Genomic DNA, 60,948 nt, shown 5'->3' on the forward strand with positions numbered 1-60,948 from the left:
TTATTTTTTAAATTTAATTATAAATTATAATATTTAATTATTAATTGAATATAATTTTTAGATTCAATTGTTAAATAAAATATAATTATTTAAATATAATTAAAATATAATTATTAAAATTTTAAAAATATATATTAACATTTGTAAAATTTACATTTAAATTTAAAATATTTAATATTTTTATTGCATTTTAGATATTAAAATCTAAAATATTTTATATGTAAATGTTAATTTTACAAATATTAATTTATTTTTCTAAAATATTTTGAATATTTAAAACATTTTTATATATCAATTTTAAAAATATTTTAGAATATAAATATTAGAAAAAAAATTAATAATTACATTCTTATAATATTTTTAATAATTATATTATATTTAGAAATTAAATATAAGAATTTATTCAATATATAATTAAATTTAATAATTTATAATATAATTTAAAAAATAATAAATTTAAAGGTCACTTTTAGAAAAGATATTAATATAATTTGTATAAAAGATATTAAATTTAGTGTCAATTTGAAAATGACAAAATTGATTTATTTTAATAAAAATTGGGACTAAATTGAACAAAAATAACGAATATAGGACTAAATTGAACAAAAAAAATAATACTACCACAAACTGATACGTGGCACTAGCATTGACACGTGGCACAATCGTGACTTGACACGTGGACAATTTTTTTGAAATTAAAAAAATAAAATAAAAATTAAAAAAATTAAAAAAAAATTAAAAAAATTAAAAAAAAATCAAAAAAACCAGGAGCTGACACGTGGCATGTACTGTTCAAAAACGTTAACTATTTAAACACCGTTAGTGAAAAGGACCAAATTGACCACAATTTGACGAAAATGAGGACCTAATTGAACATAAAACGAAAATAGGGACCAAATGTATATTTAAGCCTAATCTAAATATTGCAATTGAAAATTTCTATAGACTATTTACGTTTAATATATAACCATATAAAGTGAGTTTAGGAATAAGATACATTGGGTGAATTTTTTTATACCTGATGCTTGTTGATTTTTTTCTCACCAACAAGGATATTCTTCTTTCAAGTCATGATGTTGTAATTTTAAATACGGGTTCAAGTTGGGTTGGGTTGAAAAAAATTCATTTTTTTTAAAAATGGGTTGAACTCAACCCGGTTTACTAATCTACAAGTTAAACTGGTTCGAACCGGATTGAAGGTGAGTTGACTCACTTACCCCACCAACATTTTTTTACAATTTTTTTTTAATTTTTTTTTAATAATTATTTACTACTGCTAATTATATATATTCACAATCTCATATTTTTAAATGCTAGAATGTTGCTCAATGATATTTGAATAGTTTAAATGTTTAATTAATTTGATTGTCAAGTTATATATGTTGATATTTTAATCTTTAACTATAATCTTTATAGTAATCTACTCAAACAACTTGTCTTAAAACAAATTTTTCTAAATTAACATGACAAAAATGCGTAGTTTTATTTTATTTATATTTTGTTGAATAACATGACAGAAAATGTGTAATATTAGCCATGTTTACTTGGACTATATGGATACTTTCTTGGAAACGATTCATCATATATTGGTGGTGAGCATGATGAAGACATTGGTTGTTTATTTTATTATGATTGTCATCTCATGGGTTGTTTAAAAAATTATTTAAATATTTGAATACTTAACAATAAAGAAATAAGTAATTTTTTTATGTGGGTTGACCCACTTAACTCACCAATCCCTGGTGGGTTGGGTCGGGTTACAAAATTTCTGGCTCACCCTAAAATGAACCGGGTTAGATTCGTTCATTTTTAACCCAACTCGTGTGCCGGGTTGGCTCACTTTGACATATTTATTCATAAGAGTACATTTAAAAACTAAAATACACATAAAATTAAAATCGAAAAAAAAAACTTCTAATATTTTAAGTGGCTTCCATGGATAGATAATTTGATTGAATAATATCATACACTGACTTTAAATTTATTGAAATAATATAGTTAGGGAAGAATAAAAATGTATTTAAATTGTTTTTGAATTTCTAGTTAATATTCTAGAATATTTAAGTTTTAATTTACAACCAATTATAATTTTTTTATTCATAATAAAAATTATTTTAGATACAAATAATTTTTAGTTTATAAATTGATATTTGAATTAATTATTATTGTAATTAATTAGTTTTTATCTGTAAAATTGGTTGTTATTTAATGATTTTTTTGAAGTGTAAATTATGTTAGTTATAAAATTATAAAATCTGTATATTATTTATATCATTGTACAATATGTCAAATTTCTATAATTTAAATAGTAAAATTATTTAAAATGTATCATTTAATATTTGTTATTGATAGTGAAGAGAAAAAGAGGAAAGGTCTTTATAATAGCTTCTGGGAAGTTATTTTATATGTTTTTTATTATTTCAGAAACTTTCTTTTATATTGATTTTTTTTATTATTAATAAATATTTACATGAGATACTAAGGTGCCTTAACCTTGTAGATGACTAATCATTGTACTAAGTGATTAAGGAATTTGAAATATTCAAAATATTAGTCCTCAAATTTGAGTTAAATCCATGAAGTGTGTATCAACAAAAGAACTAAAAATATACTTTTCAACATATGTGGATATATGTGGTATAACCGTCTTTGTGATCGTTGGAACTTCTAATGAGCTCATAAAGACAATTGATTGCTTAAAAAAATTTGAGATGAAAGATATTGGAAGGAAAGTTTTGTTTGAAATTAGAAATTGAGTATTTAGATAAAGGTCTTTTTTTACATCAAGAGACTTATATAATGAAGGTGCTTAAAAGGTTCTAAATGGACAAGGCACATCTATTATGCACTCCGATGGTAATAAGTCTGTTAGGTGTTGATAAAGGCTCCTTTAGACCTCAAGAAAATGATGAACAACTTCTTGGTCCAAAAGTATCATATCTTAGTGTTTATGCAAATGCATGTTATTTATCAGATCCTCACAATGTCACAATGGTTGATCACAAACAAGATATTTGTTCACATGTGATAGCATAATGATTTCATGGCGGTATGTGAAACAAACCATAACAATAACATCATCACATCATGCAGAATTTTAGCACTATATGATGTAAGTCGTGAATGTGCTTGGTTAAGGTCTATAATTCAACATGTGAGACACACTTGTTGTCTATCCTCGAGAAAAATGGAAAACAACCATTTATGAAGATAACCTGCATTGTTTAATTGAGAGGGTTCCAAAAGATTCGTTCATTTGAAAATATGACAGATCTATTTACAAAGTCTTTACCAAGAAGAACATTTGAGCAATTGGTTCATAAGATTGTAGTTCATCATCTTAAAGTAGTGAGTTTACATAAAGGGAGAAAATTAGAATATATGATGAATAATAGTGTATTAAAACTACAAAATGTTTCTTTTTCCTTCACTAGGTTTTTATCCCAAAGGGTTTCTTCTAATAAGATTTTTTAAGGAGACACATTCTATTATCAATGAACACCCAATGAATAAGTATTATGAATTAATGATCGTCCATTGATTGATTGATTCATTTGCTATAATTAATCATGTGATTAATTAATCTTTATGAGGTTTAAATATTTGTATTATCTATTTTTATTGAAAATTGGAATTAGTTCCTCTTCAAAACTTTTATCTAATTTAGTTTCCCAACTCTAGAAATGTGTGAATTTAATTTTTTTAACCAAATTTTGTTAAATTTATTTGACATTTTAAACGCGTTTCATGATAACATTTGAGTTGTCTATACCGTTTGACATATTTCTACTTCAATATTATTCGAGAAACGTGTTTTAAAATATCACTTTCCTTTTCACATTGTTGTTTGTGCATGTTGCTCGATCTGTTATATATTCCTTTAAAAGCCTCAGTTAATTTTTTTTTTATCATGTCCGGTCTTTGATTATACATATTTTATAAATTGAAACAAAAATAAAGAAACTAATATTGAAGATCACGTTGAAATAGCAGCATCTTTTATCCTATAATAATCTTTCAATGGCACCATAATTGAATTGACAACCACACACTTGTATTGAATCATTATTTATCGTTTTTGTAGTGACATTTGAGAATTGATTGGTTATTGGTTCTCTCTATGTCTGACCCTTTTTACTCAACTAAAAGGAAAAGTGAAGAAAAGTGGAATTATAACTAACAAATATTACAAAGCTGGCACACTCTAGTCTATATAGATAATGTTTGCAGCCAAACATAAATTCCATGAAATGATTGTAGCTATATGTTTATGGAATTAATATTGAAGTCATAATTGTAGCGTGTGCAGCTGCTAAACACTAATCATTGCAATTTTTTCTTCAGTAATTGTTCTTGACACTTCCACTAATGCGTATACAAAGAGCATATGTCATGACACAGAAAAGTCGAATTCGTTAGACATTGCGTCCATGATATTTATTATAAGCACAGTAGTCTCTTTATGCAGCAAACACATTTGAGACAACATATAGTGGCTGAGTTGTTTTGCTTTTACTGTAACTTTGATGTTCCTTTTCTGATATCTGTGATAAGAAAGAAAATGACGAAACTTAGCTATGTACGTGTTCATTCATTCATTCATTCATTCTTGAAGAAACATATGCACTGTTGCAATTATGCATTACAAAGAAACCGTGCATATCCTTTGATAAAGTGAAGTACAAATTGCAAATCCAAAAGGGAATATTCATGTCAAGTGCTGTTCTTTCATTGTGTCCGTAAAGTTGATTTGGTTAAAATGCAATAAGATCTTGTAGCATATATCATGTATATTTGTCCAGCGATTGATATATAAAATAAAATAGAGCAATATTAAAGAAAAGGAATACCAATTGCTGAATGGTAAAAGGCAAATATTCTCCAGCTTTTGATAATCAAAAGCATGTGGGTTTCTGTAATGGAATCCCAGATCTAAATCTGTTCTACTTTCGACCAATCATTCCAATTTAATTAAGCTCAATCTACTAGTTGAAAATTCAGAATTATTTATAATATTATCCTTTGTGTAACTCGAGTTTGAAACTGGTTTTTTAGAAATTAAACATATAAGTGTGTGTAACTTATTTGAATATCGGAATGATATAGAAATTAATTTGCGATCAAGCTCAATTTTTCCAGAAGAAGTAATGGATCTACATTTTATAACTGGTGAAATTAAAGGTACAACAAATATCGACATGTATCAAAAGTTTTATCAACTAAAGATAAGATGATTTTAGATTATACAGAAGTGAGTATAAATTTCATCTTACTTTGTAGAATTAAAACATGTTTAAAGTTCATTTTTTAACTATTTTTTTTTCTGGTTTTACTTAAATTGCCCAAATGAATTCCAGACTAACATGTGGTTAACTTTCAGTTTGTGGGAGAAGAAGACAAAGAAAGAAATGAAGACATCCTTGGTGACAACAATTTGCTTTTCCCTAAATTCATATATATGGTTTGAATTTGAAATGTCTGTTTCCAAGCATGTCAAGAGGTTGTGGCAATGCAACTGGCAGGGTGGAGTTGTGGAGTTTGAATAGGAATCTCACAAGGCATTGAAAGTTGCAGCCTTTGGGGAGAGTGTTGGAGGGGAGAGAATATTCTAATGCCAAAAGAGTTCAACAGCTAAACTCCAAAATTTTATTTTAAACAATGTTAGAAAGGAAAAACATCATTAGATTATGATTAAGGATTAGCAAAGTAGCAGGAAAAGTCAGCCCACAAGGAGACGCCTACTCACATTTCCAAAAATTCACTGCCTTTGTCAGCTGGCTGTCTTCTAACATATTCTCTTTCATATTAATCTTAGTATTTACTCAAACTTAATCTACCCCACATCACTCATTAAGTAATATTATTATGCTATAATCATTCATTAAGTAAATCAGTTCAATTTTCTAACCCCAGGATAAAAAATGTCACAAAAAATAAACAGTAATTTAACAGTAACACCAAGCTTTAATCAGCAGTATTTCCTAGATTAGGTTATATCATATTCAAGCAAGTCTAAAGAAAATCATACACATATTACCCTGGAAAATCATGACGTTGAGGTTAAGCAAACTTCTTATAGTCTCATCTACTTTTCTTTTTTTTTTCTGTGGGGAACATTCTGGCTTCATTCTCTGAAGACCTTACAGAAGCATATACCTCAGATACTATATATTATTACTGGGAAATTTATACTGATAAGACAGATAACATGAACAATATTATTCCCCAGGTTAAACATTTTCACCAAAACACAACTTTATTTAAAAGAAAAGGAACCTATATATACACGCAAAGATGTTGAGAAAAAGTTAAAAAGTAAACGACCTACCATCCAAAAAATGGAGGGTGTATGGTAAAAGGTTCGCTATACATCGATCTACCACTCAAAGTTTGACCACCCAATTGACATCTTCATAGACCTTCAACTTGTGTTAAGAAATCAAAAGCATGTTTGACTGCCAGTTGCATCATCATCACGGTGTGATGATAGCTGGAAATAATTATTGTTTATGAACTGATAAATATAATAGTAATAATAATATTAATAAAAACAATGAACAAGAGTTCGTTTGATGTGCATAAAAGCCAAGTGGCTACAACCCTGTCAATGTACGTGAGACATGGTCATGTTGTCTTTGGACGATTATTCCCTTTTATGTTTTTTTTTCGTCTTTTGCTTTGGCTTAACCTTGCTTCAAAGTTTGGTGAAAATACAGACACACGTGCATGGCTGTTTACTAATAAGAGTAAGAATGCCAAAGCAATTAACAAGCTGCTTAATGAATCATGTATAGGTATTCAAACATTTTACAAGATTTTGGCATGTATATATATATCAATCTTCCTTGAGGAAATGACCTGAACTTTCACTTTGAGTATGCTGCAGAAGACCCTTAAGATTTTGCTTTTTGGGGAAAACAAAGATTAAGGAAGGCGTTTGGCTTTTCTTTTTCTAGTCACACTCAAACGAGACACAATGATTTTCACTTTTTGAAAGAAACAGCGTTTTGCTTTGATTTAAATGGTTGCAAGTGGAGTATTACAAGTTGAAACGTTAATATTCGAGCAAAAGGAAACAGTTTTCCCATAGACGACACTTCGTTACATATGATTGTAGCACTACACTAGCTATGTGGATAATAGCATATTTCTTTATTCTGGTATTTCATGTAGAGTTGGACAATCTATCCTCAAAGCAAAGCTACACTATTCTAGAGTAGGAAGCAAAGGTTTCTGAGGTCATGGCAGAAAAAAAGAAAGCCACAGATGATACATATATGTTAATATTAGGCGTGAAATATGACATATCTGTGAAATATTATTACAAACTTTAGATTTATTGGAAAACATAAAAAGGGTTATTCACTGCTGTTTAATTATCTGTAAACTCAGAATAAAAAAGTGATTGAATTGAATGAGAAAGGATTTGAAAAATGAGAAAACAAAAAGTAACAAATTATGGGATAATCATTTCCAAATGAAGATAACTTTCTTGGGAGCTCATCATATGTGTCATCATACACCTTTGCCTCATCTCCTGTTCTGTGTATATTTTTCTGACTGACCCCCACCTTCCCTTTCTTTTTCCTTTCCATTTCTCTCTCCTCGTTTGCTTTTACGCCCCCCATAGCATCTTAGTTTTTTATTCCACCTAAAAAGTAGATAATTAAATTGACTGCAACAGAGAGAAAGAGAGGGACAGAGAGATCCCATCTACCATATATCAGTTCATGTTGTTTAGGGTTGGAACCATATAATTAACAAGCCTAGCTAAGCTACCCCATTTCCTCACCTTTTCTCCTAATTCAAACACTAATATACTTCCTCCCACCTCACTACCTCTAACTGTTTCCAAACTCAGTCAAACTTAGGATTCAAGAAACACCTTACCTAAGATGCTACAAAACATGGATGATGGAGAAATTTCAAATGCTTTCCCTCTTCAGAACCCATCAACTGCTGCATCTAACCAACCTCCTGTTTTGAAGAGGAAGAGAAACCTCCCTGGAAATCCAGGCAAGTTTCTTGATTCTTATCATTTTCATCATCTTTGTTGCAATTCTCTGTCTTTCTGTGTTTCTACCTTTTCTCATCATCATGGGTATATTCAAAGTTGATTGCTTTTTTCTGCAAAAGAAAGCAATGGGTTTGTTGTGTGAGTTAATGAATAATCTTCTGTGCACAGATCCTGAAGCTGAGGTCATAGCCTTATCACCCAAGACCCTGATGGCCACAAACAGATTCGTGTGTGAAATTTGTCTCAAGGGTTTCCAAAGGGACCAAAACCTTCAACTCCATCGACGAGGGCACAACCTTCCTTGGAAGCTGAAGCAGAGATCAAGCAAAGAAGTAAGGAAGAGAGTTTATGTGTGTCCAGAGAAGACTTGTGTCCACCACCACCCTTCAAGGGCTCTGGGAGACTTAACTGGGATTAAGAAGCACTTCTGCAGAAAGCACGGTGAGAAGAAGTGGAAGTGCGAGAAGTGCTCAAAGCGTTATGCTGTGCAGTCAGATTGGAAAGCTCACTCAAAAACATGTGGTACCAGAGAATACAAATGTGACTGTGGCACTATCTTTTCACGGTACGTAGTTATCTCTATCTTTATTTCGTGGATCACAAACTGTTACGAGTTTTCAATCTCATACTAATCAAATTTTTTTGTAAAAGTGGTAAGTTGTCTAGTGGTATATATGTATGAAAAAAAAAACGAAAGAAAAGAAACAGCAATTACTATCCTTATCTTTGTGACAGAAGAAAGAGCATCGCTTTCTTCATGCAATAGTGGTGAGTTGAAACCCGAAAAAGATATACATAGATAAAATGAATCATGACGCTGAAGCCTTTAAACTGTATCTATGATATCTTTGTCTGACTCCTCCGTGTGCTTCTGCGTGTCTGCTGTCTATTTTGCTTTTTTAGGAGTAGTAAAAGGAGAAATGAGTCTTAGTGCAGTGAAAAGAGCTTGAAAGAACCCACACTTGCAAGGTTTATTACCTTTTGGCAAATATCTTAAACGACAAAATTTCTAAGCTTAGCTAGTTTGGAATTATCATAGATTATCTAATGTGATTATGAAATTGTTTTAATATCAAAGACTTATCTGGGGAGTGGAGTTATGAACCCTATATGTTATAGGGGTTGAACTTGTCCCTAATTGTTTTTTGTCTCCTTTCTCTTGTTCCAATTAAAAGGTGAAACGTAAAACATAATTAAAAAAGATAAAACTCTCTTGCTTATTGGTGTTACTACTCTTGTAAATAATTTATTTTCATAAGCTAACCGTTACAAGTCCTAATGCTGGAGCCTTGCTGCAGAAGTTCTTAACAAGAAATAAAATTTTACTATATAATCATGCCTTGAGCCTTTTTGCATGTTTGCTTTAATTTATTTAAGATAAATAATCGATGAACACAAGTCCTAAGAGATACCTAGAGAGAGTAGATAAAGGAAACAATGAAGTGTAATAATATTAAGGAATACATAAATATCCATCACATTGTAACATTTTGAGAAAGTTATATATATTTTTCCAATGTCATTTCTTGTAATTAATTAATTTACTGTTTGTCACCGATTTTGGTGGAGCAGGAGGGATAGTTTCATCACTCACAGGGCTTTCTGCGATGCCTTAGCAGAAGAAACAGCTAGGGTGAACGCAGCATCAAACATTAGCAACTACAGCATCATGCAAAACCCTCTAGGTTCAAACATGGCAACCCATTTTTCATCGTTTTATAAGCCAAATTCGTGCCCCGAGGAACCAGTCCCATGTAATCAAACATCTAAGGGGCTATCCCTTTGGATGAGTCAAACATCTCAGGCTCATCAAACAATTGCTAACAACAACTTGCATGAGTTTCATCAACTTGGGTCTGCCACAAGCCCAACCTCAATTTATGGTGGAAATCCACTTGCACCTTGCTCAAATCCACCACCCTCTAATTACCAACTAAATTGGGTGTTTGGAAATAAAGTGTCCCCCAATGGAAGCCAAGAGCTAAGTAGCACTGCTTCACTTCCACTAGTGAACAATATTGTTAAGGATAACCCAAACCTGCAACTCATAAGTGTTCCTTCCTTGTATAGTTCACAACACCAATCCCATCAAACAACCTCAGCGAACATGTCAGCCACAGCTTTGTTGCAAAAAGCTGCACAAATTGGGACAACTTCATCGGACCCATCATTATTCCTCGGGAGCATAGGTTTGAAATGCAACAGTCCAGGCCAAGATGGGAACAAATTTTGTGGTATGTACGGTTCAAGTTCTGTGCTCACAGGTCATGAGGGAGAGAATAATTATTCCGGTGATTTGTCACAAATGCCCCCTACAAAACGACGGCACGTACAGAATGAAGAGAGTGCATGGGGACAAACTAGGGATTTTCTTGGTGTTGGTGGTGCCAACCATTTACCACCCTTCATCAACCAACGGATGGACTTAATTTGATGTGGTAAAGTTTGTCCAAATGTGAAGCCTTTTAGTTTCTTCTTTTCTTTCCTTTTTTTTTTTAATTTTCTGAGAACATAATAAATGGGGATGGTGGATGAGGTTGAAAAATAAGAATATAAATGTGTTGAAACTTTGCAAGGAGGAAAAGGTGGGGTTGATGAAGGGTGAAAAAGTTGGTATAAAAAAAAAAAAAACTATTGAAGGGGTGAAAGATGAGAAGAGAAGAGAGATCCATGCATATTCTTTTGAATCCTGAAAGTTAACCCTTTTTTAAAATGGGTGGCTTTAGTTTTTGATAAAGGAGAGGGAGTGTTTGTGGAGTAGTGGGGGCAAAGGATAGAACCGCTTTTGAACTCCATTATTGCTCAGTTTCATCTCCATTGTGGACTCAAAAGAGAATTTCCAATCACCAAAAAGCATGATTCTATAGTACAAATAGGCTTTTAGCCTCTTCATTATTATAAAATATATAACCTCATGTACCCTTTCATTCCATCAACAAATCATGCACAAATGTAATATACCTATATATCTCTTTTCTATCAATGTCAAAATCCAAATTCTAAAAATAAAATAAAACCACACCCCAATTAACAAGGAGGCCATTGTATAGAGAATGAGGTTAAAATATATTTATATATGTTCTTCATCTAGGGCTTTCAACTTACACAAAATATAAAGTGGTCCCCACATTTTATAAGAGGCTGTTGATAAAGATCGACCTTTCGAGTTTGATTCTTCACCCGTTTCTATGTGTGTCGTAAAATGTTGATAATAAAATAAATATCATTTTTTAATTGCAATGTTAAGGCCGAGAAGAATCCTCAGATGGGAGAAACACGGTAATGGATCTGGATCTTTATAAATAAAGATAATTAGTTAAAAGGAAAATTTTCATTGAAAATGATAACCAGATTTAAAATAATAATAATAATAATGTCATTCATAAAATTCAAAGATATTTCGCGTTATAGTGGCTTTTTTTTTTTTTTCATAAAAGACCTAGTCCTGATTCTTTTGGTTTTCCTTTCTTCCTATTCATCTCTTTTCGTGCATTAAGCAGTGCTGCTTTTTCATTACCTTCGTTTGGGTAGTAAACCCATAATTGAGTGTTTACTTAACATAATTCTTTTCTCATTGTATGTAAAGAAATGCAAGGCGCGTGATTAGGGGGTGTAGTATTTTTTGGTGTACAACTTTTAGAATCAAACTCACTTATTAATAAGTAGGGATGGCAACGGGGCGGGGCGGGGACGGGTTTCGCTATCTCATACCCATCCCCGCATAAAAAATTCATCCCCATCCCCATACCCAAACCCAACGGGTATCAAACTTTTTTCCCATCCCCATCCCCACCGGGTAACGGGTATAATCTCGTACCCATACCCGTACCCGTGTTCTAACTACTTCAATATTAATTTTTATAAAAGAAAAAAAATTACGGTAAAGAAAACATAATATTATGAAATATTCAATATTAGGAGGATTTTCTTCGATGCCAAATACCTTAAAATAAATTATAATTGTTTACATTTTATATTAGAATACCAAATAAAATTTCATGTGAACCAAAACATTTGTTAAATTTGCAAACTACAACATTGATGAACTTAGTTGATAAAATTAAAAAATATTTCAAAAAAATATAAAAGGAAAACAAATATTTAAATTAAAATATATTTTAAATGTTTGTTTACTTCAATTTTTTAAATTCTAATGAATATCTTTTTTATACACTAATAAAAGTTATAATATATCACTTGATCAAAATGACACAAAGAATAAATAATAAACATAATAATAAAAGGAAAACAAATATTCAAATTAAAATATATTTTAAATGTTTTTTTACTTCAATTTTTTAAATTATAATGAATCTCTTTTTTATACACTAATAAAAGTTATAATACATCACTTGATCAAAATGACACAAAGAACAAATAATAAACATAATAATAAAATTTTGACATAGATTTTGTATCTTTTGAACTTCAATATATGTTGGATAGTGACAAAAAAATATTCATAGCAATTACATTAAATTTTTATATTGTAGTAAATAAAAGTTATTTATACAATTAAAGTGGAAAAAATTACAGTATGATTAATAGTGAGTTATAAAATAACAAATAATTAGATAGAATATATCAAAATATTATTCTACATGATGAAAATAAACAATAAATAAAAATATTAAAAGACTAACAAATGTGTGTTTTAGAAATAATTTGAGAGACTATCGAAAGAAATCGCACAAAGGAAATCAAATGTATAATTAAGGTATGATAAAATGAAAAATACCTTACAGAACTAATTATTAAATTATGTTTGAAGTGGTTAAAATTAAATAGAAATATCATTAGTGACCAAAAAATTTGTCATTAAATTACATATAAATTAGTAATTAAATTGGTCACTAAATCAAGTACAGATTCGATCATTGAATCGGTCACTAATTTAGTCATTGATTCAGACAATAAATCAACTACTACCACCAATGACGAAAAATAGTGACTGATATGGGTTACTGACTAAATCAGTCACCATTTCATGTTTTTCTTGTAGTGAATTATCATATACTATTCCTAAATATCATTATATATATATATATATATATATATATATATATATATATATATATATAAAATTTTAACCACTTCAAACAGAATTTAAAGTGAAAAAATTACATTATGATTAATAATGAGTTATAAAATAAAAAATAATTAGATAGAATATATCGAAATATTATTCTACATGATGAAAATAAAAAAAATAAATAAAAATATTAAAAAACTAACAAATGTGTGTTTTAGAAATAATTTGAGAGACTATCGAAAAAAATCACACAAAGGAAATCAAATGTATAACTAAGGTATGATAAGACGAAAAATATCTTAGAGAATTAAGAAAACTTTTCAAATATTAACATATAATTAATGGTTGAAAAATAACGAAAATTATTTTAATGAAACAAAAGAGTTCTTCAAATTAAACAAAAATTAATAATAATAATAAGTAAAGAATTTTTTTTATATTATCTTAAATTGAGAGTATAAACATTCTCATGTGAAAGAAAAATTTATAATAAATAAAAATATTAAAAAATAATATAAATATTCAAATGTGAGGCATAATTTTTTTTTAATTAACATACATCATTTTAACATAATTACATAAAGGTTATGATAAGATAAAAAATATATTGGAGATGAGAATGAGTTTCATGACAAATGAAATAATTAAAAGAAATAAAAAATATAAAAAAAAAATATATATATATATATAGGGGTTACTTGATTAATTGTGAATATTTTAATAATTTAAACGAGAATGGAGATATGGCGGGGACGGGTATTATGGCGGGTATATGTACATCCCCATACCCATCCCCATACCCAACTGAAAAAGTCGGGGATTCCCCATACCCATACCCAGTCAATGCGGGGATTCCCCGTCAAAACGGGGACGGGTTCGGGCAATACCCACGGGGACGGGTTTATTTGTCATCTCTATTAATAAGGCATCAAGATGAATTCAATTTCACAAAATCGACTTAGACTTTTTTTGTGCATTAAAAGAAATCTCACAAAAACCGGCTTGGAAGGTAAGGTTTGCACTATATATATATATAAACTTTAAATTGGGATGAGGTTTGCACACTCTAAATATAAATACTCTAACGAGATGTTAAAGGGTGGAATTTAAGCCTAACTCAACCTCACAAGCCGGCTTATTAGGTGAAGTGTGTAGCCACTTATATCCTATGAAATTGTCTTATTTCTAGTCGATGTGGGACTTCTAATAAGTTCCATTCATAAATTTATTTTTTTTTCTTTTTGTGTAAATCTTAACCGACAATCCAATGGTTGATTCTAAATTATAATTGCAATTTTATCGTAATTCTTGACAAGGTGACAAAATGACGAACAACCATAGTTCATGCAATGCTAGGTTTGCATTATTTGACTATGTAAGATGGGAAATAAAATAGAAGAAAAGAAAAAGAGGGAGAAAAGTATAAAGAAAGCATTTTGTTGAGTTTTGACTGCCGCACTGACCACGTTGATTTTGTTTTTACTTTTTGTCACACGATGACGATGACGTACGCGGTGGGGTTGGAGAAGTGAATTGTGAAATGGATGTTGAAAGATTATATGCCACAATTCCCTTTAATTGCAACGTAGCAGATGATTAAGGATTTGACTGGCTTTGATAATCATAAAGTTTAACATGTTAAATGATAATTGCCATGCATATGAGTGTAGTTGTAAGATCTTCTCCTGCCACGTATTGCATATTGCTTTCTTCTGATCTGACAACACAATCGTTATTTAGTCTCCTACGAACACCACATTTTCATCACACATCATCAGTGACACAACACAAAGTTCAGATTTTTTAGGTTTACCGAAAAAATAAAAGGAAAAAATTTAAGGTTTCTGAGTCGGAACGCAAGTACTAAGGAGACACGTGTAGGACTAAATCTGCTTTTTCCCTGCCATATCTACTGTGTTCTATGTTTCGACAAATTTATATGATAACGTAAGGGTTCGTTTTGGTTCCAGAATAAAAGTTGTTTGCATCAAAGATATAGCTGAATGATTTTTAAATTCCTTTCAAAAAGTAAGTTGAAAATTAATGTTCATTCACTTAGAACATGTTAAAAAATGGCGAGTCTTAAAGTTGGAGACAAGACACTTCACTATAGTATGTATGACCTGATATAATTTAAGAGAGTCACCTATTTGGTGAATGTGATTGATCAAAGGTGTTTTCAATTGGATAATCTATGTGCTAATTCTAAAAGGTGTGTGCTCACTTTATCATGTTCGGTCAATTTATCGAAATGGTAGAAAATCCTATATACCTAAAATAACTTGAAACATCTCGTAAGTCTTTCATATCACAACTGTCCCTGAAATATATAAAATCACATCATCATCATATATTAATTTCTGTATTTTACAAACGTAAATGGGTGCAAGTGTAATAGAACTTTAGTTTTTTCAACAATTGATCTACACCTAATTAATCCAAGATACTTTATTCCTTCACCTCCATGATATTTTCTACACCCTTAAGTATTTTTTAAATGTCACAATTGACCTTTAATTATTTGACCAACTGTATTAAATTCTTTTTAAAATTAAAAACTTCACCTTCTCTTTCCTATTTAATGAAAACAAATTCACCCTCACACTTAATTGTAGCTTTGTGGTCACTTTTGAGTTCAGATTTTCTACTATTCTTTTTATGGTGTTTTTTGCTGAGCATTAAAAATATACTGTGTTGGTATTTTAAATATTTTTTTAATATATTTTAAAACATAAAAAATAGAGGTAATCAATGTATTATGGAGACACAATAAAGAGACAACACAAAAAAAAACCAGCAAAGAATCCAAATTCAGTCACTCCCACATCCCACCAACCCTCACACTCCTCCCTCAGTCTCCTCTATTGTGCTTCACTCAGACACGTAGTGTTCATTCTCCCTACCTTGCTCTCTCCTCTCTTCTTCTTCTCCTTTGCGTTATTCCCCAAGCCACCATTCAGATATAACAGATAATATTTTTCTTCTTCTGTGTTTGTGTTTTATCTGCCAAGTGTTTTGCCTACCATGTTTACAAATTATTTAAAATGTTTTAGTTTTTGTAATATTTGACAAATCCATTAATTTGGAAATGGGAAATTAAAACCATCAGTCAACTTTCGTAAGCCAAAAAATATCGGAAGTGAACTTCCGTAAGGGAAAAAAATATTGGAAGTGGACTTATGTAAGGGAAAAAAACGTATCGAAACCATCAATGGAAGTCGACTTTCATAAGATTAGCATATGCACCGCATGTCAACTTCGATAAAGTAAATCTCATATGTGGACAACGTTCAGGAAGTGGGCCTTTGTGAAATGTGAAATATTGGACTTTCGATGAAGGGTGTTTTCTAATGTCAACGTCCGATGAAATGTACTTACAAATGTGGACTTCCGTGGAGGTTTGATTTTCGGTGTGGACTTCTAGTTGTTTTAATTATATTTTTGGTTTATTATTTAAAATTTTATTATTTTTAAGATTTCTGAAATATTTTATTTATATTTTTTATTTTAATTGTTATTTTTCTAGTGTTTTTATGTTGTAATTTTTAATTGTAGTTAATTATAATTTTAATATGTTTTTGAATTTGTTTATTATAGACATGACTAGGACAATATGAGCATTTATACCTCATGGTGAAAGTTCTTCACATTTTGAGGCTTTTTGGGTAGGAGCCTAGAGTAGACCTACGAATCTGTTCGTAAAAGAGGTGAGAGTCGTCACGGAGAAGCTAGTCCATCAGCAGCTCCTGCTGATATTCATGAGGAGCAGGAGAATATTATCCAGCATGAGGAGATTGTTTCGGACAAGGACCACCATGATTTAGGAGGATTTCCTAGAGGACCTAGGGATATTTCTCTATTGACTAGCTATGTTGATCATGTTGCATGTGTTATTCGGGATGGTCAAGTTAGTATAGTACTTTAATCATTTTTTTTGCTTAAATTCGTGGATGAATTTAAAAAATTTCTACAATGCTTTTTATTAAGACCGAGTGGATATGAAGTTGGTGTCTCATGGCCAGAGGCGGAACATAATGTTGACTGAGGGGAGCCGGAGCCACGACTCCCCCAATGTTTATTTTTTTATATATATTTTTAAAAAATATATTTAGTTATATTAATTTAGTTTAAAAAAACCTTTTCTAAATTTAAAAATCATATTTTCCCTTTTTATTATAATTTATTTTACTTCTTTATTTGGTTTTTTTTGTGTTGCCATCTCTTTCTCTTTTTTTATTTCTATCTCAATTCTCATCATCAATTTTTATTATTTTCAAAATCAAATTGCACCAGGAAAAAGTTGAGAAGCTAAGGAATATTTTGGATTGAACAATTTCTTCTTTTAAGTAAGTTCATTTTTTACCCTTTTTTTTAAGCAATCTGTTTTCTTCTTGTATGTGATTTTTCTATGCTCTAGGCATATCTCTATCTGTTAGAGATCATAAAATAATGCTCTAATTATTGATTAAACTCTTCTTTGTGTATATAGAGCTATTTTAGGCTTTGAAGTTGTGTAAGGGAATAACAATATTAGGAATCTCTAAAGTAAGGGAAGGTAAATCATCTATAAGTTATTAGTTTTCTTAGAATATTGAGTCTTGGTTTTAAGATTTAATTTGGGATATTCATAACTTAATATTTTTCTAAATAGGGGAGAGGTGACAAATTTATATTAGAAAAATTATGATAAAAAGTAAAAAAATTGATTCTTTTTTTCAAGTGGAAGGCTTGTGATGAAGATGAAAAAAGTACATCTATGTCATATAAACTTGAGAAACTTTATGAGAATCCAAAAATTAAAGAAAATGAAAAATAACTCTCTAAGGTTCCTAAAGTTATATATAATGAATTTGAAAATAATTTAGAACGTGATCCCGAGAAGGTAACTTTTGCTTTATTTTTTTAATATATTATTTTTAATGATAAACTTTATGCTACTCTTTCATATATATTATTGTCATATTTTTTGGATTCTATTGTTATGAGTGCTTGTTTTGAATAGAGAGAATGATGTGAGGAAATGAAAAAAAATATTAACTAGAAAAAATAATTTATATATAACAATTATAATTTGTTCCCCCTAAAATTGTTGTTTAAGTTCCGCCACTACCCATGGCAAACAACACAATTCTTTAACCGGAAGTTGACTTTCGACAACAACACAATTTTGGATCTCCACTTCTATAAGCAAGTCTCTTCAACGTAACTCGACATCCGAAAACATCTTAAACTGAAAGTCGACATCTGTTAATTATATTACTGGACATCCACTTCCAAAAGCATGGGAACATGGACAAAAATCCATATCTGAGAGTGTCTCAAACCGGAAGTCAACATCCAGTTGAGGACATTTCCGGATGTCAACTTTCAGAAGTGTAGGAATTTGTTTTTATTTGTTTTCCAGAAGTTTACATTCGGTATATTTGCGAATTGGACATTGACCTCCGCAAAAGGTTAAAAACCCACATTTTGATTTCTTTGCAATTTTTTTTTTCATTTTACCAACTCATATATATATATATATATATATATATATATATATATATATATATATATATATATATTTAAGATTCTTCCGTGAAAGTGAACGGCAAAGTAGAGACAATTTGGAGGTGCAACACGTTAGTCATATAGCCACCACTATCGGTTATTATGTTTGTTCAAGCAACCACTCCTAGTAATTTCATAATTACTTAATTATTGTTTTTACCAAATCCACTTTTAAATTTTCATTTATTTTTTGAAGGGCATAAATGGAAGAGTAAAAAACTTTTGGGGTGCAGGACAAAACCTCTTAATCCAGCCCATTTTGTTTTTTAAAGAGTAGACCCATGGAACATTTCAGAACCCAACTACTTCTCAAAGCCCACAGCCCAAAACAAACAATAATCCGACATCTTGCGTTGCGTCGTGTTGGAATCGAAACTTGAGAGAAGAATGAAGTTCACAGACTCGCCGGTGATCGAGCTTCCGGTGAATGGCGCCGTTCTGTCGCTGCAGCAAGACAACGGTTCCATGCACGTGGGAACCTCCGTGTGGCCCTGCTCCCTCGTCCTCGTAAAATTCATGGAGCGCTGGGCCTCACCCTCCGACAACAACCCGTACGCCCGTGTGCTGGACTTCGGAGGCAAACGGGCTGTGGAGCTGGGCACGGGCTGCGGCGTGGCGGGGATGGGCCTGTTCTTATTGGGCCTGACGGACCTGGTCCTCACGGATATCGCGCCCGTGATGCCGGCCCTGAAGCGCAACCTGAAGGTGAACAAGCCCATCCTCCGCAAGAACCTGAAACACTCCGTTCTTTACTGGAACAACGCGCAGCAGATCGCTGCCCTCAACCCTCCCTTCGACTTCGTCGTCGCAACCGACGTCGTTTACATTCGCGAGTCCGTCCCGTCTTTGGTTTCCGCCATGGAAGCCCTAGTCTCCGACGACGGCGTCGTTTTGCTCGGCTACCAGCTTAGGGCACCCGAAGCACACGAGCTTTTCTGGGAACTGTGCGACAAAGCCTTCCACATCGAGAAAGTCCCACACGAGCATTTGCATCCAGATTATGCTTACGAGGAGGCCGATGTTTTTCTGTTGAGGAAGAAAAGGAGAAGCTGTGAGCGAGTGAGTGAGAGTGATGGGTAATTGTATGAGCATTCTCAAAATTGATTTTGAAATAATGTGAATAATGTTTTTTGTATTTTATTATGAAAATTGAGTGTAAATATTTGATCCCAAAAGTTATCACAAAAACTATTTTTGCCTATATTTAGTTAGTTAGTATTTTTAACGTGATTGTGAAAAATTCAACTAAAATTGCACACACACTTTATCCCACATCTCAAGTGACAACACTTCAGTGATTCACTATATTAAACTGGTATATAATGGTTTGTGTAAATTGAGTTAGAATGAAAAGGTTATTTTGTTGGGATTATTTCATAATGAATGGACAATGAAAAACACTTTAGGATAGCTGCATTTGAACGATGCTGGTTGTTTAAATGGCTAAATCGTTGTTTGTTAGTTTCGTTTGGTACAAATTGGGGTTACCAACCGCACCTTATTTTGTGATGATTTCATCAATCAATTGATTTGTCGTTCTGTTGACTGAATATTAGAATCGTGGAAGAGGTTAATTTTGTGTCGGGGTGAAAGATTTTAGCTATTTGCGTTCCTTTAGTTTTTGAAGGTTTTGTTCATACAAAACTGATCACTGAATGGAAGAACTTGATAGCATGTTGAGTTGTTGACTACTTTGTGGGCGTATTTGTATGAGACACAAACTTTTGGGAAGAAAAGCAACGCAAATAATATCTTTCAGGGGAGGACATTTTATGTATATTCAGTCTTTGGCATTGATGGGTGGATCATTTGATTTGTTTTGATAGGTTTATTTTTGCTCTTGTTTTCATTCTGATTATGTATCAAGATAAAGACAGTCATTCAGGAGAATATAAGAATCATCTGATGCTAGGTGAATACTGATTAAGTGTGTATTTTCTTATTTTCATCTTACTGATACTTCAGAATAAAAATGTTATATTTGTTGAAAGTTAGTCCGTAGACAACTAGTATATGAAGTCTGTCAAGCCCATTTCTGAGTGTTTGTTGCAAATCTTCTCTCCTTTTTGCTTTCCTCTTTGCATGTTATCTTGACGAATTTAAGAAACTTATTGTGGACATGGATTCTTGTTAACAGGGTGTGATGGAATGTGGTTCGCCCTGGTGTTTATGCCAATCCTCAAAATGATTGTCAACAAGAGATCTTGAATACTTGTGAGGCGTGCTTGCTGCTGTAAACGTCTTTGTTTTTCTTAGATATAGGCTCCCTTGTGATACTGAAAAGAAAGTAGTGAATGGGGGCGATTAAATGATAGTAAAGCCAGTTGCATAATTTTAGTTCTCTTATCATATTTAACCTTCTTTTTACACATTAGTGTTTGTATTATGGTATATGTTTCATGTGTGAGAAGGAGTGTGCAACCTGGTCTGTGATACACTGTCTTAAATGAATGACTTTGCAAATCGTGGGCAAACACAAATTTCTTACTGTTGAAGATACCATGGCTCTGCAAGACTAGGTATGGTGGGTTAAAGTTAGTATTGACGCAATATTCTACTATTTTATTTTGGTACAAACTAGCTAGCTACCATAGGAACACATCTCAAGAACGTGACGGATGGTCTGTCGCCGACTAAAAAAGCAAGACCAACAAGACACCTGGATGAAGCGAAACTGACTATTCATGTGTGTACTTTGCTCTTTCTGTACAGAAAGATGATTTTGGTTTCAAGCATCATCGAATATAATTATAGTTAATCCACTCACACAGTTGTTCTGCCTACCGTTGAGTCATTTTCATTAGGCATTGTCTCTTTTCAACACTTCCTCAATTGGTTCTTGAAGTTGTTGACATTCTTTTATTTGCACTTCGCGATTTGGTAAATAATATTGAAGGGCTCTATAGTGAGATTAGAGAAACTTATTTACATTTTTCGTAGTAATGCTATTATTTTGATAACTGGTTATATTTTTTACTAGATGGATGCTTAAATGTGCTGTGAGCTATATTATTCATATCTTTCTTTTATACCATACTGTTTAATTTTTTTCCCTTCTCTCATATCTGTATTCTCTTCTCACCATGTTCATAAAAGTAACATGTACACGCAATAAGAGTATAATTTCCCGAATCATATACATAAAACAAAACTCACAATAAAAAACGCACCAGACGGAATATGTGGTTCAAGGCTTTAGGGTAAAGGTCATGTTTGTACAGATTGATGGTTAGTATTTACCCAAGTATAGGAAAATTCAGATATGTTTTCGTGTCACTGCACAAAGCATGATAGCAGCTAACCTCCAAAAATCGTAAAAGAATAAAAGAAAGTAAACAAAGTTACAGCCAAATAGTTTTGGCTTTTTGTTTACTTTGGTCTCCTCACCCTGCTTTTTTCTTCCTCAATTGAAGTATCTGATCACTAGCTTTCGGATGAAGCAGTTTCTCCTTATTCTGTTCCCCCCTTTTCCCTCCTAACTGTACTTATAGTTGGTTATTAACTTATTTCTTCAATGCAGAATACAATTGTAATGTTCCTTCTCCTTCCATGAATTTCCACCACTTATTTCAAGGAATGAAAGTAGCACCATCATGAACAGGGAAGTGGGTGACTAGTTGTGCACTGCTAGGCCTATGCTGGTCCCCTTGCTCAAAGGATACAAACGAATTATTGTAGAATTCAATAAACCCAGTGCTTTTATGATTAGTTACCTCATGCACACTTTCACCGTTTAGTTTAGTAGAATACGAGTCTTTCATGAGTGAACCACATTGTCTAGGCTGTGTCTGATAGAAAACTTTGGAGACCACCAACTCCCCTTCCTTCTCCTCTTCATTATTGCCAAGGTGGTACTGATGCATCACCCAGTTTGTCTTCTCAGGCTTTCTTTGTTTTCTGTAGTTGGTGTAAAGCACAAGAATTTTCTTGTACCCTTTTAACTTGCCACTGATGTAGACTGGCCTAGTCTTACCTGTTTTGTGCCACCGTGTCTCACTGCCATCAGCATCCGTATGCACCTTTCTCCTTTTCCTTGTTCCTGTCGTGTATGCTTTCGAAGGCCTGTGAAAGAAATGTCGGATCAACCCATCTTTGCCAACTCCTGCAGTAGAGTTCATCAAAACATTAAGATGTTAAATTACATCAAAGTTATGAAGACCTTTCTTGTGCCAGATCATGGAACAGAAACAGTAGTAAACGCAAGGTTTGGTTGCACGCATTTTTCCCACAATAAAATAGAAGTAGTTGTAAAATGGATAACATGATGTTGTCAATGGTCACATCTTCTGCACAAAAGTGTGAATTCAGCAAAGGTCATGCTTTCTCAGTTTGAAGTTGCTGAAGTTTAAAGGAAACAAACATATCTAACCATATATCTTAAGGAACTATATGCAAAAATAATATTCTTAATATTGTTGAATGAGTGAGAGAAAAATGGAAATGAATAATCACAAAGTGGCTTGTATTAAATTACCTGGTAACTTCTCTGGATGGGTGCAGCAGATTCCATTCTCCCCTTCAAGAGTAGGGATGAACTCATCGATTAACGGATGCAGCTTGTGAATGTCAGAACGCACTTTAGCTTCCAAATGCTCAAGAATCTCTTGATCTGTAGGATCAAACTTTACTCCAGCTGGAAGTCCAGGCAAGTCATGAATTCCAGCAGCCTAAACATCAACACCAGAACATTTATATCTATTATTGAAATGAAAGGCCAATAAAACAGTAAGTATCAAATACTGTGCATATATATAATGCTGATTAGAAAACAATATAAAAGTGTGTATATTGTATCAGATTCAAACTCAAGTAGAAAAGACAGAAAAGGATGATGATGATGATGATGATGATGAGTATGCATGGAGTAATGAAGGAGTTAATTAATGTGAACCTGCTCCTGGCATTTGACATGATGACCACATGTAGGACATGTTCTGATGAAGTTATCTTTGTGCCTCTCCACGATGACGGTGTGGTTGTTTTCAGGGTAACTGCACTGAGTCATTTCCTTGTTATATATCCTCTTTTCACCCTCATTCCATTGCTGGTTATGTTCTTCACTTATGCAGTTCTAAAAGAAATGGAACAAGGATGAACTGAGGAAGAGTGAGAGAAAGGTTGAGCCAAGAAGAGATGAATTTAAAGTAGTAATAATTAAATAGAAGGGGAAAAGAAAATGTTGTCTCTTCTAAAGGTTGCTCCCCTCATGCCAGATTTTGTTGAGGGTTGGGAAGGAATGAAATTCTCCCTCACTTTTTTTTGCATGAGAGAATATATTGCAGTCTAGGAGAGAGCTATACCTAAAAATTCTAAATATAGAGAGTGGAACTGAAATAAGTAATGGGGTTAGTTGCAGAGAGGAATGAAAAAAATAATATATAAAAAAAGATTGCTTTGATCTCAAGTTTTGCTTTGCTTTGTATACTTGTATGAAAACTTGTAGAGGAATAAATGTAGATTTTTATCCTTTATAAGTCTGACTAAAGGTAGCTTTGGATTTAATTAAAAATAAAAGAAAAGGAGTTTTAAGATGGAAAGAAAGAAGTGATATATAAGGGTAGAAGAGAGAGTTGAGTGGGATTTGGGCAACCTAATGTAAGCACAGAGCCAGAACTTAGGTCCGATGTCACCCTGGAGTATAGATAAAGTTTAAAATATTAATACCTCAAAACTAAGAACAAAATTGAAAAAAAAAAAAAAAACATTTTTGAGCCAACCATAACTCCATTCCTTCACGTAGACTTCTCATGCATACCAAGAATCTCTCTCTCAATCTACCTTCAAAGGCTTAGCCCTCAACATCATTGATAGTTTCAGCACACTATCTTTTGCCATCTGTTGATGTTTATGTACTTGTTCAAGGAAATGAAAAACAATAAATATATTTCAAGCATCATCTACCAAATCTTATCTACACCTGATGATGCACTTAAAAACTCTAATCTTTTTTTTTATTAACCACGTAATGGAATAGAAAAGATCAACACTGAATTAAGTGTCAACAAAATTATACGAAAATTTGTAATTTTTATCAGAAAAATTGCATAAAGATAAAAAGGTTTGAACTATACGATGAATTTATTTTTGTTATTTTTTCTATTTATTATTCTCAAGATAATAATATAAGAGAAATTATTTTTGAAGATCAATTATATTAAAAAATCTCATTTAAATATATAATTATACTCAAATTTTCCTATTCGGAATTGCTCATTGTACACTACAAGTAGAAACATTAGTAGAACGTGTATCATGAGTATAGCCAAATGGGACCTATGAACATAAAACAAGAATCTTATTATCAATCTTTGGCTTTATTTACCAAAGTTGGCCAAGAGAAGTAAGAAAATCATTGCCATGCAAAATTACAGACCTATTTATCCTTCATTAAATAAATGTGGATAATTAGAGAATATATGTGAGAAATCAAATGAAGGGTATAAAGATTATTTGATTAAATAATTTATCAAACTGGAAAGGGTAAAAGGATTGGACAATGATACTCTTAATTCAGTGTTGGTCTTTTCTATTATGTTACTTTTTTTTTTCTTTTTGCTTTATTATCTTTTCTTAATTAATTATCAGTTATATGACACCTAATGATTAGCAATTCAGTTGGATTTTATATTCTCTATCTTTGTGGCTTTTAGTTACACTAATGATAAGGGAGACCCTAAGCCCAAAGACACTTGCTGAAACAAGGTACACAGGAAGAATATTTTGGGTTTCAGTATCATGCTTAAAAAAATGTATATTTAAATTTTATAAACTTAACGTGTCTATTAATTATTTCACTTTTTTATTTGTTTTTCTTTGCTTTTTGTTTTCTCTTAATGTACTAAATAGAAAGTACTACATTATATTAGTTTATGGAAAAGATTCAGTTTAAAATAAAAACGGTGATAAACCAGTTTCAATCTGTTTAATTGTTGGACCTTTTGAAGATTCATTCCTGCACCCTCACAATTATTAAATTCATCTTCAAAATATTAGGAAAATATTTAAATATCTTACACTATTGTACCTCCTCACACCACAACACTTCTATTACACCGCTGATGCAAACAAAAGAAGTAAAGAGAAAATACAAAGAAAAGAAAATTCTGAAAAACGTTTTTTAAATATATTTTATGTTTTGCAAAGTTTTCTTTTCTGAACATATATCATGTAAGAGTATTTTAAAAAATTCGTTCCAGAACATATTATATATTTCAAAAAATTGTTTCAGAATATATTTTAATGTATTGAAAATTTTATTCCAAAATTCTGTTCTAGAAATTTTGTTCTGAAATACATAAACTGCAAGTCACTTTTAAGGAGATACAATGTCATTTTGAAAACTTGAAGCGTGGGTGAAGAAATTATGGGGCTGCAGGAAGTAGAAGCCCCACAAGGAATGAAAACTGAAGAAGGGAGGCCCATTAGTTGAAACCATAAAGTTAAACCCAATATTCATTTACGGTTATTTATCCCATCGCATAATATTTATCTTTGCATAATTTGACCGTAGTATATTTATTTATAATAATATATAAAGAGATATTTTTTTTTATTCATATTTTGTTATTCTAATTTTATCTTTAAGTATTATTTTAAAAATTAATCAATTTATAAATAGTTTATTTCTAATCATTATTCTAAAAAATTATTTTGTCTTTAACCATTTTAAAAACTTCTTTTTGTATACATTTTTTTTATCTTTAATAACTATTTTAAAAGTTAATTAAATATTTCTTATCGATCTTAATTCAATTTTTTATGAAAATTAAAAATGCAAATACACAGGTGTTATCATATTTGTGATCTCGCTAGTTTAAATAAGATTGTTTTACGCATCATTTGAAAAGAATTGCAAAATGGGTCAATTCAACCTATTTTGGCCCGTCCTCCATTTTGGCTTGTAAAATATAGGCTAGGTTGACTCGTCCCACAGTCAAAAACAAAGGTTTACTTTCCTGGTCCGCCCCATCGTGCGGGCTGACTCGTATTTATAATGAGCAAAATAAAAACTTTGTTCATAATAATTTATATTCATTTCCTATCGAAATAATTCCATTTACTCTAACTAATCAAAGACTAGAAATAATAGCAACAAATATTATAGCTAAATTACAATAGCAACATGTCACATTACAAGACAGATACAAATTTGTTAATCTAAAAATATATAAAAAAATATTCCATATTTAAGAACTAAAATCATTATCTTATATACAATGATTATAATAATAATAATAATAATAATAATAATAATAATAAAAATAAACTTACAGAAACAACGGGATGAATGATATGAGAATTGGAAAAAAAATAATTTTAATTTTGTAAACGAGTCAGTTCGTCCCTCCCCGCCTTTAACTTGTGTGAAATGTGGTTCTGTGCAGACCAACGAATTCAACATCACAACCCATCCCACATTTTTTCTGCAAACATGCAAACCAACTCGCTTGGCTGCTCCAAATTATCATTCTTATATCCGTAATCATAGAATTATTAATTCCATATTAACTATACAAAAAGATAAACCATTTTCGTAAATTCTGAAATAATTGATCCGAAACATTTTTTTTTTATTTCAGACTCAATAATTAGGAATAAAGATTTTTTTTATTTAAAATTAGATTGTTTAAAAGAAATTAAGGAAATACCACAAGAAAGTATAGGACTATGAGAGAGAATGAAGCTATATTTAAAGTTTATTAAAATAAATTATGGGACTAAAACTGTTAGAATGGAAAAAGTTTTGACTCATGACATTAAGCACCAAAATGGATCCATTAGATAAATTACTACAAGATGAATTATTTTTGCCTCAAAACCTTTTTCATTATCATTAGGGAGACATTTGAAGCTAATTATAGTCAATAAAGTTAAACCTGCTCAGGTAGAAAAAAATTCATCCCAAACACCAAAACTGACTTTTTCAGTCAAACAAAAAAAAAAAAACTCACCAAATCAATTATGGTAAGGTATGACTTATGCCCAAACCTTATTATTATAACCAGTTCATTCAATATAAAAATATTACAGTTATCAAGAACAAATTTATTCACGCTAATTAAATGTTACATATATAATCATGAAATCTTTTCAATAAGCAAAAATCCATTCAATATAAAAATATCACAAGAACAAATTTTGTTTGCATTAATTAAATGTTACATCACTAATGTATTTGTAAGTTTAAAAGTTGAATGGATATTATAAAATTTCTCTATTGAAATAATATGACATGACAACGAATTTCGATTTAATTAAATTTTAAACTTTTTTTATAAATTTTGTATTTTTAATTGAGTAATAATTTTTTTTTATTATTGAGTATTTAATATTTTTATATTTTTTTCATGAAGTCTTTGATATTTATTTACTTTTTAACATGAAGATGTAATTATTATTTTGTTTCATCATTTTTGTTATATGTATACACAGATTAAGAAATATATTTTTTTATTATTTATATAAAATAATATTATAGATATTATAACATTATGAATTATTTCTATTATTTCTTATTTAAAACATGTTGGATAAAATGGAACTTGTTCTCATAATAAATATTACAATCAACATGAAAGTCATAATGACTACCTAACACTTTTTTTTTACTATTTCCATTAGAAACAACAACCCTTTTATCATATAAATATTCTACAACAATAAATAAATAAAATCTTTGCCAATAACTAATAATAATATTAAATATAAATTGAAATATAAATATCATATCTTTAAATTAAATTTTATAAGACTTTTGCATCATAAAAAATACACATCAAATCTAAAAAATGAAGTGAAATTCTTCAATAAATAAAACGGTTTTATGTTATCATCATTGCTCCATTAGTCATTTTCAAAGTTAATCTTACCCTAAACAAGGAAAAATATATCCCAACACATTAAATTTGAGATTTCATTTGGTTAGATCTCTATCAAAAGGTTGGCAAATCATTCAATCTACCAAAAAACCTCTGTTTGATTATCTGTCGGTGATTAAAATCTATTCAAACTCATGAAATCAAAAAGTAACTTCATTGAACAGAAGCTTCATCAAATTTTGTGATTTCTAATAAGCTTTAATCAGGATATATTCAAAGAATGTGATAGAGAATATGTTTGTAATATTTTTCTTAACTTTTTGTAGAGAAGTATTGATATCATCTGCAGACTCAAGTGACAGAGCCATTGATGAGTATCCCAACAGAAGTTAATGAACAGGCAAAGCAACTAGATATGGAGGGATAAAGATTGGCACAAGGCAATTTCCTGAAAATATATTATATTACATTTTAATGCAAAGTAGAACATAATATATAATCTAGTGAGAATTTCATTATATCATTTTTAGCTGGAATTAAAGACGATTTATAAGATTGAAACTGGAGAGTTATTGGCCTTTCTTACAATTGCTGTTTCAAGAACTATTGCCTAAGCAAGAACTAAGTTTTAAGTAGCAATTTACCAAAGCTGAAGAGAAAATTGCAGCTGATTACTTTGATTTTCAGAATGTAGCTCAAACTAAACTTCCCTGATGATCATTATCAGAGGGCACTTCCTGAAAATAAGGAGAGAGTTTTCCACTTAAGGATTTGGGAAGAACTGGTGCAGTTACTTCCTTCAGCATTTTCACCACTCTACGCATTGAAGGACGAGTTATAGGAAGAGAAGTAGTGCAAAGAAGCCCCACGCTTAGTACCTTTCTCATTTCTTCCCTATATTCACCATCCAAACTTGGATCAATCACTTCATCTTGTCCTTTCTGATCCATTGTGGAGTAAACCCATTTCACTAGATCCTTTTCCCCATACTCTGGATCAAGAGGGGGCTTCCCAGTTACCAACTCCAAAATCACCACACCAAAACTATATATGTCACTCTTTTCATTCACCCGAAGAGTATAAGCATATTCTGCATCAAATTCAACCACCAAATCCCATTAAATCTATGCAGATGGTTAACTGTCACATAAGTTTTATGATACAAGTTTAAGATTTAAGGTTTAAGTTTTGTACCTGGTGCAATGTAACCATAAGATCCAGCAATCACAGACATAGATTGTGCACCTTGGTTGGCTCCATTCACGATTTTGGCAACTCCAAAATCTGCTACTTTTGCTCCAAATTCATCATCTAGCAAGATATTGCTAGATTTGACATCCCTATGGACAATAGGGGGCACACAATCATGATGCAGATATGAGAGCCCTTCAGCAGCATCGATTGCGATTTTATATCTGGTGGGCCAATCCAACAAGCCTTTCTTGCTACTGTGCAACAAATCAGCTAGACTCCCATTTGGCATGTACTCATAAACCAAGAGCTTGCTGTCTTTACTGTTGCAGCAACACCATAATCTCACGATATTCTTGTGCCGAATCTTGCCCAGTGTTTCGACCTCAACTTCAAACCCATCCTTCTCAGAATCAACAGATCCATTTCCCATGTTTGGTGCTCCGAACAATTTCTTCACAGCCACCACCTCACCATTGCTCAGGGCCACTTTGTAAACCTTCCCAGATGCTCCACTCCCTATGACATTGTCCTCGCTTAGCAGTTTAACAACCTCGAACTCACTGAACCCCAGCTTGTGAAACGACCTCCACTTTGAAATCTGAAACCCCTTTTTCATCTTCTTGAAATTCCGGAATTTGAAGTAGAACCAAGACACCCCGACAATTAGCACAATCCCAGCAAGCACAAATATGAACCGGAAAATCCACACATATTTCCTGCCCTTACCCTCATTCTCATTCAAGCTTGGACACAGACCAGAGAGAGAACTACACAGCCCCGGATTCCCGAGAAAACTGTTTCTATAATACTCGTTGGCATAAAGAGGAGGAATCTCCCCAGAAAACTGATTGTTCGACAAGTTCAACAAGTTCAGCTTCATATTCTGCAGCTCAATTGGAATCAGACCAGATAACCGATTATTAGAAAGATCAAGATACTTAAGCACAGGTAAGTCCAATAACTCCTTAGGAATACTCCCATCCAATCTATTATTCGCCAAATCAAGTTCATTGAGCGTCTTCCAACCACCAACACTAGCAGGAATCTCTCCAAAAAGCTGATTGTCGCTGAGGACCAGCCTATCCAACTGACTCAACCCAACCACACTTGTCGGAATCCGGCCAGTAAGATTATTATTATTAGCAACAAACACTCCAAGATTAACCAATTCACCAATCCCCTCGGGAATCGACCCAGAAAAATTATTTCCTGAAATTAACAAAATTGAAAGGCTCCGCGCCCCGGATATCCCATTAGCAATCGACCCAGAAAGAGAGTTCTCAACAAGCTCCAACAAATTCAAATGGGGCAAACCCCATAACCCCCCCGGCACAACCCCAGAAAGGTTATTGTTCCTAAGCCGAACCCTTCTCAAACTCTTGCATTCCCCGAGACTTTCGGGGATCCTCCCGGAAAACGTATTGTAAATCAAAATCAGCTCCTCCAACGCTCCTCCGCCGCACAACCCCGCCGGAATCTCGCCGGAGAATCGATTAAAGGAAACGTCGAAACTCTTCAACTTTGAGTTTCCACCCAACCCGCTGGGCAACGACCCAGAGAGTGAGTTGTTGAACAACTTCAACTCGTACAAGTTGTCCGAATTCACTATACTCTCCGGCAAAGTACCCTCGAGTTTATTAGCGTACAGGTTCAGCGACCCGAGTTTCTTCAACCCGCACAACTCGTCCGGAATCGTCCCGGTCAACTCGTTCGTGGAGGCATCGAACCTTTCCAAGTTAGCAAGGTTTGCGAACGCGGCGCGTGGCAACGCACCGGAGAGCGCGTTCTCGTAGAGTTCGATTTGTACAATGCTGCGCAAACCCGACACGAGTTGTTCAGGTATGTTTCCGACGAGGTTGTTTATGGACAAGTCGAGGTTTGTGAGCTTCGTCAAGTTTCCTAGAGAAGGAGGAATGGGGCCTACAAGGTTGCACCCTGCTAGCCAGAGCTCCTCGAGATTCGTGAGGTTCCCCAAAGAAGGAGGAATGTGACCTGCGTCAAAGTAAACGTTGTAAGCGAGATGAAGCTTTTGGAGCGTGGAAACGTTGCCCAGGAAAGAGGGAATGGTTCCGTTCAGGAGGTTGCTGACGAGGAAGAGGCTTCGGAGTTGGCGGAACTGGCCGAAGCTCGCAGGAATCTCGCCGGAGAAGTTGTTGGAGGAGAGGTCGAGGGTTTCGAGGGCGGGTAGGAAAGCGAGGGCGGAGGGGATGGGGCCGATGATGGCATTCTCGGAGAGGTCGAGCTTTCGGAGGGCGGCGCAGGCGGAGAAAGCGGCGTCGGGAAGGGTGCCGCCAAGGCTGTTGTTGGCCATGGAGAGGCTGGCGAGGGAGGGAAGGCGGCAGAGTGCGGCTTCCGGGAGGGGGCCGGAGAGCTGGAGGTTGTCGAAATTAAGGGAGGCGACGGCGCCGGTGGCGGCGTCGCATGTGACGGCGGTCCAGTTGCATGGGGTGGCGTCACGGTGGTTCCAATCGGAGAGGGCGTTTGTGGGGTCGGAGAGTTGGAGCTTGGCCTGGAGGAGGAAGAGACCGTCTTGGTTTAGAGAGAGAGTGGGGTTTAGAGAGAGAAAGAGAAGCAGAAACAAAAATAGTTGATGGCTACGGTGAAGCATGGTTGTTCTGGTATTGGCTATGGTGTGGGATAATGAGAGTTATATTCAGACGTAGAGAAAGTGAAGGAAGGAGGAAGAAACACAGCAACATATCAGTTCAAAACGTAGCATGGCTATGGATTGAGTTGTTATTTTGCTATATTTTGAGTTTAGTGTGAGTGAAAAAGGATGGATTCTTGGATCTCCTCTTCTGCTCTGTTCTTTCTTCCAAGGTTTCTTCTCGAGTCAAGATCAGAACTCTCTCTCTCTCTCTCTCTTTCTTGCATTTAAATTTAGCTCCAGAAAGATCCTATTCCTGTTGGAACTTTTTGTTCAAACATGTAGCAAACAGAATCTAAAATTTCAAAGATAGTACACTCACTTACCCAAGAAATAACTTGTTTATCTCTCAGAACAATATAATAAAAATCTTCATTAACATTAAATATTATATTTAGTTTTTAAACAAATACTATATTTCTTTCTTTCTACCAAGAAGTATACAGAATTACTATATACTACTTAATTAGTATTTCTCTCTAAAGGTAGAATGATGGTATTATATATTCAAATCAATTCGAAATATTATCTATTAGTCTGTAAAAAAGAATCTTAAAAAATGAAAACTATTAAAAGTATCAAAAACTACTTTAAAGTGTTATTAGTCTGTAAAAATGAAGTAGTTTTAATATTTTAACCACAACCTTAAAATGGGTTTGCCTTTTCTTAAAGGTTATGCTGTGCATGTTTGACTGAATTAAGTTAGGGACAGAGAATCATGAATGCCCAACTACAAAATGGAGAATAGGTGGCAATTATTTGTGTAGGATTAGATGAATGAGAGGGTAACAGGGATGACCATTGTGTTTGAGGATGTAAGATTTGGTCCACACCCAGAAAAAGATATGCAAGGACAAGTGTGTTGTTACTTTCATACATCTCTCGGTAAAGAACATCAAACTTACAGTTTTAGCTTTATATTATTTAGTAAAACCTTCAAAGAATTTCAACCTCAGGAATGCAAACATATATATACACGACACGTCTAAAGTAGAATATATTCACAAAACCAATACCTCCCATTCTTTGCTCTTTAGAAAAACAATTCCCTTTTTCCCTTTCTTTCTCTCCTTTTCTTTGTAACCATTGGTAGTTGGATATATTTTCTAACTTTGCAATATCAAATATTCAGATAATGATGATATGTAGGCATATTTTCCATGAAATTTTAGGTGGATTAGATTTTGTTCTCGGTTGATGCATTTTATAAATGAAAATATTCATTAAACTAATTTATTTATTTATGACTATCGTAGATAGACTCCTATGTGTTGTATAAAGAAAATTATCACTAGTACAAAAAATACATATTACATAAGTTATTTAATAACAATTACATCGATTTTGGATCTGATGTAATAAATTTGATATTATATTCTTACAAGGATATAGTGATCTCAACACATCACTCATTGGTCTTATGTCTTTTTGTGCCTTTAGTTCTTTTTGACTCCAAATACTTACCTATTATTATACATGTAAAAAACACTTTAACATCCAAGTAAATTTTCAATTCGACCAATTACTATCAATCAATGCAAAAGTATGAATCACTTACCTCTTATCCAACTATATGTATTTATAGTGGTGATGGTGGGCCTTGGTTCATTCTTGAATTTGGTGCAGGCCCAATCTCTCTTATCATGCTTAGCTCGCATAATCATATAATTAAATCAATAATCACGTTTTTAATAATATTAGTTGAGATTTGATTTAGTTTGAATTCTACCAAGATCTATTTTTTGTGGTCAAGATATTTTATAGTTTTCGAAGGGAGTTGCCTACAAGTGCTGCTAAGTTTCAAAGTTCCTTCTTTGAGTTCATAGTCTTAATTTTAAGTTTTCGGCCTTCAAGTTCTTGGCCAATATTAGTTGTTGACTTAATTTTGTAGAAAAAAATGTTCTTCAGTAACTGTGTCATATAGTACAATATTTAATCTCATATTTTAGGTTAGAGTTGATATTTTATGAGTTTATTCATTATTTATTGATGTCAATGATTCACCTTAATATTGGCTCAAACAAGTAAAAAATATCTTGATAACAGTTTTAGATAAGTGTGTCCCATCGTGGCAAATGACGATACAAGTAAGGCACATTACTTTCGCTAGAGGGAGAATGTACCATTGTGAAAGGAATTAACACTTGAGAAAGAGATTGTTTGAAATTCAAGTGAGTTCAAATTCTGACATTGCAAAAAAATGAGCAAGACAAATAATGTATAAGGAGAAGGACTAACTATTCCAAAGTTATGGTTCTAAGTAGAAGGTGGTATCATAATTTTTTATATATGTTGTTCATGACTCATTAGTGTTAATGGTGTCTCCCCTAAAAGAACCCAATGCATAGACCAGTGTAGAATGTTCTTATAAATATTATAGAAAAAGCTCATGTAGCAATTTTCACATTGATTGTGGAGAATAATTGATATGAAAAATGGCATTGGAGCCTTTTTAAGGGTATACTTCAAATTTAACCTACCACCACTACAAGAAATTCTTTATTTATTGAAAAAAACTTATCAACAAAAATAAATTTATTGATTGGTCTTTACTATCGACAAATATATAATGGTAAATTCCATTGAAAATTTCATCATTAATCTAGAATTGTTATTACCAACAGGTTTTTCGTCGTTAAAATGACGTTAAATTTTCTACTTTGAATTTTGACCATTTCGCGGTAAAATTTGTCACTAAATTTATCAAAAATTAGGCTTAATTAAAAAAAATATAAAGATTACTAATTAAGCCTTAAATATTTGGTGCCCAATTTATTGATGATTTACCAACAAAAGAACTTGTCAATAATCAAAATTTTATTTTACTGATAAAAAAAGTTGTTAGTAATAACAATTCTAGATTATCAATAAAAAATTTTAACGAAATTTACCAATAGTCAAAATCTATCGGTAAACTTATTTTTTTCCATAACTAATTTATTTTAGTGTAACTTTCTTTCTCATTATCTATTACATCACTTTATTATCATCTTTGTTCTAATTTCGAAAAGAGAATTATTGTGAGAATACGATTCAACACATTTTAAGCAAGTAAATTAATCAAACACTAACCTTGTGTTTGGATGGAGCATTTCAACAATGCTTAGAAATTGAAATGCTTTGTATTTGAATTGCTTGTAATTAAATTCCATTCATTTTTTAAATAACTTTGTTTGGAAAAAAAATTGAAAATTCCATTCTAATTTTGTAAGGAAATTAGAATACCTGACATTTCAATTTCTTGTTTGGAAAAAAAATTGAATTTATTGTGAGATAAAATTGAATTTTAACAATATTTATTTTACGCTTAATTATGTTTTGAATTCATGATAAATTTGGAAACATGCTCAACAATCCAAATGGGTCGGGCAGACCCAACTACGCAACCGGATTGGTTAGACCCGACGACCCACCTGAGCTGGACCGACTGGAAAGCCCAAACAGGCTGGGTGGCCCGATGATCTAGAGGCCTGACGGCCCATAGTGCACGATTGTGCCGTCAAGTTCGTCAATATTCGAACCCGAACATGCCCGACGATCAAGACGGGCCCGACGACCTGAACGGGCCCGAAGACATGGACGAGCCCGACAATCCGGACGGGTCCGAATACTCGGACAGGTTCGACGACCCGGACGGACCTGAAGACCTGGACGGGTCCGACGACTAGGATGGGCCCGAGGACCCGGATGGGCCGGTCGGACCCGGACGGCCCAACAACTCGGATGGGCCCAACGACTTGGACACGTCCGACGACCTAGAAGGGTCCGACAACTCTTACGGGCCAATTCAAACCGTTAGGTTCGTTTGGATAGTTTGGCCCGTACGAGTCATCGGGCCCGTTTGGATCATCGGGACTGTTCGGTTCATTGGGCCCGTCCGGGTCATCGTTCCCGTCTGGGTCGTCGGGCCCGTTCGGGTCGTCGGGCCCATTCGGGTCGTCGGGCCCATTCGGGTTGTCGGGCCCGTTCAAGTCGTCGGGCCTGTCCGCGTTGTCCCGCACTTCCTGGTCGTCGGGTACGTCCGGGTCGTCGAGCTCATCCGGGTTGTCGGGCCCAATGATTTGGAAGGGCTAATTTGGGTCATCATGCTCGTTTGGGTCGTTGGGTACATCCAGGTCTTCCGGGTCCATCCAGGTCGTCCGGGTTGTCTGGCCCGTATAAGTCAAGCCCGTCCAGGTCATCGGGCCCTTTTGGGTCGTCAAACCTGTATGGGTCATTGGGCCCGTTTGGGTCGTCGACCTGTCCGGTTCGTCGGGCCCGTCCAAGTCGTCGGGTCCGTCTGGGTCATCGAGTACGTCCGAGTCGCTGTGCCCGTCCGGATCGTCTAGAATGTGAGGTTGAGTGAGAAGAATTTCAAATTTCACCTATTTTGAGGGTATTTGAATTTGTACTAATTTAGCTAATTGAAATCCATCAAAAAAATACTTGGATTTGAAATACTTTTTAATTTCTTTATGCAAACAAAACATTTCATTAAAAAAAATATAAATTCTTAAAAAAAAATGAATTGCTTCGTTAAAATATTTTATCAAACACACTCTAAAGTTTCATTTGTTGCATTTCATTAGATGCGAAATTTACTAGATGATAAGTTGTAATATAAATTATTGTCTAAATTTTGATCATCGATATTAATATGGTATCACTACAATTTTATTCTAGTTGAGATTTTATTGATTGTGTTGCCTGTATTGGTCCTTCCTTGATTTCTATGCTCAATATCCTAGTTAAAATGTATTTTGTACTTTTATACTCGAATAGAATACCAATTTATTAATTCTTTCTTCAATTAATAATATGTGATTTAATTCTCTTAATTAATTTCCGCAATTTTTTGTATTTATACTTTTAAATTTCAAATTTGTAATTTAATTGTCGATTTTGCACAAGTTTAATTATTCATTTTATTTTGAACCAATTAAATCATAATCCTAACATATTAATCTAAGGTCTAATGAAAAATTAATTTATTAAACTAAAATGTAAAAGAAAAGTCAAATGTTCATAAAGCTAAATATTTAAACCGAAATTAGAGATTTCTGAATATAAGTCAAGAAAATGACTAAAATCTCATGTAAAAGAAATAAAGAGGATGAAGTTCCTTTTAACCAATTAATTATGCTATGCTTGTAAAATTAAGAAAGAAAATTTATCATTTTAAAATAAAAGCTGTAACTATGGATTAAAATATGTAAGAAATAAAAGAAAATGGAATTGTGAAAATTTAAAGGATGGTTGGAAATACAGTAATCACCGAAAATGATTACGAAATTTGAGGCCATGGACAAAAGTGTAGACTCTGGGTCAACCACTAAGCCAAAAAATAATAATAAATAAATAAAGGGAGTAGTTGAAAATAATAGGGTTCTAATTTCTCTGTAGTTTGAACACTGAAATTTACAGGGACAGAGGTGTGGACGAATACTCAGAAGTTTGAAAAAAAAAATACATAGCTTTCTGTATCACAGAATGGACAAGCGAACAACTTTCTGCCCTTCTTTTTTGACTCTTTTGGCCAAATTTATTAGTGCTTTTCTAATTTATTATTTTAAACTGTCAAATCATTTTTTAAGCTTAAAATCCATCTCCATCACCTTTTTATTTAAACACATTTAAATATTTATATCTATAGTCCAGTTATTTGCTGAACTTTTTCCCTCCAATATACCTTTTCCAAAGGATCCAATATAAGTTTACTTTTTCAGATAGATTTTTTTACTGAATCTCAGAAATTCTCAACTAGTCTTTTCTCAAATTATGGAAATCGAATTTTGAAAAAGAAAAAGAAAATATAAAGTTAAAACTAAAATTCAAAAATATAATGTAAAGTAATTAATTAAAAAGGTTTAGATTCAATTTTAAATGATTTTAGAGAAAAGAAAAAAACAATACAAATCAATTTAAAAATGAATATTCTTTTATTGGATTAAATATATTTTTCCCCTCAAATTTCAGTAAATTTTGAAATTAGTCTCTTTTAAAAAATTTTCATCAATTTAATTCTTATTTTTTAGAAATGCGTGAATTTAATTTTTTAAATCAAATTTTATTAAGTTTATCTTACGTTTCAAGCACATTTTGTGATAGTATTTGAATTATTTACACTGTTTGACACATTTTCGCTTCAATGTTAACTCAAATATTATTCATAAAATGCGTTTAAAATGTCAAATAAACTTAACAAAATTTGGTAAGAATGACTAAATCCACATTTTTCTAAAGATGAAGAACTAAATTGGTATAAAATTTCGAAGAATGACTAATTTCAAAATTACTGAACTTGAGGGACTAAAAACATATTTAACCTTTCTTTATTTTATAATATTGTTATTGTGATATAATTTAAAATTAAATTTTTTATTATTGGTTTGATGTTATAAAGTTGATGATAAAAAATTAAAATGTTAACAACTACTCTTGGATTGAAATTAAAGTTTTAAAATGTTAAATTAACAAGTAATTTATAGTTCTAATAAAATAAAATTTTAATATAAAATTATTTATATATTTACTAAATTATAATAATAAATTTATGTAATAATATTTAGGGAAAATTTATATAAATAAAACTTGATAGTATCCTGTGACAATTAAAGGTGGAATGAGAAAATGTAGATGAAATTAATAGAACACGGAGATTTACAGGAGAAATTCAACAAGAATAAGATATAGGGTAAATTTATATAATAAATTAATACTTCTATCTAAAATCATAAGAAAATGAATTTATAATATATTTTTTTACTTATTGTTTAACTTCTTTTATTTTTACTTAATGTGAACTTAAATTTATACTTGAAATTTATAAGAAATGGATGTTTCAATCTACTAAACCTTAATTATAACTTTGGTGCATATAGAAATCATTCTTATTTGTATTAATCTCTTAAAATTTAAACTCTTATCTCCTTCCTAACATGGATCAATATTATGAATGATTGGAGTAGAAGATGTTCATGCTATAACCAATAGATAATTGTTGGTGGACACTGTGGTCCCTACACATGGAATTTTACATTCCACTTCGATCATGTACCAAAGTTTCATCGGTCTAATGATATATATATCTATCATGTCATGTCATATAATTTGCGAATCTTAATTTTAGAACATTATCTCCTCGCACTCAAGACTTTATAATCAAGCAATGTGCCACTTCATTAATCTCTGCATCTGAAAAGATATAAGTACGGAAAATTATCTTTTATGATTAGTTTTTTTTTTTTAATTTAGTTTCTCATTTATTTACATTTTGGACACATTTTTATTGTTTATGCTGTTTAATATATTTTTTATATTAATTTAAAAATATGTTTAAAATATTAAATAAATTAGTTAAATATGTGAAATTAGTTTCTTTTCGAAACTTTAATCTAATTTAGTTCCTTAACTTCAAAATTACGTGGATTTAGTCATTTTAACCAAATTTTTTTAAGTTTATTTGAAGTTTCAAATACGTTTCATGATAGTTTTTTAGTTAATATTGAAACAAAAATGTGTCAAATGGTGTAAACATCTCAAATGCTATCATGAAATGTGTTTGAAACGTTAAATTAATTTAACAAAATTTGCTTGAAATGACTAAATCCACACAATTCTCAAGTTGAGAGACTAAATTAGGTCAAAATTTTGAGTAGGGACTAATTCTAATTTTCACCGAAAGTTAAAAAACTAAAACCATATTTAACTTAAATAAATTTTATAAATTTTATAAAATAATTAAATTTATGTATTTTTAAAATTTATGTTAAGAAACTAATTTTAATTTTCATTAAAAAAAACATATTTAAGTCTTTTCTATATACGTATGGTTCTAGACATAAACAAGATTTTCCATGTCGCTACTGTTAAAACATAGAGGTAGTGGAGGAGGTGTATGATTGAATTGAGTGTGGCATTGAGATGTTAGAAAGGTGGTTTGATAATTTTGCAGTGAATGATTGTCTGTCTGTATTGAATGATGAGAAACAAATTTAGAAAATATTAGTTGGGCATTCATCTTTTTGACTGGACTTTGTTGGCCAAAGTTAAAGTATGTGTTGAAAAATATGGCATATTAGGCACTCTAATGTCCTACTGTCACACTCCCTCATTGTGTTTCCCACTCACCTAATTCTCTCTTTTCGCCTCTTCCCGGGTGTGTGTGTGTGTGTGTAACACTATTCATTTGTGGGATAACTTTTAGATAGTTTTCTTAATGATTTGATGACATTAGTAAATGAGTTTGAACTTAGTACAACTAAGAAAAATCATTTCAATGTGATCCCATGGAATACGATCGGTTCTTATATTATTTTTAAAATCTAAAAAAAATAATTAATAGACTAAATTCTTTATAATATTCTGGGTGATTTAAGTATACATAACTCTTTTAATTTTGATATAAAAATATGATTTAATTATTCTTTTGATCTTTATTTTTATTTAAAAAGGTTAAATTAATCTTCCAGTTATTTTAAGTTTAAATTTGATCTCGATTTTTATAAAAAATATGCAATTTGGTCATTTTTGTTAAATTTTTTAAAGTAAATCAATGATTTTTTTTTTACCAAAAGTGGCACTATGGTTATATGAATTACATCAATAAAAAAAATAATCTTGATTAACAACTGCAATCTTAATAAAAAATCTTTGATTTGTTTTAAGAAATTTAACGACAAGAACCACCTTCTATCAATTTTTTAAAAATCGAGACCAAATTAAAATTAAAAAAAAATGGAGAATTAACTTGATATTTTTAGACAAAAACAATGACAAAAAAATAATTAAACCTAAAAACATTTATCAAGTAACTTTTTAAAGATAAAAATAACTATGATAATAGAACTTGGACACCATTTGATTTTTCTACACACATTTAACATGCACACAAGAAAATTTTAACATCATTATTAAATAAGTATTAGCATCGAATTTGTGTTACACAAAAATGAGACCTTAAGATCATGGTCCTAATTTCTTAAGGAGTGTTCATTTCAATGGATTGCACTGTTCAAGTGAATTTGGGAGCACAAATTTCATGCAAAGAGCATGTTCCTTTCTTGCGATATACAGTGAAATGAGAGCGCGAATTTAGGGGATGGAGGGTTTAATCCATCTACCTAAAACTAAGGTGATTTGCGTATATTTCGTATAACATTACGAAATTGCCCCACTGTAACAACGGAAACAGATGTGGGGTGTGTGTGAATTGAATGCACCGATGTGTAGTGTGGGCTTGTGAGTAGTGCAGAGAAATGGGGTTGTGGTGGGTGGTGGGGGAGGAAGATGGTGGTCGTAGTGGGGTGTGGTGGGAGAGTAATGTCGTAGATGTGACAGAGGAACATGGTGGTGGAGATGGGCTCATGGAAGGATGTGCACCGGTTACATAACCAGTGCGGTGCATTGTGTGTGTGTGGCATCGATTACATAATCAGTACCTATGCAAAGAGGAGAGTGACATCGGTTATGTAACCGGTGTCGTGTGTGTTGTTGTTTTTTTAACTTTTTTTGTATAACTTTGTTTAAAATTTAATTATATAACTTTTTTTCTAAATTTAATTGTATAAATTTTGTTACATTCATAAAAATATAATTTTTTTATTTTAAAATTTCATATAATTTTAATATTTTTTTTAATTCATATTATTTATTTGTAATTATTTTTATAACCTCAAATTATAAAATCATTCTTTTTTATTCATCAAGGGTATTTTGGTAACTTTATAATTATATCTATTTTAACAATTTATTTTATCTATCACATCAATCAAATTTTTTACTAACTTTCATACAACTTATCTCCAAATTCACTCACTTTACCCTCTAAATCTACTCAAAAAAACACACAAATTCATCCACTTAAATCCACACAAATCCATCTTCAGACTCTCCCCCAAATCTATACCACACATTCTTACTGTCAGATTTTAAAACCAACTCTAATTAGTATTAACTTCCTAATATTTAAATTTATTTTTTATTAAAGAATTTAGTGTTAGTCAAATTAATTCTAGTGTATTTTTATTTTAAAACTTATTTAATTTAGTATTGGCTTGATTAACACTAATGACATTAAATTCAAAAAAGAAGTTATTATAGAATACCTTCATATCCAACAAAATATAAATGAAAACAAATGAAAAAAATATAATAATGAATGAAAGAAATGTAGATGAAAGAAATGAGTATGAAAGAGACGAGGAAAAGAGTGTGCATGAAGGAGAAGAGGAGAAAAATATGGAGAAAGTAGATGTGGAAAAAAAAATGTAGAAGAATGCATGGATGTAAAAGATGAGTGTGGATGAAAAGATGAGTGTGGATGAAGGAGATGAATCTGGGTGAATATGACTCTCAATGAAATATATGAGTGTGAGGAGATTTATGAAACTGAAAAAAGAAGATGGGGTGATGAGATTTATATAAAAAGTAAGAAAAAAAATTATCAGTGAGGAGATTTCTTATTTTCAAAAGTGAACTATTTTATTAGAAGTAATTTACGACTCACATTAATTAGTGATAAGGCTAATTTATAATATATAAGTGGGTGTAAATCTTAATTTACAAGTCAAATTTGTAAGGTTAAGATAAATTTAAAGTTCACGTTTAGAAATGGTGTCAGAGTCGTAAGTTTGAACATATATTAGCAAACTTTGTTATTTGTTCGACCTATTATGTCATTTGTTATCAAAAAATTTGTTATTTGTTTGACATATTGTTTTATTCGTCATTGAACTATTATTGGATTATCCATTAGTGTTCAGTCCCACAATCAAGATCCATATATCTCGACATAAGGAAGTGTTGAAAGTTTCACATTGAAAAATAATAAAGACACTTTACAAGCTAATTTTTTGGAGTTAAATTAAACTTAAAGTTTAGTTTTGAACAATAACTAAGAAAATTTGATATCTTCAAAATTTATAAGGTACATTTGAATTTTTTTTATGAAGTGATGAGAAATTAAATTCTAGAAAAAGGTTTTTAAATCCAATGATAAAGAAGTAAATGAAATACCATATGAACATTTTGTGACTATATGTATTGATATGATAATGATGTAACTGTAAATCATTAGTCGATTTTGATTAAAAATTATAAAAGTAAAAGGTTCCTTGTTGTTTAGTTGGCAAAACAGTTCGAAGAAGTTGGACACGGAAGTGAAAAATAAATAAAACAAAAGGTCATAAGATTAGCAGTGATGTAAGGTGTACCTAAAACAAAATGCTACATTTTGTCTTTGCCGACTAACAAATGCTAACTACCACACACTCTAAACACCAATCATTATCTCAACATTCATGCCGTTAAAAAGGCTTCAAATATTCTATAAATCTACTCTCTTTTTTTTATATCGTTTATTTCAGACTTTCTAAAGTTATAAAATTAATGTAAATGTAAATGGACGATATAAACAAGTTGTGAGTTTGTTTATTAGAGGTAATTAATAATAAACATAGGTTTGTTTTATTAGTATTCTTATTATTTCATTAAAAGGACAATTTCCTCATCTCTTTGTGTTTATAACTATTCTGAGAAATATTTTATTTTTTGTGTATTTCAAATTTTACAAAAGGTTATTTATATAGCAAAATATAAAACATCTCAGAAATACTAACGCATTGCTCTCAATTTAACTTCTTTTTCTTCCTTCATCCCCTTCCATTATTACATGGCCTCTTCGCTTTCTTGTGTTTCTTAGGTCTGGGAAAAAGAAAAAGAAAAAAAGGGGAATATAATATATTTTAAATCAGACGTTTCGAAAAACGTATTTTCATATCTGGATATACTTTTTGAAATATCTAATTCAAAATGTTTTTTATTTTTTACATATTTTGGATTGAGTGTTTCATAATGTATTTTCTATCCAAAAATATATTCCAAAACATTTAATTATGAATATAAAAATATATATAGTTTGGATTAAGTATTTCGAAAAGTATTTTAAAAAATCTTTCAAATCACTTAATTCAGAAAGAAAAAATTATATTTCAAATTGGATGTTTCGAAATTTATATTTTTGAATAAAAAAAATCTTCCAAAATACTTACTCTAAAATATATTCTTTTGTAATTCTGAAATGAATGTTCCATAAGATATATCTAAATCTGAAAAATATTTCAGAAAAATGTTTAAAAAAAGTACAAGGATTTCAATATATTTTTAATGAGAATTAGTTTGAGGGTTATAGGTTTTATAGGAGTGCAGGAAGGAAAATGGAGGTACAGAAGAAAAGCCCTTGCTTTTGTTGGAAAAAAGGGTTTTGGGTGGGCTTTCTTTTTCTCTTATATATAGTAATTCGTGCGGCCAAGCCCAAATAACAAAATGAGTAACAACACCATTCCATGATGAATTCGATAAATAGAAGGAAAAGAAAAAGAAAAGCTTGTAGATGTGATGAAATTAGAAAAAGGAAAATAAAGATATACTACAAACTCAACTTTTATATATATATATATATATATATATATATATATATATATATATATATATATATATAAAAGAATAAAGAATCATGAACTTATTATCTGAAGGTTTTGAATTGGATGTAATGTCAATATTTTATGTAGATTGAATTTGAATTCCATTGGTGTTGTTGGTCTCCCAAATGAACTTCCTCTCTAAAGACTTGTTAGTGGTATTAGAACCAATGATTAGTCTTGATGACCGATTCATATAAGTACAATATGGTTGGTTCTTGTATCAAAAGTCTTTATGATAAAAGGTTAAGCCAAGTGCATACCGTTAAGATAAACAATCATACGAAAGGCGAAAGACATACTCAAGGAGGAGTATTCTAATGTGGAAAGAGACTCATTCTTGAATGAGAGATTGTTGGGATTCAAATGTGAATCTAAGTCTTATATTGGATAAATATGAAAAAGTTGAAAACATATAAGAATGAAAACTCATAAAAAGATATCAAATATAAAACCTCTCAAAATAATAGTCAGCACATATATAATATGATTTTTATATTTGTATTACACACTTATATACCCTTGTATTCATCCCATATCTCTTAGAAAATACTAATTATGGAAAGATAGTATTGAGGATTAAGGACAAAAGTATCGATCAGAATGGAAAAATTTGTTCTTGAATTTTACTTGTAATCCACCTTCATGTCTTAATCTATGCAAGTCCAATATTGTTAATAAATCTACATTTACGTTGTTATGCTTAAAAAATAATATAATTTCTTTGTTGCCATATATCTCTTACATGACCATCTACACAACTTTTCACATTTGATTTATAAATTCATTTAAACAAAGTGTTGTGAACTGTAAGTAGCAAATTATAGATAAACTTGATTATGCGATACAAAACTTACTCCTATCAATTTCTCATGTGTGATATTTGTTGCATGTTAAAAAAAAAAGTGATTAGTTAGTTTAATTATATTGGTCACATATAACACACAACTTATCTCTAATAAGAATTTCTCTATGGCTGAAATTCTTCTACTATATTGTTACATGTTTAGTTATGATCCTTTTATATAGTATCATAGTATCATCCCCTATCTCGCTTTTCTGAAAATTTATTCTTTGACTATATATTATTTCAAAACATCTTAAGATTGATTTCAAAGTCAATTTTGATGATGTTTTATACTTCTGTCTCACACATGAATAAAAAATATCATATGCAATCACATGAATAAATTATCATATACAAGATGTAATATGATAATTGTTGCAAGACCTACTTCCAATAGCTTATGGTCAGCGATGACAATATTAGAAAATAAATTCGATTAACCATTGGACAAAGGATATTATTAGATTAGATGCAAGAATAGATAGAAGATTTATAGGTTATCATTTGACTATTTGTTTATAGACAATAAATTTGTAAAATAAAATCCATTAATTATTGTTGAGAAAATTAAGAGAGAAATATCTTTTGTTAAAGATTTGCTTAACTCAATGGAATACTTTTTTCTATTTGTTCAACTTTGAACATAGTTGCACCAACTTTTATATATAATAAGATAAAAACATTATTTAATATGGTAAGAGAAGTGTGAAGAGAGAGGGTAAAAATAATAAAAATATTACATTTAGTCATTTAATCTAACATAGTTACTATATTATAACTTTATGGATTGAAAATGTCAGAAATACTAGGACATGAAAGAGAGACACAAACAAATAAGTAAGAGGATCAGATAATTCATGTCCTAACTTCAATACACACAGATACGCCGCTTTGTCCGGAAGCGCATTCATTGGGTTTTTCGCCGGGAACATTCATCGAGGGTTTAGCCGACAACCTACGACCTAATGCTTCGACATTCTATACGACAATGTAATTCCATAATAATTGGATATGTTCCATAAATTTTAGTGATCTATTCCTTAAACTGGAAACTCCAATTATAGGTTATTACAAACTAACATAGAATTATGTCAGAAAATATCTAAATAATTATACAAACACCTAGACAGATTTCTTCTAAAAAAGAAGTAAATGTCAGCACAATAAAACACGACAAATCACCTCATAATCAGAACTACAACGACTCAGCACATTCCCGATTCTAGATTGTTAGTGTCCGTATCGGTGTCGACCTGCATGATCTTTGTAATAAGCACCACCCATCTTCTTTATCAGTTTTTATTTATTTTTTTTTTTCAGTTTTCAGAAAATGAAGGCAGTGCAGTCTTTCCGTTTTCAGCTAAAGCTAAAGTAATGACTTTATTTATAAGACAAAACAACATTACTTATAGTGAAAAAAGGAAAAAAAAAACAAATGTTATTTTAAAAATTGATTACAGAGAATAAAAGGAATACTTATCAATAATACAGTATATTGTTAACACATATTCTCTTTGTGAGGTGTATTTTGGAAGAGTAACAAAAATGAATTAGATTTTAAATATACTTTAAGTTAGTTATTTATAGTTATTTAACTTTTTTATTATTACTTTTTTTATTTTAACATTTTTATGTTTAATTTACTTTGTATGTAGTTCAAATTAAAAATAATTTTATAAATTGAAATAATTAATATTCACTAGACATGTTATAAATTATAGAAAATAAAATTCAAAATTGAGTTGTATCAATTTATTTAAATAAAGTAACTTGTTCAAGTTAAAAATATATACCACTTCTAAAAATATAAAGGTACCAAAAATTTAAATAAGAATAAATTATTTAAAAAAATTAAAATTAGAATAACATAATAATATACTTTTTACTAAAAGCATAAATTTTCTTTAAATAATAAAATATATGGAGGTATGTTGATTGGGTTGAATTACATGATGACTTAGCTCCATCCAATCTAACCCAATTCATTTATATTAAGTTGGGTTTCACTTATAATTGAGTCAAACTTGACTCAGCCCGAATTAACTTACCTTCATAGAGAGGGTACGTTTAATAGTAGTGACTTGATTATCTAACCCAAGTTTCATACTTATATCTTGGACTAAATGATATATACTTATATTTTAAGGATGTTTATTGGTTGAGTTACCTAATGACCTAGATCGATTCAATTCAACCCAACCCATTTAAATTGAGTTAGGTTTCACTTATAATTGAGTCAAACCTGACTCAGCTCGAATTAACTTACTTTTATATAGATTGTGGGTTTAATAGGAGTGACTTGATATCCAACCCAAATTTCACACTTATATCCTGACTAAATAAGGTAGGTATGTTTTAAGGGTGTTTATTGGGTTGAGGTACCTGATGACCCAACTCAATCTAATCCAATCCAACCTATTTAAATTGAGTTAGGTTTCACCTATAATTGAGCCAAACCTGACTCAGTCCAAATGAACTTACTTTTATATAAATTGTAGGTTAATAGCATTGACTTGATATCCAACCCAAGTTTCACACTTATATCTTGGAATAAATGAAATATGCTTATATCTTAAGGGTGTTCATTAGGTTGAGTTACATGATGACCCAGCTCGATCCAATCCAACCCAACCCATTTAAATTGAGCTAGGTTTCACTTATAATTGAGTCAAATCTGACTCAGTCCAAGTTAACTTACTTTTATACAGATTGTGGGTTTATTAGGAGTGACTTGATATCCAACCCAAGTTTCACATTTATATCCTGGACTAGATGAGATATGCTTATATATTAATGGTGTTCATTGGGTTGAGTTACCTGATGACCCAACTCGATCCAATCCAACTCAACCTATTTAAATTGAATTAAGTTTCACTTATAATTGAGTCAAACCTGACTCAGCCCAAATTAACTTACTTTTATACAAATTGTGGATTTAATAGGAGTGGTTTCATATCTAAACCAAGTTTCACACTTATATCCTGGACTAATTAAAATATGGTTATATTTTTATGTCATGAATTAGTTTACACAAACTTATTCTGACTTGAATTATTAATTTACTTAAACTCTTTAATTAATAATTGTGAAAATTGTTTTATTTTTCAATTAATTTAATACTTGAAAATTTATAAAATTCTTTAAAATCTCAATGCAATTAAAGTCGATCTAATTCAAGTGGATTAAGAATAGATTGGGTTGAATTTAATATATAAAAAAGGTAAAAAATAATATCCACTCCAACACAATATTTTGTTAGTGGATTGAATAATGAATTTACCTAGATCTTAATCAAATCATCTTGCAAAGTTATATAATTTTATGTCATGTGAGAATCTAACTTATCAATTGTCTATCTTATAAGTTAAGTTCTACAAGTGAGCCCATGTCTCTAACTAATAAATTTTAACCATTATTAAAAAAAACATTTTTTAATGTCAATTTTTTATTTATTGATTATGTGAGAAAGTAACTAGTGTTTAAAGAATATAAAAGAAAAAAAAACTATATGAAGTGGTAAATTTTACTCGTATACATAAAATATATTTCCTTATGTTTTCAATATCAACTAAACTATAACTCACTTTGATTCATAGGATACGTATATATATTCTGAGGTTCTCTAAAATATTTTTTTTATCAGAATTGGTAAAGTAGTTAAGAAAAAGAACATAACTTTTCTTTTACTAAATATATATGGACATTTCTCTTTTTCTCTCTCTCTCTCTCTCTCTCTCTCTCTCTCTATATATATATATATATATATATATATATATATATATATATATATATATATATATATATATATATATATATAATCCTTAGTACCTAATGGGTAAAACGTAAACTTTTGATCGAGTTGAGCATATATTTATGTCATCCTAAATTAAGTTCCCTCAACATGGAGGCTTTACTTATATTTATACAGTGATAAATGAAGTGGTAATGAAGTTAAATGATGATTTTAGTTGTCAAATTCTTATTTCTATATATTTTGTGTGAGTTCTCTATCTATTTTAATTGTCTATTCTCTTTAAAATTAGTGTTTACGGGGTATTGATCCTTAGTTAATTTTCGTAGTGCGATAAGAAAATATGATAACAAATTAATTCTATTAATGAAGAGTGGGATCATAAAAGTATTTGATCAGATGAAGGTATAAAAGTAAATATAGTTTGATTATACATTCTTTATGAGTTATTTATTTATCATTTTGGTAGAGAACAATAAGTTCTAAAAGTGTTGGAAACAAACAAATGCTTTTCGATAACATCGAGTGTTTAATGCTGTACATATCCTCACCTTCTTCTCTGAAAAGTCTCTGCATTTATTTGGAAGCTTTATCTGTCTAAAATAGTAGCATAAACATGGTCCAAGTCATTGAAATCGTGTCTCGGAAAAAGGGAAGAGAAAAAGCTTTTCACTTTCTTCAAGAAATTAGAAAAGCTTTTTACCTTGGTCATATCAACTACCAGACATTCCAGACAGGCTGCTAAACTGAGAATGTGTCCACACATTTAATGCACAATCACAAGGGTAAGCACTTCTTCCTCAACATACACATCTTTAACAAATCAAGAAAAGTTTTAAAACGTTCTCTCAAAAATATTCTGAGTTCAAAACTCCATGGATTAACAAGGACTCAACCTCAGACTAAGAACCATACAACACAGGCAGTATACAGAAACAAAATTTTAATCCCTAAAAAAACCTCAAATTTGAAGTAAAAACTTGACCCAGTCAAGATTATGCTAATCCAAGATGCATTTTTTTGATAAAAAGGAGCCGCAAGAGTTGTTGCTCTGTGAATCATCAACACGAACATTCAGTCTGTCAAAAATTTCCGCATTTCGACTTTCTGGTGAAGAGTGAGATCGGGTGGGAATGTGATTTTGAACCTTATTCTCAAGTTTCCCTTCTTTGTTGGATCCTTGTGGTGAGGCAATCCTTCATTTTCAACAATCTCTTCATATTCAGGATGAATAACATTGTCGATTGGCACAGTTAAGTTTCTTCCATCAAGGGTAACCAGTTTCACAGTGTACCCTGTCAAGGCTTCAACAAGGGATATCGTTTTGGTCACCAGAAGGTCGGCTCCAACTCTAGTATAAACTCTGTGAAGTTCTTCTTCTATGATGAAAACAAGATCAGCTGGTATCATATTTGGCACCCGAATTCCCATCTCCAAATACTTTATCTTTGTGCCATTCTTCCAACCAGGCTTCACTTCCACTACCAATACCTCTCCCTCATCCTTACTGTTTATGCATCCATAAGGAAATTAATCAAACAACAAACTACAAAATTATACAAATTCTTCATGCTAAGGATAACGGGTTTTTGCAGTGTTTTCTGGGCAAAAGTTAAGAAGCAAATGCTACTCAGTAAGACAAACAATTACACTTGCTACATCAACCAGAACTACAAAAACTCTTGCAAAACAAATAAACAAAGGATGCAATACAAATCGAAAAAAGTGTCCACGCAATAGATTCAAGCAGCAGGTTCTCAAGTGTGATTTTTTTTTGCAAAGCACTCTCACCATAAAATGAAACACAAACTGGTGATACGTTGAGTCAAAAGTATTACGCGGTTACAAGCCCAGTTAGTTTCTTCTTTACACAATCTATACCCTTTTAATCCTTATCCGTAAACCCTAAATTCAAAACCCTAAATCAAAGAATTTTAGTACCCAGGATTTAGAAACCTGTTCACAGCTGCAGTTTCAGCCACAAGAACAAGGGTTTTGGATTCGCCGCAACCCACAAATCAGCTGCATTTTTTTTAACGCCGGAACTTTAGTTCTACCAAACCAAATCAAAACCATTTTCATAACGCCAGCACTGGGTACTGCACATTGGCATTAGAAACAAACGGGAATGCAGGTACTTCCAACGAAAAAGACAAAATACTCACCCACCAAGTTCACCGAACTTCCTCCATATATTAACCTTCTTGGTGGTTCCAGTGTATAATTCTTCAAGAGTGCAAGACAACTTGCGCTCAATTGGAGGAGCTTTTTGGAGAGGTTTCTGGGTGGAAGAGGCAGCAGGAGCAGCAGGTGCCACCCGAGCCATTAGACTACAATCAAAAAGTGCCCTCTTGTGGGAATCACTTAACACCTTCAAGAAAACAACACAGGTTAAAATAAAAATCGAAAATCGTTCGTTTAAATGAAACCCACCATTCAAAGATTGAATCTTTTGAATCTTTGTGACACCCTTCGGGGGAAACTAACCTCATACGCTTCAGATACTTTTTTAAACATGGATTCAGCCTCTTCCTTGTTCGTGAGATTTTTGTCGGGGTGCCATTTCATGGCGAGTCTCTTGTACGATCTCCTCAGCTCCTCTTCTTTAGCATCCTTCTCGACCTCAAGGATTTTGTAGTGATCAACAGCCACATCTGGTGTTTCCGCTTCTCGCTTTCGCTTCGTCATCTTGGCGTTTTTTTTTTCTCCGATACACTGTTCTTCTCAGGATGTTCGGTTGGTTTCAGAATGTCGTGAAAAGGTCCACAATTCACAACGGGTTGACAGTGAGTGTGTCTACCCTGCGCTTCAGATCACCACTTTATACTGCAATTGTCATTCATGCAAATATTATTTAAGTTAAATATTTATTACCCTTTTGTTTTGTAGCATTGACTGTGAAAAATATTTGAAATAGGTAATTATGACACCGTTTATTGTTAATCTTTTATTACTCATAATTGCTACCAGATAAATATTTAAAATAAATCTTCAGTTGCATTAAACTCCAATCAAAATTCAGATCAGATCCATGTGAAATCAAAATACACTGTTGTATTATTACCAAGGGCATCCAATTGCCTGGATACTATTTTAAACATTTTACTTTTCCTTTTTAAATATTAATTACAACCCTTAAAGCATAAACCAGTTAAAAAACAAAGGAAGACACTTCATTTTTATGTTTCTAATAAAACAATTTCCTTCCCTGTCCCTGTCAATTTTTTTTTTTTTAGTTTAATGAACTGTTATTTTATCTTCTCTATTAACGTAATTTTTTTATATTAATTAAATAAAAAATTTTATGTTATCTTGAAACTTAAAAATTATTTCTAAAAAATGGGTTTTTATTAAAAAAAAAACAATAATTGAAAAAGAACAAGGGAAGTAAATATCCATGTAACGCTTACAACACATTTGTTTACCTTTGATGATTATTATTTTAAAGGATATATGAAAATGTATATTTGTAAATTTTACTATGTAAGAAAAGTCTTCACTGTTAATATGTGTTTATTAAACTAATTTAAATATATTTACTATTCAAATACAGTATTCTCTTTTGCATTATTTTTTGTATATATTTTAAGTATACTGTTGCATTTTTCCTCGAAAGTTTTTCTTTCAATTATCTTAAATAATTTTTTTTATGTCGACAAAATTTTAATTATTTATTTTCTTGATCTATTTTCGTTTATTTTTTTCTCAAATTCATTTTTAATATTTTTAAGAAAAATCTACACTTTTAAAAATCTTACACCCCAATATCCATTATCAAAGCAAAATTAAATTTCTATTATCAAAAAAAAAAAAATCTATTATTAATTTCAATTTCAATTTATTTCATTAAAATATAAGTATTTATCCATTTGCAAACTTAACTACTATAAATAGTCGCTTTAATTGTAAGAAAATTGTTCATTTTTCCTGTTTTGTAATTGAGAGATATGTAAGTCATGTTTATGTGATATTGGGTGCATATTAATTCAAGATTTTCTTTTTTTCCAAATTTTCATATATAAATGAATGCATTATTCCTCACTTTTAAAATATAACTAGAAAATACCATTATAGGATTAAATGTAACTAATAAATTTCATCATATTAAATAATTAAATATTATTATTTAAAAAATACTCTTATTTACAAATTTAAAAGTTATTAATAATGAATCTAATAAAATTTAGTTTTATAAAATATACTTTTATAACATAAAGAATAATGCTACATAAAAAGTCATTATTCATTTTATAGATCTACAAAATTAGATCTCATCATATTAGTCTTAGGATAACAATCAAGAAGCATATTAATCTAGGACAGTACAGATTGAGAAAGCATGTGACAATCAAAATATGACTTCCAACTAGTAAAAACATATGTGCTAAGCCCTCATGACTTCATTTTTTTTTTGCTTAAATATATATTTGGTCCTTATTTTTGTTGTTTTTATTCAATTTGGTTCTAATGGGCCTAAGGGCTGGTCCATAGAGTGTTCAAGGCCCCTAAGGCAGCCAAACTCCCTCTCACTGCTGCATTCTTGCAAACACAGTTCCCTCACACTCTCTCTTTCTCAACAAAACGCTCGGTTAGGGTTTGGGGATTAATCCAACTTCAACTGAGTCTAACCTCTTCCTTCCGCTCACGTAAGTTACTTTTGATGCATACTATTCCCCTTTAGTTTAATCTTTGTGCTTGTCGTTAGGGGTCCTCGTAATAATCTCGTGCTCCCTCTGTATTGAGATTTTCAGCTCTTAAACCTGCTCCTGGAGCTGTAGTGCTCATTCGCTTAAGTGTCGAAACTTTCCGCTAGCTTATTTCCAGGTAAGGGAAGCTAGAGTTTCGAGTTTTAAATCATTTTTGGCTTGTTTTAAGTCCGCTTGGTGTTTGTATAGATTATACGTTGTTGTGAATATGTGGGATGCCTTACGTGGTTGTTTGGGTGTGGAAATGTGATTGTTGCAGGTGAGAACAGGGACGAGAACTGATAATCTCGCCCAGGCGAGCCAGGCTCGCCTAAGCAAGACTGGTAGAGGCTCGCCCAAGTCTTCTGCGCAAGCTGCCGCTCAGGCGGGTAATCCTTGTTTTGAGCGAGTTGATGCCTTACTTAGGCGAGGAGAGCTCGCCTAAGCGAGCTAGTGCGAATGCTCCCTGTTCCTCTTTTCGAGCTCTCGCCTAGGCGAAGGGAGCTCACTGAGCGAGAGTCTCTCTCGCCTGAGCGAAGAGCTAGGCGAGAGTGTGTCCTAGTTTGATGTTTTCTCTGTTCTTGGATGTTTGACATGTATTTGATTGAGTTTTTATATAATGACATGAGGTGAATGAATATGCATGTGTGAGAGGGTGTATGAGATGTGAATGATGAACTTGGATAATTCTTGGTATGAAATGAATATGAAATGGTTGGTTATGAAAATGGCATGGTATTGATATGAGATAAAAAATTCTATATGCATGGATTGAATATGATGAGTTGGGTATGGATTTGATATGAGATATGGAATGATTCATAGGTAAGAAGTGATGAATTTTTACATGGTATTGGCATGAGGTACGATTCTATATTGGTGGATTTGGGAAGGATGAGTTGTTATTGATTCAGCATGGAATATGAATGAGGAATGGTTATAAAGGTTGGTATGAGACTTATATGTGTGACAAATATTACTTTATTGATTGAGTATGTTTGGTCTATGTCAGTGCGTAATTCCATGAGCCTTTAGGTGAGACCTCATGGTAGTGCTTCAGTGGTCGGGACGTAATTTCATGATCCCTATTAGTGAGAGTTCATGGTGGTGCCCCATTTATATAATTTGGTAAGGATTCAAGGTAAGGTTGCATCCTGACACTCTAAGGAGTCAGTTAGTCTTACTTAGAGCGAACTGACTTTTGTGGTGAGAGTAGCAGGAGGTCTGAAACTCATTAAGGGTTAACCTTGTGTGTGGGGGATTGAGACATTGTGACACTTGTAATACTTAGCTCGGGGGTGAGCAGAGATATCTGTAAGACCCGTAGAATTTAATTAATTAAATAATTAATTAATTAATAAATACGGGAGGAGAAATAATTATAACATTAATTATGGTTGGTATAACGTGGAAAAGTACTAACTCAAGTGGTTGAGAGTATTTTGATTATGTGAGAGGACTTGGGTTTGAGTCCTATGTATGCTAACTTTTGATGTTATGGTTTTATTATTTAAATCTATGAAAACAGGTTCTTCTATATTATGATAATTGAATTGTGATATCTAGCATGAAATATGAATTGGCATGATGGTTTGATATTGATTTGGCAATTGCATGGTTATGGGTTCAAGCCTTGGAGAGCTCACATTAATTTATATTTTTTGGCATTTTGGATTTGACTTGAATATGAAAGGGTTGGGAAGAAACCCTAGTGGTAGGGCAGCCGAGAGGTGGCTGGAAAGGAGCCTTAATGGGTTGGTAAATGATAATAAACTCCATTCAATAAGAAATTTTCGTTTTAAAGCATTAGCATAGTTTTAGGGCACCTTTAAAAGGCTATAGTGAGGTAGAGAGAAGGGTTTTGCCAATCTAAAATTTGACTACAGAGAGAGAGCAAAAATTCTGGAGTTGGTGAGGTTTGGGAGAGATTGAGAGGCTGAAAAGAGAGGAACCAAGGAAGGCTAGCGTGCGAAGGGGAACTATCCAAAGTTCAAGGGTTAAAGCTTAAAAGGATCCAGGTTAGGGGAGTTGTAATCGTTGTTTTTGTTTTATATTTCGATAATGTAAAATGAAATGTATGGACTGGATGTTTATTTGTGTATTTTGCAATTTTCTGTGTTTTCTGGGAAATTTCCAGAAACCGCCTGGCGGGCATACATCGCCGCCAGGCGGTGCATGCGTTTTTGCCTTATAATGGGTTACTGAGGGGAAATCGCCTGGCGGCACATTCCCGGCCGCCAGGCGACACATAGGTTTTTCACTATTCTGGGCTTCTTTGTATGAAGCGCCTGGCGGGATTGGTCGGGACCGCCAGGCGACACGGGTCTGAGGCGCGATTTGGGTTTTGTTTTAGGTCTTTTGACGTGAGTTAATTTGGGAAAATCAAGGGGATGCCCTTGAGAGATGATCCAGTGTGGTAACGTCAATTCTCGAGAGTAATTTGATAGAGAAATCTGATGAAACAGTGACGAGGTGTTTTAGGGTTGAACACTTGGAGTTGATGTCGGAAGTATTATTGGTAATTCGGAAATGCTATGATAACATGCTAATGAGTGTGTGCGAGAATTGAATAATAGGTATTGGAAATCGTGGGAATGAAGAGTAGACGAGGGATTGTGTGTAAGTGCGGGTGACTGGTATAAGAGTAGAAGTGTATAATCATGTGAGATGGTTATGTTGGATACTAGAGTAGGGTATGACCTGGCGGATAGCAGTTCCAGTGCGATAGGAATGTGTTTCACATGGAAGATAATGCTTACAGAGTATACTGTTGATGTTTGAGATTTAAGGTTTAACCACACAAATGCATAAATGCACTGAGTATTAGGAAGGGGAACATATATGAGAGTGATTATAATGCTGAGGCAAAGGTGTTAGTAAGTATTGGGTACTGGATAATATAGTATGTTATAGAGAGAAGAATGGGGTTCTAATTAAGACAACCAAATAGGTGCACATAGAAAGTGGGTAGTCATTTGGACAAGTGGAGAACAATCCGAATGGATTGATGAAAGGTCAAGGGATATTTGTATACTGGGTGAGGAATCAATGAAAACTGAACAGATTGTAATGACATTTATACATTGTCTGTACTGATACAGTGCCTGGCGGAGGGTTGTAAACCGCCAGGCGATGACCACAACTTCTACAAGGTCTGGAGCGAGATCCGCCTGGCGGTGAACGTGGGTGCGCCTGGCGGTAAGGATTGGTCCGCCAGGCGGTGTTTACAATTATTGATAATTTTGGGGCGCTTGGCGCCTGGCGGTACGTGTCCTCCGCTAGGCGGTCTGGAAGTTGGCAGCGCCTGGCGGCACGTATCCCCCGCCAGGCGATTCGCACTGCTGCAGCGTTGAATTTGGATTGTGTATGTGTGATCTATGTGGCGTCTAATAGTGCTTTAAAGGTGGGATTGTTGGAGTTCCTTGAGTTGTGGCTCGGAACGTATCCCTTGAGTTGTGGCTCGGGATAGGGGTTAAGCACGTGGTATTCCTTGAGTTGTGGCTCGGAATAGCATCTCTTGAGTTGTGGCTCGGGATGGCGGATGAACACGAGAAACCCTTGAGTTGTGGCTCGGGTTGGCGAGTGTTGCCGGTATGAGTGTGCTGGTTATGGCCAGTACGGATGGGTCCAGATAGATTGCCCTCCTCAGTTGTTGGCTGACGAGTTTGGTAGTCTTGGGACGATACGGGCTTTGTTCGTATATGGGAACTCTACCTGGCGTTGCGGTGTATGATCCGTAGCATTTTTTCCCGCACGTGCTCTATCGGTTGTGGCCGATAGGTATGGCAGCAAGTCACCTTGAAGAAATCATCAGACGAAGTAGAACACGAATAAACGTATTGGGGATCGAATTGTGGGAATAAAAATATAGGGCAATATGGAAAGTTAAGTTAAGTGTTGTGATATGTATGCATGTTGATATATATATGTTGATAGCTTTGTATATATGTGATTTTATCTGCTAAGCTCACCCTATCTGCGTGTGTGTGGCGATGATCGTGTACGCGGTACACGGGAGCAGATGTTGTGATGCAGGTGGCTCTGGTGCAGCTTAGTCGCGGAGAGGGGATTGACTTGGGAAACTTTTATATGTATTTATTTGTTTTTGAAAACAATTGTAAACCTTGATGGGTGACTTGATAATATTGTGGATTTTGGTTTTGTAATGAACGTTGTATACTTTATTCGCCCATTTAATAAAGTTTTGAATTTTCCCACGTTTTGGGAAAATGAGGTATTATTAAACACGCTATTTTATTTATTCCATTTACTTATTTATAAATTAGTAATATCCTGACGGGATGTTACAATATCCACCACAAGTGCAAGCATCCGCTGAATCTGACCAGATTATACGTATCCAGAGGAGTCATGTCGAGTCTAGTGTATTGCTTGAGGAGTCATAACATGTTTGGATGACATATACTACTTCGATTGTGAAATAGCATGTGATTGCATGATAAAATGTTTTATACTCTAGCTTATCCTTCTGTTTGTTTGTTGTGTGTTCTGTATGTGTGGTTTTTCTCTTTTTACGATGATCATCAACTTGTTGATGTGAGCAGATGCGAGAACCACCTGTGGTCATCAGGGTGATGGAGGCTCCGCTGCGTAGCTTTGGGTTACATTATGCCGTCCAAGATTCTTTTATGGTTGTAGCCATGTACTTGTCTGCCCCCCTTGGACTACTGTAGACTCTTACTCCACTTTGGTCACTGGCATCTTAGTGTGCCTAAATTTCTAATTCAAAATTCTCTTGGTTAAATGTTAGGAGTATTGTCTATATTTTAGGACTTTGTTTCTAATACTATTCCGCGTGAGTGACATTCCTCTAATTAGCGTTATTAATTAAATGGGGTGTTACAGTATTGGTTGCATATTAATTCATTTTTTTTTTCCAAATTTTCATGTAGAAAAGAATGCATTACTCCTCAGTTTTAAAATATAACTAGAAAAATACCATGTTGGATAAAATTAGATATAACTAATAAATTTCATCACATTCAATAATTAAATATTATTTAAAAAATACTCTTATTTAAAAAATTAAAAGTTATGGCTAATGAATCTAATAAAAAATAGTTTTATAAAATATACTTTTATAACATAGATAATAACATTACAAAATATTCATTATTCTTTTTACAAAGTTACAAAATTATATCTCTCATCCTATCAATCTCAACATAACAGTTAAGACAATACATATTGAGAAAGCTCCATTTTTTTTTTTATAATAGCAAATATTTATTGAAATACAAAATAGTTTTTATTTAAAATTACTATAAAAGTAAATAATTTGTATATATTTTTTATTATAAAATAGTTTTTTATTATAAATAATTGTTTAAATTTTAAAAAAATTATTAAAGTCGGAAATGGTAAAATAATTATTTTAATTTACAAAATAAATAAATTTAGAAAACTGTCACTACAAGGATAAAAATGTAATTATATGAATTTAAAATAAAAGTTACTTAAAGACTAAATTTGAAGAAAAAAAATGTCCAAACAAAGATGAATCTACATTTTATATAGTATCTTTTGTTGTAAGAAAAATGTTCATTTCTCTAATTTTGTAATTAATTGAGAGATCAGTAAGTAATGTTTATGTGATATTGGTTGCATATTAATTCAATTTTTTGTCCATATCATCATATAGAAACGAATGCAATACTCCTCACTTTTAAAATATAACTAGAAAATGACTATGTTTGATAGAATTATATATAACTAGTAAATTTCATCACATTCAATAACTAAATATTAGTATTTAAAAAATACTCCTATTTACAAATTTAAAAGTTATAGTTAATGAATCTAATAAAAATTAGTTTTATAAAATATACTTTTATAACATAAATAGTTATGTTATATAAAAAGTCATTTTTTCTTTTTATAAATATATCAAACTATATTTCATCATATCAGTCTCATCATAACAGATAAGAAACAGACTAATCTAGGATAATACAGAAAAACAAAGTATATGAAAATCTAAGTATGACGTCCGGCCAATGGAAACATATGTGCTAAGCCTTGATGCGTCCATTTTTTTATTTATTATAGCAAATATTTATTGAACTACAAAAGTAGTTTTTATTTAAAGTTATTATAAAATAAATAATTTGTATATATATTTTACTATATAATAGTTTTTTATTATAAATAAGTATTTAAATTTAAAAAAATTATTAAGAGAGAAATGGTAAAGTAATTATTATAGTTTTTAAAATAAATAAATTTAGAAAACTATCATTAAAAGGAAAAAAATGAAATTATATGAATTTAAAATAAAAGTTACTTAATTTTTTTTTCCAAATTTTAATATATAACTAGAAAAATACGATGTTAGATGGAATTAGATATAACTAATAAATTTCATCACATTCAATAATTAAATATTATTATTTAAAAATACTCTTATTTACAAATTTAAAAGTTTTAGTTAATGAATCTAATAAAAAATATTTTTATAAATATACTTTTATAACATAGATAATAACACTAAATAAAAAGTCATTATTCGTTTTATAAAGTTACAAAATTATATCTCATTATATCTGTCTCAACATAACAGTTAAGAGGCACAATAATTGTAAGACCCATTTTATTTCTATTAATTTTCTCCCTTAAGTTTTAAGGATCTATCCTAAGTAGATGGGCCTAATGACTGGCCCATAGGGTGTCAAGGTCCCTAAAGCAGCCTAGACTTCTATTCTGCTCTCTGTAACGTCCCATTTTAAATAGATAAATCCAATTTAATAAAACGTCACATATATAAATATCTAAAGAGTACGGAAATAGGTATATGAAGGTACATAGTACCCCAAACCTATTCATAACAAAGAAAAGAGGCACCACACTGCCTAAAACAAAGTGAAACAGTTCTAAAGGTAGTACAAGGTCTTGTCCAAAACAAGAGAATCATAAACTATTGGATCTCCTT

General features: G+C 31.8%; 5 protein-coding genes across 7 annotated transcripts; 2 read left to right on the forward strand and 3 right to left on the reverse strand.

Moving 5' to 3' along the window:
• The first annotated feature begins 7,486 nt into the window (after window positions 1-7,486).
• Window positions 7,487-11,000, forward strand: NUC (C2H2-like zinc finger protein). Its single transcript, XM_028074133.2, has 3 exons — window positions 7,487-8,016; window positions 8,186-8,582; window positions 9,590-11,000. The coding sequence occupies exons 1-3, from the start codon at window positions 7,896-7,898 to the stop codon at window positions 10,449-10,451; spliced, it is 1,380 nt and encodes a 459-aa protein (XP_027929934.2). The 5' UTR covers window positions 7,487-7,895; the 3' UTR covers window positions 10,452-11,000.
• A 7,901-nt stretch (window positions 11,001-18,901) lies between these two features.
• LOC114185618 (S-adenosyl-L-methionine-dependent methyltransferases superfamily protein) lies at window positions 18,902-21,380 on the forward strand. 3 transcript variants are annotated; one of them, XM_028073459.2, is made up of 2 exons: window positions 18,902-19,681; window positions 20,737-21,380. In XM_028073459.2, exon 1 carries the CDS (start codon window positions 18,987-18,989, stop codon window positions 19,677-19,679), a length of 693 nt encoding a protein of 230 aa, XP_027929260.1. In that variant the 5' UTR covers window positions 18,902-18,986; the 3' UTR covers window positions 19,680-19,681; window positions 20,737-21,380. The 3 variants fall into 3 exon arrangements, with proteins under 3 accessions (XP_027929260.1, XP_027929259.1, XP_027929258.1); XM_028073458.2 differs by having other exon boundaries at window positions 18,903-19,675; XM_028073457.2 differs by having other exon boundaries at window positions 18,904-19,658.
• Window positions 21,381-21,713: 333 nt separating this feature from the next.
• On the reverse strand, window positions 21,714-23,949 carry LOC114185617 (NAC domain-containing protein 73-like). Its single transcript, XM_028073456.2, has 3 exons — window positions 23,491-23,949; window positions 23,074-23,266; window positions 21,714-22,701 (listed from the first exon to the last, which is right to left on the reverse strand). Exons 1-3 carry the CDS (start codon window positions 23,602-23,604, stop codon window positions 22,169-22,171), a joined length of 840 nt encoding a protein of 279 aa, XP_027929257.2. The 5' UTR covers window positions 23,605-23,949; the 3' UTR covers window positions 21,714-22,168.
• Window positions 23,950-28,861: 4,912 nt separating this feature from the next.
• LOC114183892 (uncharacterized) lies at window positions 28,862-32,489 on the reverse strand. The gene is made up of 2 exons (XM_028071064.2): window positions 29,612-32,489; window positions 28,862-29,507 (listed from the first exon to the last, which is right to left on the reverse strand). The coding sequence occupies exons 1-2, from the start codon at window positions 32,217-32,219 to the stop codon at window positions 29,113-29,115; spliced, it is 3,003 nt and encodes a 1,000-aa protein (XP_027926865.1). The 5' UTR covers window positions 32,220-32,489; the 3' UTR covers window positions 28,862-29,112.
• A 17,618-nt stretch (window positions 32,490-50,107) lies between these two features.
• On the reverse strand, window positions 50,108-52,116 carry LOC114185976 (uncharacterized). Its single transcript, XM_028073967.2, has 3 exons — window positions 51,802-52,116; window positions 51,480-51,685; window positions 50,108-50,821 (listed from the first exon to the last, which is right to left on the reverse strand). The coding sequence occupies exons 1-3, from the start codon at window positions 52,000-52,002 to the stop codon at window positions 50,389-50,391; spliced, it is 840 nt and encodes a 279-aa protein (XP_027929768.2). The 5' UTR covers window positions 52,003-52,116; the 3' UTR covers window positions 50,108-50,388.
• Between the last annotated feature and the right edge of the window lie 8,832 nt (window positions 52,117-60,948).

This window comes from Vigna unguiculata, chromosome 5 (assembly GCF_037176805.1).
Source record: "Vigna unguiculata cultivar grain cowpea cultivar isolate G323 ecotype 2 chromosome 5, ASM3717680v1, whole genome shotgun sequence".
Classification (NCBI taxonomy): Eukaryota; Viridiplantae; Streptophyta; class Magnoliopsida; order Fabales; family Fabaceae; genus Vigna; species Vigna unguiculata.

What these genes read in the sequence shown, in the direction of transcription:
- NUC (XM_028074133.2), top strand. Translation starts at nt 7,896, where the DNA reads ATGCTACAAAACATGGATGATGGAGAAATTTCAAATGCTTTCCCTCTT. An exon ending in AAACCTCCCTGGAAATCCAG is followed by an intron (nt 8,017 to 8,185) that starts GCAAGTTTCTTG and finishes TTCTGTGCACAG; the next exon opens with ATCCTGAAGCTGAGGTCATA. An exon ending in TGTGGCACTATCTTTTCACG is followed by an intron (nt 8,583 to 9,589) that starts GTACGTAGTTAT and finishes TTGGTGGAGCAG; the next exon opens with GAGGGATAGTTTCATCACTC.
- LOC114185618 (XM_028073457.2), top strand. Translation starts at nt 18,987, where the DNA reads ATGAAGTTCACAGACTCGCCGGTGATCGAGCTTCCGGTGAATGGCGCC. An exon ending in AAAGGAGAAGCTGTGAGCGA is followed by an intron (nt 19,659 to 20,736) that starts GTGAGTGAGAGT and finishes TCTTGTTAACAG; the next exon opens with GGTGTGATGGAATGTGGTTC.
- LOC114185617 (XM_028073456.2), bottom strand. Translation starts at nt 23,604, where the DNA reads ATGACTCAGTGCAGTTACCCTGAAAACAACCACACCGTCATCGTGGAG. An exon ending in ATGTCAAATGCCAGGAGCAG is followed by an intron (nt 23,267 to 23,490) that starts GTTCACATTAAT and finishes GTTGATGTTTAG; the next exon opens with GCTGCTGGAATTCATGACTT. An exon ending in CCATCCAGAGAAGTTACCAG is followed by an intron (nt 22,702 to 23,073) that starts GTAATTTAATAC and finishes ACTCTACTGCAG; the next exon opens with GAGTTGGCAAAGATGGGTTG.
- LOC114183892 (XM_028071064.2), bottom strand. Translation starts at nt 32,219, where the DNA reads ATGCTTCACCGTAGCCATCAACTATTTTTGTTTCTGCTTCTCTTTCTC. An exon ending in TTATGGTTACATTGCACCAG is followed by an intron (nt 29,508 to 29,611) that starts GTACAAAACTTA and finishes AATTTGATGCAG; the next exon opens with AATATGCTTATACTCTTCGG.
- LOC114185976 (XM_028073967.2), bottom strand. Translation starts at nt 52,002, where the DNA reads ATGACGAAGCGAAAGCGAGAAGCGGAAACACCAGATGTGGCTGTTGAT. An exon ending in AAGTATCTGAAGCGTATGAG is followed by an intron (nt 51,686 to 51,801) that starts GTTAGTTTCCCC and finishes GTTTTCTTGAAG; the next exon opens with GTGTTAAGTGATTCCCACAA. An exon ending in AAGTTCGGTGAACTTGGTGG is followed by an intron (nt 50,822 to 51,479) that starts GTGAGTATTTTG and finishes ATGCATAAACAG; the next exon opens with TAAGGATGAGGGAGAGGTAT.